At 36.8% G+C, this 72,089-nt stretch overlaps 2 protein-coding genes across 2 annotated transcripts; one reads left to right on the plus strand and one right to left on the minus strand.

Annotated features, from left to right (window-relative positions):
• Positions 1 to 9,041: 9,041 nt before the first annotated feature.
• Positions 9,042 to 13,889, minus strand: LOC131037826 (probable LRR receptor-like serine/threonine-protein kinase At2g16250). Its single transcript, XM_057970053.2, has 3 exons — positions 12,221 to 13,889; positions 10,531 to 10,659; positions 9,042 to 10,001 (listed from the first exon to the last, which is right to left on the minus strand). The coding sequence occupies exons 1-3, from the start codon at positions 13,780 to 13,782 to the stop codon at positions 9,431 to 9,433; spliced, it is 2,262 nt and encodes a 753-aa protein (XP_057826036.2). The 5' UTR covers positions 13,783 to 13,889; the 3' UTR covers positions 9,042 to 9,430.
• Positions 13,890 to 17,813: 3,924 nt separating this feature from the next.
• Positions 17,814 to 18,455, plus strand: LOC131858319 (uncharacterized). Its single transcript, XM_059211518.1, has one exon. The coding sequence runs from the start codon at positions 17,814 to 17,816 to the stop codon at positions 18,453 to 18,455; it is 642 nt and encodes a 213-aa protein (XP_059067501.1).
• The last annotated feature ends 53,634 nt before the right edge of the window (positions 18,456 to 72,089 follow it).

Here is a 72,089-nt window from a genome sequence, read left to right on the forward strand (position 1 = left end):
GCAACTTATGCTTCGTGCACGAACAGGTACCTAATTTTCAGGATGTGCTCGATTGAAAAAATCATAAAAAACAAAATATTCAACAAAAAAATACACATCTTCTAGTTCTCACTCTTAACTATCTTTCTGCCAAAGGATTTGTCAAAATACTAAATCTAACTATGACTTTTTTGATGCGCACATCAAACACTATGTTATGTTTTTCAGAAAAAATCAAGGTCAGTTTTTTGTGCATGAAGGATTTGACCCCCTTAATCTTATCCAATTTTGAAAAAGTTTAGTAGTTTGGAAACTAGATTCAGAGTACTACAATATTTGCTCTTTGATCATCTTCATATCTTGAGTGGATGACTTTCAAATTTTGCCTCCAAGTTCAGGTTCACTTGATTTCAAAAAAAAAAAGTGTCCACTTATACCCCCCTTTTTGACCACCATCTTTGTGCACTTACCTGCATATTGAATTGAAGTATCATTTTCTAAGAGAGAGAGAGAGTGCATGAAAAGCAAGTCAAGATGGAACATGTGTCAAGCAAAGAGCAGTTGGGTGATATATTCCCTAAGCCATTGCCTAAGGCTACCTTTGAATATCTCAGAGGAAAGCTAGGGGTTATACCCCTACCAAAGGTCAACTAAGATGTTGTTGAAGCATCAATCCAATGGACTAATTGAAGATATTTCACTGTGGATTGATGGGAAGAGGGTTACTCCTCAAGGGAGTAGTAGAGATGAAGAAAACAAGAGCAGCAGAAGATGAATTTGACACTTTGCACCTTTGGAATTGTTGTCAAAGGGGGAGAAGAACAATGATAGGGGGAGAAGTAAAACAAACAAGGAGAAGAGCAGAGAAGATCCAGTACAACAATCATAACTGGAACTCTAACATTTATGTATGGTGAGCGTTTCAATTTTGCATGATGAGCTTTTGATGAGATTTTGGTATTGCCATTTTAGTGTTTCCATCAATGCCAAAGGGGGATATTATTGGCATATCTGATGAAGACAATAATGAGGAGATTATTGGCATATGGAGATGATGATGAGATGAGAAGATGACCGGTAAATTTGGTAAAGTTGATAGAGATTGTTGGCTGGATGATGATGATATAGTTGTAATTTGTTTGATGACTTTATTTGTGTTGTCATTGATGGAAACCACATTTTTTGAGTCATCTAAATCATCTATGCCTACCGGTATAGCCTAGCCAGTAGAGGAATGTGTTAGACAACAAAATTGCTAAATCGGTTTAGTGCAAGGTAAGCAGGAACTGTGCAATGATCAAGATACCGGTATAGACGATCGGTGAAGAGTTAGATGTTGCGATTTAGAACATATGTTTATAACATTGGCATGAGTCTATGATTTTAACCGCATCAGCAAATCCAGTGTATTGAGCGAGTTATGATTGACTATCATAAACTCTGTGAAGAAGAATGTATACTGGTAATAGTCTTTAACCAGTAATGATTTATAGTTTGGCGGTGGATCTTATCATGTTCATAACTTAGCAATGACGTATCAGAAACCGTGTGTAATGATAAGATGGTGTTTGAGTGCGTACAAGGATCAGATTTCTTGGGAAACAACAAAGTGCTTAGCAAAATGTGACAAGGGTTTGATTGGTTATCAAATCGATGTGTAGTGATGAGCAGTGATCATTCAACAGTGGAAATTGTCTTGAAAGTTGTTGTAATGATCTATAATATATTTTGGTGGATTATTTTGCCATGCTTAATGTAAATATATTGTATTTTGAATATAGTTAGGGTTATGTAACCAACCTAGTTGAAAAGTGTACTTAGGTCAAGTTGGAGAAGAGATTTTGTGTTGGTGGTTTGAGAAGAAGAGTGTGTCGAACCAGATTGAAGAGTCTGCATGTGTGTAGCAGAGATTGAGATGAAATGGATCTATACTAGAAAGAAAGGAAGTATTGTAATCAAATCATTTGCCCTGTTGTTCCCTAACAGTTACAACAGTATTGAAATCCCTTAACCGGGTAGATCCTAACAGGTCTTATTTGTAAATCCCTTGATCGGGTGGCTCATTAAATTGAGTTTTAAAATCCTCTAACAAGGTTACTCCTAACAGGTCTCAGGTGAAATCCCTTAACTGGGTGACTCCTAACAGGGTCTGCTCTTAACCGGGCATATTGTAAAGCTCCTTACCAGGCAAGGCCTTTAACCGAGTGCATTCTGAAAGAGTGCAAATATTTTGTGGGTGATAATTCCCATCGTGGTTTTTCCCATTTGGGTTTCCACGTGAAAAATATATGTGTTCATGTGGTGATGCATTATTGATATGTGGATTTGATATCTTTAGTTTATTTTTATGTTGATGAACACTTGAGTGAATGGTTTGGTAAATTTGCTAACAAGATATGTTTGAGTAGTTACGGTTTTTTTTTTTGAAGAGTTGCAGAATTATTTTACTACTAATTCACCCCCCCTCTCAGTAGTAACCAGATCCCTCATAATAACACAAACACCGTGAGTATCTTCCGCATTGTTAACTCCTACATTCTTCAAAGAATTTATTATTTATTTGAAGATAGTCTATAATGTGGTATAATAGGTCTATTGGAAGTGATTTAACCCCATAGCCACTCAAAGATCATATGCAATAAAAAATATTTCACACAATTAGAAGTAATTGATTGTTTATGGATCATGAGATTCCATTAGATAAAAATCAGCAATTTTTTTATCAGTAAGCTTTAGGGTTTTTAGCCTAGCCCGAGTCTAGGGGAGGTCACAAGGGGGAACCTTCTCCCTAATCAACTTATTTAACTAAGAAGCCACTTATTCAACTTAGAAGCCACTTAATCAACTCATATTAACTTAGAAACCACCATCGAAATCCAAGAGCCACCACTTGGAATTCCAACACTAGACGTCACTAAGGATTTGGACATGGATTTGTAGTTGTGCCATTAGAGCACAACCCCATTGACACAAATAAATAATTATTACAATATACAATAATAAACCCTTATTATAAAGACCATTGATGAAAGCCTAGATATGATTAAATTAAATCATTACATGTGTCTTAGTCCTTTGAATTGAGACAAAAAAGTACATGACCTAAGTAATTAAGTATGCTGACTGTCTGAATATAACCTAAAAAACAACTAGTTAGTTTATATATATTTTTCACACTAGCACCCCCCTTAAGTGCAGCTTAGGGAGTATGGTAAAATGAAGAGGTGAATTGACAATGAATAATGGATAGGTCTTGACTACAAGGATTGATGAGGTAGTCATGTACAAACAAATAAATATCTTATAATCAAATAAAAAGAGAAAAACTTATGAGAAAAAGTCCTCTGCATAAGAGAAAAATGTAAAATATCATGTACATGTCATGGAAGGAAGGAGGACTCAATATGACCCATAAGTGATATTTTATAAAAATGTACAATAGATATTTTCTCCAAAAGAGAAAAAATAAGACTATATACCACCATAAAAAATAGCTCTTGTTCCAATGATGAGGGCTTTAGGATAAAATAAACAACCTAACTACCTACAAATAATATCTCACCTTGGAAATAAATAGATCCACTAGTGATTGTAGAAGCCATTACCATAATCTAGATTTATAAGGAATCTGAATCTAAATGTGCCCATCTAAATGCAACTTTGTTGTCCTAATGCTCAAAAAAACTTCTCCTCCAAAACATGAATTTAATTTCCAATTAAAGAAGTGAAATGAAGAGAGGGGGGGATTTAAACATCATTTGGAAACATAAGATATGATGCATCATTGCCATTAAAGAGGTAATGCAAATACTTTGAATGTGTCTGCAAAATTTACAATGTGAGACACCATAAATAAAGATCATATGTTTGATAAATAATAATTTGAAAGAGTTAGATCTAGAAGGCTGAAATCATCCTATTAAACTAAAGTAGCAACATGTGATAGTGGAGTAGAGATCTAAATATGAGTCATATTATGATTTAGGAATATCTAGAGATGTAAGAGTAATCTTGCATTCAACAAAAATTGATTTGTTTCATTTCTTTTTAATAAAATGGCTTGGAGAGTGATTTGGGATATCTAAACAATAACGCTGTTATTTTTAGTAACTTTGCATTTAAGCACGTATGGGTCCAAAGTTTTCTCTGAAGCTACCAAATTTCTAAATGAATATTCTAGGTTATTTTTCAACCCAAGGTCACATTTGTATATCAAGATATTAAAATTATAAATTTCTATAGAGATTGGAAAGGTTTTGAAGTCAATTTTGGGGCACATAAAGGCCATTTTGGCCCTCCAAAAAATTATAGAATGGTTGAAACTAGTGTAATGGGTTATGGTTTCATATATCTCTTCATGATATTTCCAATGCTTCAAATAGTTCATCAATTGAACACTTGGATCAATAGTTATAGCTCCCAAAAGTTGTGCTACCTAAATGTTCAATTATAAAATTTGAAAATTTTCTTAGGCAAAATAAGTATAGATAGATTCATTTGGTACCCAAAACGAGAGTTACATTTTTTAAAGCATTTCATGAAATGTCATTATAAAAGTAGGAATCATAAAAAATGGGTGGTGCATTTAATGCTTATTTTTAACCACTTCAAAGGGGAATTCAGGGAGAGAGTGGAAGACAAGAGTTTAGTAGGTTATTTGATAGATAAGGGTTTATGATTGGTTGTTGTAATGGCCAAGACTTTGTAAGATAGATATATCTATGATAAGAAAGCCTATTTACTTTAACAAGAGGTGACATGATTCTTGGGTGTTTGCATCTAATTAGATCTCATGTTGTATGTATTTTGTGAACATTTCTATTAAGTTATTTCTCATACAGTAATATGCAATTCCATAAATTGTGTTTATTATTTTGAATGTGATCATTTGTTGTTGTGAGTGCATTGGGTGAATGCCCTCTTCATCTAACTACATTTCTTATCCCTAAATGATGTTGTGTCCACACAAGGTGTTTGAATGTGAACATCTAATTTCTATACAAATAATCAATTTGAAGAATCTACAATACTAATTTCAATTGTCATACTAAGCTCTTATAATAAATGAAGTTCATTAATAAGTTTCAAGTCATTAATTTTCTTCAGCATGCATTCTTCTATTGTATTTATTTTCTCCCCATAATAATCATATTTGATTTTCCATTAAGTTGGAGATGTTGTTACAACTAAAAAAATATAGTATCAAAGAAGATGAAATGAAGCCCACCTAAATAATAACTTCTCTAGGTGCTAAGATGTCCAAGTTATCAACTAGGATGTGCAAAACTAACAAACTAAATAATAGATACTTAGTGTTGAATAAAAAATAACATAGATGGTTGAGAATAGCTCTATAATACCTTTTCAATGCCGCAAGAATAATGAAAATTAGATAAACTAGCAAAGAAATATGAGCTCAAAGGCCAATATATTTGATCAAAATTCAACTAGAAATAAAGTTCACTAGAACAGAACATGAAATAATTGCCAACATGACTAGATAGTTTTTAGACCTATCTTTTTGACAACTATTTATTTTCGAACATATGCCACTATATACCTAAGTTATGCTAAAAATAAAAAAATAACTCCCTTGTGACAAATTAATTGGGGTCTAGTGGGCCTTAGATGGCTAGTTAGTGATAAGCTAGTGGTGTCACTGGCTAGGATGGTAAATTAATGTAGTGGGTGTTGGGATAGTTGAGAATTGATGGCAGTCTTGGATTGGTTGAGCAAAGCTAAAAATCATTGTTGATGGCATAGACAAGGGTAGCACTTTTGCTAGGCTTTAGAGTCGCCACCCTATTTGGGAATGACTAGGGGCTAAATTAATAATGTAACTGTTGGACAAAGTATTCACCAAAATTCTACACATGATAGCAATGTTAGTCCTTGTACACCAAAAATTATAAGTTCCACTAATTTAAAAAATAAATTAAAAAATTGTCATTTTTTTTCCCGTTGTGAATTTTTTTTGCTATAGAATTAATATGCTTGCTAAATGGTTATGCAAGATGCTAGGTTTTTGTGCAAGATTCTATAATAATGGTGATTGTGCACCATGGTGCTATACAACCACACAAATCTATATGGATATGAATGTTTTTTATTAAGGAAGCGTCAAGAACAAGGGTGTTGACCCTCAATACAACAACCCGTAGGTAGTAAGAGAAACTAACCATGAGAGCAAGCCTCGAAACAACAAGGTCAGATAGGCGAATAGAAAAAAGGCTTGTCAAACCATTAACAAACTAGACCCAACTCAAAGAGGGGTAGAGACACACGAATGTTGACAAGGAGGGGTTTGGGGCAGGGGGGAGGACTTCCCCTTCCACCTGCAACAAACCACAATCCAGGCAATACTATCATTAAGACCATCAAGAGAGAGATTAAGTGGGAAAGACCTTACAGAGTTACAATCAATAGCGGCAACAAAGTGTTGTTGCAGAACCACGATAGACAATAGGCTACTGCAGAGGAATAGCATCAAGAGTAGAATCAGTAGGAGTAGAACGAAGTTGTAAATCCTCAAGGACAGGAGGAGCTACAACAGTGTTATTAACAACAACATCAACAGTAAGGGATGTAACAATTCTGGCTCCAAAATGGGGTTATAACACGTGTTGTTGACTTTTACGAAATATCACAATTGTTATTTGCACTATCAATGATGTGTAATGTTCATGTTACTAAACATTCTGTGGTACAACAGTGTTGTTTTGGAGCCAGAATAGCTACAGGGAGCAGTAAGAGGCACATTGTCCCAAGAGAAGAACTCATCCTCTTAAGAGGAGCCAACTAAATCAAAATCACAAGCATAGATAGTCAAGTGATCAATTGTAGCGTCCTTCCACCAAGAAGCAGCACCCTTGTGATGCGAAATAGAGCAATCCGAAGCTAAATGACTCGTGGAAAAGTTAAATATGAATGTTTGTATAGATTATTTTGCACAAATTTTATGAAACCCCAAAAGTTTACTATAGATTTTTAAACTCTAATTCCAATGAATGGAAAAATAATATTACAGCTTTGGCTCCTAAAGACAATGGTAATGTTCATCTTGCACCAAGATGCACCATTTGAAAGCTCAAGGCTAAATCTCTTAAAATAAGGAAAGATAATTATAGATTAGAGCTTTGATACCATGTTGGATTTGATATGAATTGATAAACTAGCATAAATGTATGATATAGGTGAATATGAAATAAGTGAAATAAAATGCAGGAATGTGTATAATTAAAGAAGGTCATGAAGAATAAGCCCGATTTCATATAAAATTGCAATCCTTGTAAATGTATTAAGCCATCCTTTCAAAATAACACATTCCTGCATTTACTAGGTTTTGGCCTTCCCTCCCAAACCTTCATCGATGGGTGAGTGATTCCTGGAAGCCCCATATTTCTTATGGCATTGAGCTTTTCCCTTGTGCTAATGGGTTTTTTGTTGCTTCCTTTGCCTCTACTCATGATCGTGATTTGATTTTGGATAAGCTATGGTCTTGGGAGGATCACTCTGTCTCCCTTAAGCCCTAGACTCCTTCCTTCAACCCCCTTACGAAATCTCTCTCTGTTCATTCAGTTTGGGTCTACCTCCCCAATATCCCCCTCCATTTCTGGGAACCTTCTTGTTTTGAGGCCATCGGTAACTCCATTGGCAGCTTCTTGAAATTTGATGATGCCACGTTCTCCATGGGTCATTCTACCTTTGCTCGCCTATTAATTGATGTTGACATATAGTTGGCCCTCCCTAGGGATGCGGTTCTTATGGTTGGGGACAAGCCTTGGACTCAACTGCTGGATTATGAGGGCCTCCCATTTCACTGTCGAAGGTGTTTCTCAACGGGTCACCTTGCTTTTGATTGTTCTCTCTCGCCGCAAAAGTGCTGCTACTTGGTGGAGGGATGCTACGGATGACCACTTGACAATTAATGCTTCAGATTCTGTTTCGATTGATTCATCTCAAGATGCGATGCCCCTTACTACTGATGAAGCCCAGGTTGATGTTACTGTTGTTGCGATCCCTTTCGCCCCCTTGGATCCTCCTCCTGTTGCTCCTGCTTCTCACTTTCACTCTGCCCCTAACGATTCTTCTCTTGTTGCTGCTCCGTTGCAACAGCGTGTTGCCGCTTTGCAACAACAGTCTGGCAGTGACTCTGCAAGATATTCCTCGCTTGTTTCTTCTTCGAAAGTTCCTACTGATAGTGTTGCCTGGACGATTGTTTCTCGTAGGTGAAAAGGAAAATCTAACCACCTTTCCCAAGCCCTCCTTTCTCAAGATTCGAGGTTTTCTCCCCCCTCTTGATTTGGGTTGTGTTGTTAATGGTTTGACAAGTTGGTTTAGCTGGTCCGACTTTGTCCTTTTGGGGTTTGCACTCCAACTTGGTCTTTTAAATTTGATAGCCTTTAGCTTTGTAAAGGGTCAACACCCTTCTTAACACTGCTTTTTTTCAAAAACAATTAACAATAGTTAACGCTAATTGTAGAGGGATTGAGGTCTCTTTGTTAAGGGTCAACGCCATAATTAACGCTGCTTTTTTAATCAAAAACACAACTAGATAAAAATTGACAATAATTCACTAATTTTACCATTACATACCTACAAAACTCTATCTTGATAATAAATTAAATGAATCCCTCAAAATAAGTAACACATTAAAAAAATATAAAAAATACCTCATTCATAATTATCAAAAAGAATTAATTCCACCTTAAAATAATGTGTTCAAAACAATTAAAAGTTTATTAAATAAATATTATCTTATATTTAAAAAAACCTAAATGTAGTTAAGATCTAGGTTTTCGATCAACTATAATTCATTTAATGGTAAGTGTTTCCAATTGATTTCTCTAAATATATGTCGCTTTAAACCAAAAAAAAATAAAAAAATACATTCCTTATATTTAAACTTCTAAATCATAAAGTAAATAATGATAAATTTATAAAATTTATTTTAAAATCATTTGTAAATAAATAATTATATTTTTCCTTGCATCTATCTTTGCATTCTCGTAGTTATTATAAATTACTTAGATTTTACCATGAAATTAACAGTTTTCTTCGTATGAAATTCATGGGCATAGAATGCTTTGGAGAAATGTATAGATTAATACTACCTCAAATCCCGAGAACAGTTCAGGTGGCCAGGAATCTAGGCGTAAAAACAGTAGATACAACAGATATAGATATGGGCAAACACTAATTAAAACAACAGCCTTTGGATCTGTGTTATAGGCCCTCCCATGGCTGACACTGAAATAGTGACATTATGCCTGATCCTCAAACGTAGAATAGGCTAGAGAGGCCAGAACAGATTTTTCCGTAACCAACAATGGAGCAAATTCTCTAAAAATGCATGGTGTCCCAATATGCTGCTGCTGTGATGGATGGGCGTGCCAAGTAGAATTCAGGGGAATGTTTTAATTGAGGAAAATGGGTTTTCCAATACTCTGCTTCAGGCGCTCCCTTCTTGTGCATTCTCAGAAACAATGTCATTAGAACCAGGTCTGGCATGGCCTCCTCGGTTTCTGCCTTTTGAATTGCCATTGGACATGCACTCTTCTCTAAATGTTCCTGGGATGTTCAATCGCTGGGAGCCATAGGAGCTCCTACAACTACCAAAGGCCTCATTCCATGAGCTATAGGATGATGTCCTTTCTGCAACACTGTCAGCTCGAAGAACCTTGTGTGGGTTTTCTAGAGCTCTGAGGACATGGCGCATGCTTGGCCTCCTGGCAGGGCGGGGGTTGAGGCAAGCCTTTGCTATTACAGCTACAGCCCACACTTCCTCCAGTAAATCCTCGTCTAGAATGAGATATGGGTCAACAATCCGAGCCAGAGTATCCTTATCTTGAGTGTCAATCAGGGCCAAGACATTATCTATCCATGAAGATTCCCCATGAGTTTCATTGTATTCAATGGTGGAAGTTGCCCCAGAAATTATCTCTAGTAGCAGTTTGCCAAAATTGTAAACGTCATTTGCAATGGTAGCCATTGATGAACCGGAATCTCCTTGGTCCCATGAACTGCAATTACCCACCACAGCAATGTCAAAACCCTTGCAATAAAGTTATAGTATTTACTATTATATAACATTGTTTCATTGAAGGTGATGGGTTGATTAGAGCTTTCCTAGACAATATATGAATCTCGTGTTCTTCATGAAATGAAGATGAAATCAGTGGAAGATTGAATAAGGATGAACTATCTCTTGACAGAGAAAGTAGAGTTTCAATAGTGATGTAGAACACCATTTAGTTAGCAGGCATTTAGTTATCTATCATGAGGATGAGAGAATTGCTGTAGAAAAAAAATGGATAAATTGTTGAGCAAAAAACAAAACACTATTTTGTTATAAACTGTGAAATCTAATGTCTCTCAGTACAAGAGATGTTTAAGCTATGATTTGAAAGTGATGTAGGGGCCAAAAGTATGGTTGAAATGTGAGCAGCGGGAGTATCCTCTTAAGTCATTTTAAACAGTCTGTGAAAGGGAAACTGAAAATGCATTTGGGCTGTCCACGTAACTAATGCAGAATTAGTTAGAAACACTTACTGGGAAATAGCTAAGAGCCTTGCAACCAAGCCAGGCTGATGATCCTCATCTGGACTGCCTGCAGAGCTTAAGCTTCCAAGCCTTACTTCAAACTTGTCATCCAGTAAAATGCTGCTTGCCTTGATCTCCCTGCACAAAAAATGATATTGATTTATAACCTCAAGAAATGAGATTAAAAGAAAATTAATTTTTTTTTACCTTAATAGGTATTTTATTAATATCTAAATGAAATATTATAAATATATGACATATTTGAAGGTATCTTCCATTTAATATACCCTGGCATTAAACATAATCAGTTATTACTTATCAATTTGTTATACACTGGTATATAAACATAATCAGTTTCTTGTCTTTTTTATTGTTATACCTTCCATGGACCAGTTAGGAGTTGACCCTAAGACCTCAATTTGTTATTGGGATGGTCCATTTTTTGTTCAGGTGTGGGTCAAGAAAGGTGAATCTAGAACCTCTCATTTACTTCCTTTCCATGGACCAGTTAGGATTTGAATCCAAGACCTTGATTTGCTGTTGGGTGGTCCATTTTTTGTTCGGGTGTAGCTCATTTTCTATCACCCTCGAGCTACACTCCAGAAGCTCGAAATCCTAGCTCAGCTGGGTTCTGATGACCTGAACTCTGATATTATGTTAAACTTTTCATAGATCACTTAAGAGTTGAACTACTGTGTTTTATATTACCAGTCCATCATTAATCTGAATAATGACTCATTTTCAAAGATTTATTAATAGCTCAACTGGTGAGCCCTTCTCCCTTCAGTGTTGTATATTAAGAACTATATTTAAAGGAAAAGTAAACAAAGATTGACGTTTCAAATGCAAGATTAGCAAGAAGAAGAGCAAGATACGACCCAAATGGAGGACAAAACAGAGAATGAGCATGAAAAAGAAAAAGACATTTGAAGTCATCCAATGAGCCATTGTCACGATCAGCATACTTTGTTTATGGATGCAGTGAACATAAAATTCCCCCAGTTAATGGTTTACAGTTATTTTATATGACCTGTGCACTCTAGGACTTGGGCCTTAATCAATTTCTATTAGTGTGCTGCATATCAAACAAGATTGAAATAGTCGAGTATGCAAAGTGAAGTGAATAGTTCGTACCGTCTGCAGCTAGGCGGTTCCAGTGAGACTGTTCTAGAACTTAGTAATGTGATTATAATTGGTTCTGGAAATATGATTTAAAACGGTTCTGGAATTTGGGAAGCTCTAAATGGTTCTGGAGTTTGCGAAGCTTCATGACTCAAAAAGTAATATTTCGAGGTCCCATGGACATTAATAAAAATTTCAATTTTCTTCATTAAGCTCTCTATTGCATCTTCAACTTCGGCTTTCTAGAGCCATCCTTCTAGAGAATACCTCTGCTCTACTCATACATTTCTGTGTTTTTTATGAATTAGTACAACCTATCAAATTGTAATGTTTAAATGATTTAACTCTGTACAGCCATATTTTACAACTTTCTGCTTATGTTATTCTGTATAAATATGATAGAAAGTTCAATAGAAACAAAAACTCAGTTAGAAGACAGGCCCCACTGTACTATTTATTATCTTCGATTGTCTTATCCTGTAGTTATAGAATAAGAATCATTCTGTAGCTGAATAGAACATGATCCTAACATTCATAAAAAGAAGATCCAATTAAAAAAAAAAGACAGAACAAGTACCTGTGCATAATTGGAGGAGAGCACTCATGATGCAAATAAGCCAACCCCTCAGCAATCCCTATGACAATCTTTAACCTGGCAATCCAATCCAAAGGATGAAGAAAGAAATTATTGATATTATGAGCTGTCTTCTTTCTCAAAACAGATTCAAGATCTCCATTAGGCATATATTTATACACAAGAAACTTCTCCTCCTTCATATCCAAGCAGTGACCTAGCAGAGGAACAAGTCTAGTATGAGAAGCCTTGCCAAAAACCTCAAGCTCCCTAATATACTCACCCTTCTTCACCTTATTCAAATCTATCCTCTTCACAACCACCTCAGCACCGCCCTCTAATACCCCTTTGTAAAAATCTCCAGAATGACCCACTCTGATCAAACACTCAGAATGAAACATATTGGTGGCTTCTACAAGCTGGGCATATGTAAACTTCTCTCCCAAATTGGCTCCTTGTATTTCTTCTATTCCTTCCGGACCCTTACCCACAGTTGAGTTCACAATTCTTGCTTCACTTCTCAGAATGCACATAACCATCATACCAATTATGAGTATCAGAACAAGCCCTGCAGCACTGCCTCCAACAATGGCTGCAAGATTTCTTGTGACTCCATCTCCTTTCTTCTTGATTTCCCCTGACACAACTATTACACTACCATTTGTACTGTTGAAGCTCCTGGGCAAGATTGAATGGGCGCGTGCAGTTCTATTTCTATAAAAAAATCTACAAGATCTCTCCCTGTGCTGATTGGAAACATTGAAGAAGCAATTTCTTGAAGTTTTTGAAATGGGTTTCAACTTCTCCGGCACAGACCCATTGAAAAAATTTCCTCTCAAGTCCAACCGCACCAAAAACTTCATCTTTGACATACCTTGGGGCAAAGGCCCGGAAAACTGATTGACAGCCAACTGCAATGTATTGAGCTTGGGCAGCTCCGTCAACTCAGGTGGCAAACTGCCGGAAAATGCATTGAAAGACAAAAACAGCCTCTGCAAGCTCCTCAAAATTTTCACTGAACTAGGAAGAGGTCCACTGAAATTGTTGGCCGCCAGATTCAGGGTCACCAAACCGGTGAAATTAAAGAGAGAAACCGGAAAAGTGCCCACTAAATTGTTGTGTGACAAATCCAGATAAGTGATTTGGGAAAGCCTGGAAAGCTGCGGCGGTATGGGCCCTGTGAGATTGTTGCGAGACAATCTGAGGGTACGAAGCTCTCCCAGGCTTGCGAGCCATGGTGGGATTCGACCCTGTAACGTCGCATTCCGCAGGTCGAGGTGTTGCAGAGCAGTTAAACTTGCAATCGGATCAGGAACAGTGCAGTTTCCATTACTGCTACTAAGACCCATGAGTTGAATGCCTATAACGCGGTTGCCCCAGCATGTTATACCCCGCCATTTGCAGGCTCCGATCTCATCAGGCCATTCCGACTTCTGTATACCCAGAGCTCCGCGTAAACTTCTCAGAGCTTCGATTTCCTCTGGACTCCCTGAAGTTGCAGAGACGTAAAACAGAAACATGAGCAAAGATGAGATCTTTGCTAGAAAATATGATGATTCTTCCATCGTTTTAGCTTTGATTGTTTTTCTACTGGTTGCAGGAAGACTGAGTTTAGCTCAAAATGTCACTTTGGAGGTTGGGCGTGTAGTTAAGGTGACTGTCAGAAGGAGCTTAATTGGTGAATTGATGAGAAGTCGTGAAGGAATTTAATGGGCAACTGTATAATTTATTAGGATGTACGAAAACCAACACAATCAATAAATGCAACATTCCGCCAAATATGTGCACACAAGGAAAAAGCTTTTAAATTCTTCTGTTGCTTTGCAGTCTGTGGAATTGACGTTCAGAGGAAACACCGTTTCGTAGAATTTGCTGTCAGGTTTTTTTTTGCATGGTATGGTGGCAGTGCACTCCAAGATCTCCGGAACTTCCTCCAAGCTCCCTGGAACGAATCTGGACTTTACACGTGTGATTTGAATTTATTTTGTGAATATTTTGTTCGTTGGCTATAAATGATTTAGACGTCTTAGACGAAGACTATATGTTTAAATTATTGGGATTAATTTTTCAAAATTTAAGGGCGTACAATTACGGTGTCTATTCCAAATTTATGAGTTGCAGATTTTTTTTTATTGTAACGTACAAAGTAAAGTTTGGAGTTTATTTATTTATATTTTTGTTGTCACCAAGTTCAATTAAAAATTAGTTCATTTCAGGATAAAAAATTCATTTCATTTATTTTAATTTTTTTAATGAAAGTTTCTATTAATTTATATTTAAGATAGTGTGGGTCTTGACAATTCATAAATTTTAAATGCTAGCATTTGAAAAAGTAACAACTAATTTGAAAAATATAGACCATTAAGAATTCACAACGTTAAATAAATTGTTATAATATGTTTTAATTTTTTTATGGCGGCGAGGAGGGAGTGGGAGGTCTGCAAAATCAGTTACATGCCAATGGAGGAGAGAATACCAGGAGGAGTAGTAAGTCTCAGGAGGCAAGGCGGGAGAGATGCAAGGAGGAAGCCTTTGAAATTGATCTTACCAACAAAGCGGAGGAGGAGAGTGGGCTCTAGACGGAGCATGAGTTCATCGGCAGAGTGGTTGGTCCTTGGATGACCAGAGCCACTATTAGAGAATGGATATCTAAACATTGGGGCCTGTGACTGATTGTGAAATTCATCCCTAGGAGTTTTTTCATAGTGGTATTTGAGGATGGGAGGGAGAGAAATAAGTATTTGTGTAAGAATAACTGGTTTATCAAGGAACATCCTTTGTATTTACAGTTCTGGTTCCCAAATTTTAATCCAGTACCGTTGGCAATATACGATAGACCGTTGTGGATTAGGATGTATAATCTGCCAATGGAGTATTAGGGTGAGAATTGTTTGGAAAAAATTGGTCGGTCACTGGGGACATTATTGGAAATTGACGAGGAGCTTATTGAAAAAGATAGTTACGTGTATGCTCGATTGAAGATAGCGGCGGTCAAGGAGATCCCTTCCTAAATTTCTCTAGTTTCTTCGGCTGGAGTATGGTTGCAACAGGTTGAGATTGAGAAAGAAATTATCCCATGCTCGAGATGCGGTAGTAAAATGCATCTAGAGGGGGAGTGCAGAATGTATGTCAGAAAGGCTAGAAGAAATTATTTTCCCAAATAGACTAACAAGCATCGTTGGGTTGAAAAAACCGTTAAACTTCCTTTAACGATTTCAGGAAAACCTCAGAAGGATCCGGAAATGGTAGAGAAGGTGGCCCCTATAGAAAAAGAAGATTCTAAAACATATCTTATGGAGAATGCGAGGTATCTGATATCGGATATTGCAGATCATAATCTGGTTATTAAAGAGGATAACCAGTTACCCCTGACATCTAATTTTGAATATGAAGAAGATCTAAACCCTGAAGAAGAGGATATAGAAGATGGACTGGAAAATTTGGATCCTAGATGTATAAGTCAATCAACAAACATTATGCTGGGTAGAGCAAAAGGTAGTAGGGGAAGAAGGAGCCACAAACAAGTCAGAGAGGAGAGGGCATTTGAGAAAGGTATCGTCAGTGTAATTGACTTCATGAAGAAATCCAAGGGAGGGGATCTCTCCCTTGGAGATAGATGAAGATTCTATCTTGGAATGTCAGGGGTCTTTCGGCCTCTGACAAGAAGCGCTTGGTTAAAAGAGCATTAAAAAATCTAGAATGTGATATAGTTTTGATGCAAGAAACCAAGCTCAATGATAAAAGTATGAATGATTTTATTAAATCTTGTTACAATTGGAACGATTTATCCCAATCATCCAGAGGATCTACAGGAGGATTAGGAGTGCTATGGAAACCTGAATCCTTTCAGGTCTCCATCATCTTTTCTCACCATCATTGGATGGCTTGTCGGGTGGTAAGATTGGAGGATCAATTTGATTTTCCTCTACTAAATGTTTATGGCCCTATTAAAACAGAGGACAAGAAAGAGTTATGGAATGAGATCAAAAACCAGATGGAAAATGTAGGTTTTGAGAGGGTTATTATGGCTGGGGACTTCAATGCTCTTCTAGAATTAGATGATAAAGTAGGAGGTCTCTGAATGTGCACTCAAGTCATGGAAGATTTTAGACTATTTATAGATGATATGCGGGTCATGGATATTGTCCCAAAAAATGGCAAATTCACTTGGACCAACATAAGGCACAATTTTTCAAATATTTCCGAAAGGCTGGATAGATTTTTTGCAGGTAAATTCTGGATAGATGGGCAGTTTAACCTATCATCATTCATCATACCTCAATCAGGATCCAACCACTTTCCCATCAGACTAAATGTGGATGGGAGTAAGCCCCCCCTGAAGAGTTATTTTAAGCTCCAAAGTATGTGGTGGAGAGATCCAACTTTTTTAATTAATATGAAATCATGGTGGGTGGGAAGCAAAATGTGTGGTGGATCTCCAAGCTATTGTTTTGTTAAGAGATTAGGATATCTCAAAAAGAAGATCAAATCATGGAACAAGGAGCATTTCAAGAATATTTTCTCTGAAAAGTTTAGATTAGAAGAGGAAATGTCTAAATTAAATGAGAAAATCATGATGGTAGGTATGACAAATGAGGAATTTGAATTGGAGAAGAGATTGAAGGATGAGTACATGGAAGTTCTGCGGAGAGAAGAACTATATTGGAGGGATAAGTCAAGAGAACTTTGGATCATGGAAGGTGATTCCAATACAAAATTCTTTCACACATTTGTGAAAGCTAGAATATCCCATAATCGAATTATCGACATTCAGGACGAATATGGCAAGAATTGCTCCTCAGGGGAAGAAATAGAGAAAGCGGTGGTTGATTACTTTACTAGAATTTTAGGCTCCTGGGAAACTAACAAGAAGGAAAGTGTCCTGTTGGTTGACAGAACCATTGAGAACTTGTTAACTCAAGAAGATAATGAGATGCTATTGGCAACTTTCTCAATTGAAGAGGTGAAAAAGGCCACATTTTCATTGCATCCCCATAAAGCACCGGGACCTAATGGTTTCACAGCGGAGGTTTTTCAGAGATGTTGGGATTTCATGGGAGAAGACATTGTTGAGGTAGTTGAAGATTTCAGAAAGAATAGGAGGTTTGTTAAATCCATCAATCATACGATGATAGTATTGATTCCAAAAAAACCTACATGTACAACAATGTCAGATTATCGACCTATATCACTATGCAATGCCCTTTACAAAACTATATCCAAAGCCATGTCAGAGAGATTGAAAAAGATTTTGCACAGACTAATTTCAGAAAATCAGAATGGATTCACCCCTGTTAGGGAGCTTGCGGACAACATTATTCTTACCTCAGAAGCTATTCATTCGATGGCCAAGGATAGGATCAAAGGGATGGCGATCAAACTAGATGTCTCTAAAGCATATGACAGAGTTCTCTGGTATTTTTTGGAATAGGTCTTGAGAAGGTTTGGATTCGACAGTAAGTGGATTGATTGCATTAAATTTTGCATTTCTTTTGTTTTCTTCTCTATTATAGTTAATGGAGCAGTCTGTGGTTTCTTTGCTGCAACTAACAGATTGAGACTGGGAGATCCCTTGTCACCTTCCTTTTTCGTTTTGATGGCTGAGGTCCTCGGGAATAGCATAAAGAATAAGCTCAGGGAGGGTGTATGGAAAAGAATTACAATCCATCCAGAGATGGCAAATTTGACACATTCTCAATTCGCGGATGATACACTCTTGCTTGGTGTAGTGTCGATTAGAGAAGTAGAGGCAATCAAGGAAACTTTGGAAGAATATGCAAGGGAGTCGGGCCAGCACATGAATAAAGAAAAATCACAAATTTTCTTTCTAAATACTAGCAGACAGAATCAGAATTCTATTTTGCAGATCCTGGGTTTTCCAAAAGGAGAATTTCCGCTAAAATATTTAGGAATTTCAATAGGAACAAAAGCGTTCCAAAAACAGCTCTGGGAAGAAGTGGTTATTAAATGCAAAGGGAAGGTGGATTTGTGGAAAAATAAATGGCTATCACAGGCTGGAAGGATACAGATGATCAAGTTTGTATTGTCAGCTATACCAATATATAGTATGTCTTGCTTCAAGATGATCAGGCAAGCATATAGTAGTGTGGATGGCTTGCTTAAGAAATTTCTATGGGAAGGCTCCAAAGAAGTAAGGAGAATACTGTTGATCAATTGGGACACTGCATGCCTCATCAAGGAGGAAGGAGCAGCAAGACTCAGAAAAATGGAATTGTAAAACAAAGCTTTGGGAGCCAAGTTAGCCTAGAAAATTTTTAATAACCCAAATAGATTATGGTGTAAAGTGCTTAGGAATAAATATTTGGATTCTCTGGAGGAAGAAAGGATCTTCACAATGGCAAATTCGGAGAAAGGATCTCCAGTTTGGAATTTCATCTGGGATAGCAGAAGTTTACTCATAGATCATCTATCTTGGAATATTGGTAATGGTATGAAGGCCAATTTCTGGTCAGATTCTTGGGGTGGAGAGAAACCTTTAAAGGAAATTTTCGAAGATCGGGATTGGATCAATCTAGTGGTAGCTAGCACAGGTAGCAAAGTCAAGGATTATTTTGTCCCTGGAGGATCGCTAGGGGATAGAGTGGAATGGAAGAAATGTAGCATAGGTAATAGGGACCTGTGTACAAAATTAGAATAGCTTTTATCCCAAAGGCACATATTCGTGTCAGACAAAGAAGATAAAGTATTTTGGTGTGCAGCTAAATCAAGTGAATATAAAGTCAAATGGGGTTATGAAATCCGGAGTGGCCATACAAGTTATGTTGGCATAACAGAATCCTTCTAAAAGCAGGAGCGTTCTTTTGGATAGCATTACAGGATAAAGTACTTACAGGAAACAGATTAAAATATATTGGCATAGCAGGACCTAGTAGATGCATAATGTGCAAAAAGGATGAAGAAACTACCAATCATTTGATTTTTGCATGTTCTTTTACGAGCAGTTGTTGGGATTGGTTCTTTGATATGATAGAATATCATACTGTGAGAAATGAAAAACTTTTAGAATTTATGTCCGCGTGGCCTCTATTTTACAAATCTAAGTGGGGTGATTTATGGTTAGTAGGACCCTCAATGATCGTGTGGCATATATGGAAGGAAAGAAACAGGAGAATTTTCAGAGAGGAATTTCATTCAAGAGAAGAGACTTATAATCTATCAAAGCTGCTATTGAGGAAGTAGTGAGTGGGAACATTAGGAAGAAAACAATTAGATTCTATAATGCATGGGACAAGAAGATGGAAAAGAGGTGGGCCTTCAAGGAATTGAACGATGTAAGGATTGCGAATAAAGCCAAAAATAGAAAGAAGGTCAAATGGTTAGCCCCAAAGAAGAACTGGACATAGTTAAATTTTGATGGAGCTAGTAGAGGCAATCTAGGCAAAGCAAGGTATGGAGCGGTTATTAGAGATGAAAATGGATCCTTCATGCAAGCAGCATATGGGAAAATTGAGGATACCACAAATAATGAAGCAGAAATAAAGGCTTTGGAAGCAGGTCTGGAGATGTGTGTAGAGAAAGGACTAACCAAAGTCATAATAGAAGGTGATTCCCAAATCATAATTAATGGAGTAATTAAGAGAAAACTTCAAAGTTGGAAATTAAACAAGTGGCTGTCACGAATTTGCGTACTGCTAGATAAAATTGGAGAATTCGAAACCACCCATTCGTATAGAGAGGGAAATAAGGTGGCAAATATTTTAGCTAATATGGGTGTTTCAACAAATAAAGGAAAAATTGTCATGGATAGTTTGTCGGGAGACATTGAAGAATTGGTACGAAAAGAGAAAATTGATGAATCCCGTGAAGGCATTGGGTGACCCCTAATCAATGCAGTAAAGAGGTCAAAAAGACTAAACAGATGGGATAGATATGTACTCATTAGACAGGGAAGTCTTTTCTATATCATAAAAGAGGAGAATATATCAGATATGGACGGAGAACACAAACAGTGTCGGCACTTTGCAAAAGCGAATTGACCACCTCGGGTTTGGATGATTGAAGAGACAGAGGCAGTTTAGGAAGCCTCGAGAAATCCGGAAAGCCTATATTAGATAAGCGGGCTTCGATGGCAAGACACAGTAGCAAGAGAAGAAATAAAAATGGTGCACTTCTTGGGATTAAACTGTGCCAACTGTGAGGTTCCTCTGGAGTTTTAGGTTAGGGATCTGTTCGATACAACAGAGTTTGGATATGATGCCATTAGGGCAATGGTAGAGTGTTCTCTAAGCTTGGATCGTCACTGGTGTGACAAAGCAATTTATGAGGCAGTGTTTGCGCCCATGGTGGATATTCTAGAGTCAAGGGACAAATGCGTAGAACTGTTGGAGGGCTTTGTTAAAAAAGAAAATGGAGATATGGTTGTGGAAGCTATATTCGACTTGGAGGAAGGCTGCAAGAACAGTGTGCTAAAGGTTTATTTCAGCCCCGATAACTATTTTTCAGACATAGAGGAAGAGTCAGAGGAGGAAGATAGAAGTGAGGAGGAGGAAGGAAGCGACAAGGATGTCGGAAGGGATAAAGAAGCAGAAAAGGAGAGAGCAATAGAGTTCACAGAGGAAGTATGGCAACAACTCAAGCATGGGATCATCAATGAGGATTTAGCAATCTTCAGAAGTTATGCAGAGTCTGAGGAGTGGTGGATTTCAGAGGCATCCACAAAGAAGCTAAACGATCTAGCAGATTATGCGATGGTCATACTCCAAATTATGAAGAGTTAAGGTTTTTCCAAATTAGAAATGTTGTTGCTTTATAAGGTTTTGGCATTAGAAATAGGTTGCTATAAGCAACATTCGGGGTTGTATGTGGGTTTTGGGGTTGTTGTGATTGCCAGGGAGATAGGCAATTTTTTGTAATAATTGTATACTGTAATATTTAATTAAGAAATAGAGGGAGCTATCCCCATTAAAGATAGCACTTATTTTAGAAAAAAAAAAACGTTAAAGAAATTGTTGCAACTACACAATCTTTTCTGTCGTCACATATATAAAAAAAAGGTATATATACATATATTTCTTACAAATAAGAAAATTGCCTACATATAATATTATCTCAAATTTTTAAACCCCGATACAATAAATATATTATAATTTTTTATAATTATGTAAAATGTTAAAAATATATACATAGAAATAATTATTTTTATTCAAGGTTTTTAATCAATTTCATATTGATTTTTGTAATCTATTGGTATTGGGAGATGAGTCTACGTTGATATTTTTTTCGTTAAGAGTCTAGGACACAATCTTGAATTCATCACTTTTTGAAGTTAAGATCTTACATTCAATAGTCGATCTTTTTTGAAATCATTCAATTTTAAAAACTAAAACGTATTGCCTAAAAAACTTAATTTAAAGAAATACTTATTATAAAAAAAAATTAAAAATTGACACATCATTGCACTTTGTGACTGACAATTACTATGTTGATTTGAGCTATAGTTTGGTGTTGATGAACTTTAAGAGCACTGGGATATTATTTAAATAAAAATCCTCCTAAGCCCCATTAAATCCAAGGTACCTTAGGATATACTTTTAAAGGTGTGAACTTCAACAAGGGGAAGACCCTAGGGGCAATGTCTATGCAGAGATCAAACTGCCCTGGCAACAAGTTATTTTACATTTATTAATTAAATTAAAAATAAAAATGCAGTTGCATTTTAATTTTTAATTTAATTAATAAATGCAAAATAATTGTCTTGTCAAGTGCAATTTGATCTTTGCATAAACAATTCTGACCCAAGGGGAGAATCCAATGGTTAATAGGGTTAAATTTGTCTTTTTGAATCACTCTTTATTTTTATGTCATTTTATTTGACATGTAAATTATTTAAATTTGATAGGAAATAAAATGTTTTATTGATATAATTTACATAAAATAATAAATTTAATACGATAAATTTTAAATTAAAGAGTTGAGATAGTAATCGATATATATATATATATATATATATATATATATATATATATATATATATATATATATATATATATATATATATATATATATATATATATATATATATATATATATATATATATATATATATAAGGATTGAGATTTGGCACTTGTATTTAGTTTGAAAATATTTTGTTTAGTTCTTGGATCCTCTAGTGGAATTAGGATTTGCCATTTTATAGACAACTATTTTAAATTTATTGAAAGGTTGTGAAGATAAGAAGTTTAAATGTGTTGACATGCATCATTAAAGATGTTTTTGCATCATCAACATGATAAATAAGAACAATGAAAGAACTTAACATATATATAAGGCTCAAAGTATAAAACTATAATGTGGGAAGAGTCTATAAATTTTTTTATTATAACAATGGGTAGTAGCTATGATTCACCTAACTTGGAAGAAACTATTAGAGTTTTTTTAAGTGAAGAGATTAGGACAAAATTTGCGGATGATTCCTCCAGTGATGCCCTTGTATTAAGGGTCGAGTCTAATGATATAGGGGGTTAGAAGAAAGGTTGTGGAGACAAAAAGTCTAAGAAGAAGGAAAATTCCAAGTCTCCTAGTAAGACTAAGGTGAAATGCTACAATTATGGGCAAGACAAGTCACACAAAGAGGGATTGCAAGTCCAAAAAGGATGATTCCTCTAATAGATCCTCTAATATTGATTAATATGATAGTGTTGTGTTTGCATCCACCAACATTACTTCTGATGATTTTTGGTTAATTGTCTCAGATGCATCATACCACATGACTTGTCATAGGGACTGGTCATATTATTATAAGGATTGTGATGGACGACATGCTTACATTGGTGGAAAAAAATATCTTTGGATGGTTAGTCAAGGGAAGATGAAAGGGTTGGTCATGGATGGGGAGAGAGGATAGTATTTGATTCTTTACATATATACTAGGTTTGGCTATAAATTTGACTTATGTCTCTAAGATTATTGACTCTTATGTGTGTTATATTTGATTAAAAAAAAGGGTGTAGGTTGCTTAGTTGAAATTTGGTGTTGTCTGAATATATGAGGTCGATACTCTATTTAGGCTAGAAGCATCAATGTTTTGTGCCTTTTTAAATGTTACTATACTTGAATTAGGTTTATTGTAGCATCATTGATTGGGTTATATTAGAGAAAAGGCCTCAATCATTACTAAGTAAGAATTTGGTGGAAGAATTTTAACATTATTAGATATAGGTTTGTGTGTGAATTGTACGAGAATAATTATTTTAATTATGTAAAATAAATATTTGTGGTTCATCCTAGGAGATGTGTTTAGCCACATTAAATATTTATTTGGTTCCACTTATAATGTCATATGCAATATTTGTTAGATATTTTAAGTGTGGATCAGACATAGGAAAAATATTTAATATCTAGGAAACTTAGCACCAAAAAGTAAAAGTGTGGTCAATGATTTTGTGTACTCGTAGTTTTAAGGTACTTGGTTTTACCTTACCACTTGGTTGTATTTGTGCAAGATTGAATCAATAAAAGAAATAACATTCTTAGTGGTTGAGATCGACTAATTTTTGACTATTTGGCTAGTCTGTGGTTTTGGCTTGGATGTCATTGTATTGAGATTTTGTTTGAAGAGTGCATATGTGAAGCATGACATGGGATGCATGGATACATTCTTGGAGACATGGAGGATGAGTTGGAGGAGCTTTTTGTTTAAGAAGTATTCATAAAGACTCTATAAATGCATTGTAATATTTTCATTATTAGATATATATTGAGTGTGATACTTTTAAAGGTTAGGTTTTTTCCTCTTGAGGGTATTATAAAGGTATGTCTTATTCTATCTTGTGACATCTCTTTGATCTTTACATATGGTTATTATATAAGCTTGCATACATGCTTTTCTCTCATGGGGTTATGCACAAAAAATTGCATGATCAACTTGTTTGTTTTCCTTAACAAGTGATATAGAGTCGTGGTTTTGTTTGTGGGGTGTGGGAGATCCAATTTTTGGTATATCTCTTTTAGGATAAAATCTAATGTAAAGTTGAAGCCATGACAATACTAGAGAAATTTTGAATATTTCAAGATGTTGTGCAAGTTGTTATTTATAGATTTTGGGTTTACAAATTTTTGGTTATACTTTGCAGATCTAGGGTTTGAATATGAGTTGCAAAAAATGTCTTTTTTTCTTGGTCATCATCATGTGGGTTTTATAGAGGAATTTTCACACATACCTTTGTGGGACAAAATGAACCTCGCTATTGGATCTAGGAGGCTTGAGAAATTAAGATTGATATAAAATTTGGCTTATTTTGGTTGCTACAAAAAAATGCAAAATGTTTAGCCTACCCTCTTATTATCGCATGACTATACAATTCCTCTATAAAGAAAAAATAATTCTTGTAATCTAAAAAAACTAATCAACATTTTTTTATTAAAATGTGATCTAGGAGTCCATAGACCCCTTGTACCAATAATGTGTACCAATAATGTGTATCAATTTCCAATGTCTTGTCAAACCATGGAAATTTGTAGTTAATGTAACCTCTATTCTATTCACAAAATTATTGGTTTAAACTACTTTGATGGAATCAATAATTTCATTCACTTTTGGTTTCTCTTTTATTAAGAAAAAAAATCTTTCTAATAGAAATCACATGAACAAACCATAATTTTGTCAAGTTTATTCTTTATTATTCTACATTGATTTTGGGATCCTTTCTTGTTCCATATTTTCTTTCCACCTTCCTCTAGATCCTTGCACCATTCCTCCTCCTCACCTCAACACTCATATGCACAATTATCTTTATGTTTTTGTTGACTCCCTTGCACACCCTCTAGAAGTCTTTTTCACTTCCAAGATTCTTAGTTTATCTTATTTTACTAGTCTTCTCCATGCATCTTCCATTGCATCACTCTTCATTCTCAAATCAGCAATGTATTTGAATTTTACTCTATTAGCTTGTGCCCTCCTTTATTCCCATTCATTTTTTTATTCAACTATGCAAACTTTTTATTTATTTATTCTCTCCTTTCTTTCAAAACCCACTCATTTTCAATGCCTTCGATATTTGTTTCCTCTGTATCAACTCTATGTTGTGCCCACTATGAAGGGCTATTTATGACTCTTCTACACTCCATGCCTCTATCAACTTACCATTTCACTCTATTGTGCCTATGAATACTCTTACATTTGCTTCTTTCTATCTTATCTTCAATTTATGCTCACAATTTATTATTCAATTTCTATGATTATTCTCTTCTTTTCTATTTTGTGTTGCCTTCAACTACAACCTTCCATTCAATTGTTTATTTTGCACACTTTTTTCTATGCACAGTCCTCTCTTTCTAAAAAATGGCACCTCTTTTCTTACTGTCTTCTGGCTATTCCAGACACTTTACTTGCATCTTCTTATTTATTCACACTCAATTTTTGGTGGTATCATTGCACAACATAAAATGTGCTCTTTATTCTTACTTCCTATGCCAAAACCTATTCTCTTTCCCACACTCTTTTACCATCCAAGCTCTCTATTTTTCTTTATTTATCTTGTGGAAAAGTCCCTTTCTATTCTAACACAACTTCCTCTTCACTCCTCTTGTGCACCTTTTCCTACTTGGGTGCTCCATGTTCCTCTTTCCAATCTACGATTTTAAATCTACAATTCCTTCTTTTTTTGCAATGCATGGCCCCAATCTTCCACTTTCTATTAATTCCCACACATTTTCTTTTGTCTCCATTTGTTTCAATTTGCAAAATTGTTAAAATAAAACTCTTCAATTTCAGTGTGCCCCTTGGTCTTCTTCATTCACTTTGTCAAGTCCTTTCAAAATAAATTATATTTTTCATTATTTATCTTAATGATCAATCAACTTTTTTAGTTTTGGAATGATTATGGTTGAACTTCATCTCCTCCGCAAGATTCTCCTTTTGGTGTTGGATCCGCCTACATCAGACACGATAAATTTTTTATGAGCATAGGCTCACAAAACAAAGATGAGTAGTAGACCTACTCTTCCAAGTTGCAAAAAAATTGCAGCATGCTCCCATGCTGAAACCGGTACTTGCAAGTTATTTCTTTTTCATCCTTCCAACATCTCATTGGAGCATTTTCCTTATTTCTCCAACAATTTGGTTCTTTACACCTCTTTCTCTATGTGGAATCGGTTCCACCATAGCTCGATCACCTCCACCAAATACTCTCAATATTTTTCTCCTATTTCATGGGCTTTGACCCACCACAAACTGAGCACATCCACCAAGTTTCACATGTAGCATACTCTATTGCTTCGACTTACAAACATACAATATCTCCACACCAATCTGCAACTACAAAATGTATTCCTTCCTTGCATTCATTTGCACTAACTCCTTATTCAATATCTTCTACATGCAAATCCACATCAACTTTCTCATCATAAAATTCAAAAAAATCAAAAGTTACCTCTTCATTATTTGCTTGTCCAACATCTTCATTTTTCCTTGTCATGGCTACAACTCATTCCTCGTCTTCAAGGTTTGCACCTTCATTCAGTCTCTCAGTCACTACTGCAAATCTCATTTTTGCTTCCCTCTTTCATGTGTTCACAAAGACATGTTTCAACCGTGAACTCTTCTGTCTTCTCTTTTATCCTCTTGTATGAGAACCTCTTCTTCATCTTTTTTTTTTGTGCAACCGATTCCTTCTTCTCCATCAACCTTTCAACTTCAACATCCAATTTAAATATTATATTCTCCTCATCTCTTCAACAAGGTTTCATCCTTGTCTTTCTCAAATTCATCACCAAACTTAGGACCATTACCATCCTTGAATTTGGTCTGTAAACACTCTTCATCTTCTTTACATAACTCACTTTCATTCACATGTTATCGCTATAACCTATGCCTCATTATCTTTCCCACTTGTGTGGGTTACCTCCACATTCTTATGTCTCCATTCAACCCCTACCAAAGTGTTGCAACACACTTCTCGACTTTTCTTTTGGTTAGATCCTCTTTCAGGAGAATATTCTTCTTATTGATTCTCTCTACCTCACAAGAGATATTTGCTTCTTCACACTCATTCAAATCCTCATCTCTTTCTTCAAAATTGAACTATGTCGTCTTGGTGTTCCTTTCAACTTCACACTTCTCATTTATTGTCCTACCACCTACACATGGTTCCTTTACATACATTTTCTCATCAATTTCAACTCCTTTGTTTTTCCCACCCGCAAGTAAATCCATCCTTGCTTCTACTTTCTTTAATTCTTTTCAAAGCCTCTCCAATTCTTCATAAAACCTTTTGTTTTCCAGTTCTTCCTAGTACTCTTCCCAAAATGGGATTATCACAAGTCTCTTCATGACCTAGCTCATCCTCCTCTTTGAACTCATTTTTTCTTTAGAGACTCTCACATCCTTTTGTAAACAAACTTTCTTTCATAATCTCATTCAAATATTTTGTGTCTCCTTCTCTACCCTCTACAGTCACAAGTCCTCCCTACGATAAATCCCACTAGGACTCAATATCTTTGTAGTTACGAGTCTCCTCTCACCTGTAACAAACTCTTTCAAAACTCAAATCCTCTATAGTTATAGAATCCCCTTCTACAACAAACTCTTTCTAGGGTTTTCTTGAGACACTTTCAAGCTTCCTCTAACCCCAAGTCCTGGTGGATCCTCTCCACTCTCAAGATCTTGTGGCTCTAATACCAAATAATGCAGATCAATTTATAACGTCTTGTCAAACCATGGAAATTTAGAGCTAACCTAATCTCTATTTTATTCACAAAATTATTGGTCTTCTAGCTATTCCACAAACTTTAGTACCAAAATCTCCTTATTTTTTCACACTCAATTTATGGTGGTATCCTTGTACAACATAAAACATGCTTCCTATTTTTACTTCCTAGGCCAAGACCTATTCTCTTTCCCACGCGCTTTTTCCATCCAAACGCTCTATTTTTATTTTTTGTCTTGCATAGTAGTCTCTCTCTATTCTAAACTAGCTTCCTTTGTGCTTCCTCTTCACTCCTCCCATGCACCTTTTCCTACTTGGTTGCCCCTTGTTCCTCTTTCCGATTAGCGGTTTAAAATCTACAATTTTGTTTGCAAAATCTGGCCCTTAATATTCCTCTTTCTTTTAGTTCCCACACATTTTCTTTGTCTCCATTTGTTTCAATCTGCAAATTGTTAAAATAAAACTCTTCAATTTCAATGTGCCTCTTGGTCTTCTTCATTCACGACTTCCTTCAATTTTCGTTCTTTTTCGAGACTGCATAGTTGTCGCCCCTTTTCAAATTCCATTTACTCTAGTTTAGTTCCCAAAGATTTGGCACTTTGTCTTCCTCCTTTCAAAATAAACTGTATTTTCTTATTATTTATCTAGAAGATCTATCAACTTGGTCGGTTTTAGAATGATTGTGGTTGAACTTTGTCTCTTCTGCAAGATTTTCCTTCTAGTGTTTGATGCTCCTACGTCAACCAACCTATGCCATCCATGTGACTATGTCATACGAGCATGTCAAGCCTATTATCCATTGAGTGCTAGGGTGGTAGGGGCTTAGTTCCTTAGGATTCATTTGTTTGTTGGAAATAAATGATCTAGACATATTAGACAAGAATATGTGTTTCAATTATTAGGGTTGATTTTTCAAATTTAAGGCCAAACAATTATGGTAATCTTTTGTGTCTACTCCAAAGCAATTTTTTTTATAGTGTAATGTACAAGGTAAAGTTTGGAGTTAATTTGTTTATTTTTTATATTTTTGTTGTTACCAAGTTCAATTAAAAAATTATTTTATTTTGGGAAAATGATGTTCTACATTTCGTCTCATTCATTTCAATTTATTATGGAAGTCGTTATCAATATTCATTTAAGATGGTGTAGGTCTTGATAATTCATAAATTTTAAATTCGAACATTTGAAAGAGCAACAACTAATTTTAGAAATATAGACCAATAAGAACTCATATTCACCATCACGTCATGCGTACAACATTTAAGAAATTGTTGCAACTACACAATCTTTTCTCTTGTTAACACTACAGGTATATAGAAAAAGGTACATATATATATCTTTACAAATAAGAAGATTGTCTACATATAATATTATCTCAAATTTTTACACCTTAATGTACAATAGATATAACATAACTTTTTATAATTACATAAAAATGAGAAATATATATTATATATATATAGAAATTATTGTTTTTATTAGAGTTTTTTAATCTTTTTCATATTGATTTTTGTAATCTATTGGTATTGGGAGACGAATCTAAGTTCATATTTTTTTCACTAAGAGTCTAGGACACAATCTTTATCTCGTCTCTTTTTGTGTTTAAGATCTTACATTCAATAAAACTTGATCTATGGTGAACTCATTTGAAATCATTCAAGTTTGGAAACTAAAAACATAGTATCTAAAAAAAATTAACTTTTATAAATACTTATTATAAAAATTTAAAAACCGACATGTCAAATCCCATCATTGCACTTGCTTGTGATCAATAGTCGCTATATTGATTTGAGCTATAGTTTGATGCATAATTTATTTGTGAATATTTTGTTTGTTGGCAATAGATGATTTAGATGTAATAGACAAGAATATATGTTTAAATTATTGGAGTTAATTTATTAAAATTTAAGGCTGAACAATTACGGTTTCTTTTGTGTTGGTTAATAAGTTGTGTCTACTCCAAATTTATGAGTGACATATTTTCTTTATTGTAATGTACCAAGTAAATTTTGGAGTTTATTTATTTATTTATATTTTTGTTCTCACCAAGTTTGATTAAAAATTACCATTTTAGGAAAATGATGCTCTTCAGTTCATCTCATTCATTTCAATTAGTATGGAAGTCGTTGTCAATTTTCATTTAAGATGGTGCGGGTGTTGACAATCCACAAAGACTAACATTTGAGAGAGAAACAACTAATTTCATAAATATAGACCATTAAGAACTCATATTCACCATCATCTCATGTGTACAACATTTAATAAATTGACGCAACTACACAATCTTTTCTCGTTAACATGTATATATAAAAAAGGTACATATGTATCTTTAAAAATAAGAAGATTGTCTACATTTAATATCATCTCAATTTTTTAACCATAATAAAATAAATATAATACTTTTATAATTACATAAAAAGTAAAAAATATATACGTAAAAATTATTATTTTTATTTGAATTTTTTAATCATTTTCAGATTTATTTTTGTAATCTATTTGTATTCTGAATGTAATTGCTCTTTGATGAACTCATTTGAAATTATTCAATTTTAAAAACTAAAAATCTATTACCTAAAAAATTTAATTTATATAAATACTTATCATAAAAAAGAAAAAAGAAAAAATGACATGCTAAATCCCATCATTGCACTCACTTGTGATGGATAGTCACTAAATTGATTTGAGCTATAGTTTAATGTTGACGAACTTTAATAACATTGAAATATTGTTTAAAGAAAAATCCTCCTAAGCCCCATCATATCTTAACCCTATCCTATCCCAGGTATCTTAGAACGTTCTTTTTTTTAATTGATCAAAACTTATTACAAGAAAATAATGAAGTTCAAAGAGAACTCCAATAAAAGAAGAAAATTAATAAAAAATTACATAAAAAATCACATATCAACAACTTTGGTATATGTGTGGAGCATCTATCGTAGGATGTACTTTTAAAAGTGTGAACTTCAACAAGGGGGGACCCAATGGTTAATAGGATTAAATTTGTCTTTAGATCACTTTTTATTTTTATGCCATTTTATTTAATTTCGATAGGAAAAAGATTATTAATATAATTTACATAAAATAATAAATTTAATATAAATAATAAATTTTAAATTGAAGAGTTGAGATAGTAATTGATATGTAAATATTTTTTTTTAATAATAAAGAAGGATTGAGATTTGGTATTTGTGTTTAGTTTGAAAATATTTTGTCGAGTTCTTGAATCTAATGAAATTAGAGTTTGTCATTTTATAGAAAGCTATCAATTTTAAATTTACTGGAAGGTTGTGAAGATAAGAAGTTCAAAATGTGTTAACATGGATCACTAAAAATGTCTTTGCATCAATAACATGCTAAATAAAAGCAACAAAATAGCATAACTTTTACACACACACATATGTATAAGCATATGTATATATGTATATGTATACACGTGTATATGTATGCATGTATACATATATGTATATGTACACACACACCTGCACACACACACATGGGCAAAAGTACAATATTGTGTCACATTTCAGGTCAATTTATCAACAAAAGCGAATTTAAGTTTTTCTAACTAAAAAATAATTTTAGTCAAACATATGGTTTATATAGATTCATTATAGATAAGTTATATATGGACCACAATTTTTCCAATTGGAAATGTCTACTAAATGTATATTTTATATCAATTTTGGGTCTAATTACCATTTTTTTAATTTTTAAAATCGATGTTTCAACAACTCCTACTCTTATTAATAATTTTTTTTTTAAATGTAAAAATACCCTTTTATAGATCTACAAATGAATATTCCAAAAAATATATTTTTTAACATTTTAATTATTTTTAATAGTTAACATTTTATTTTTATTGAAAGTAGGTCATCAACACTTAAATATAAGATTGATTATCTTGACAAGAAAAATTTTTATTTAAAACTTTTGAAAAAAATATGATGCACTAGAGAAAAGAATCTATGTCAAGATGATATAATTCTTTTCTAAATTGGATAAATAATGAATAAAAAAGGTGGCAACAAATGAAAAGAGTTATATTTCAGTAGACACAACTTTCAAATTTATTGAAAAATATATATTTATAAAAACAGTAAAAAAATTTCCATGCACTAAAGTTTCAAGTTATCAATATACACAAAAAAGATGAAGAAAAAAAGGTAAAAATTATTAAACAAAGTGTGGCGGCTTGTGTAACTTCAATTCCAACATTTTATTAGCAACTAAATTATAGTGTTTACTTTATACTAAATTATTGTGTTTACTTTATATGTATGTATGTACTAGCACCCCTAGATGCATGTCTATTTATGTACGTGCGCGCATGCACACACACACACAAAAAAAAGAAAAAAGAAAAAAAAGACCTAATGATTAATAGGGTTAAATTTGTCTTTTTAAATCACTCTTTATTTTTATGCCATTTTATTTGACATGTAAATTATTTAAATGATAGGAAATAAAATGTTTTATTGGTATACTATACATAAAATAATAAATTTAATATAAGTAATCAATTTTAAATTAAAGAGTTGAGATAGTAATTGATATATAAATACTTTTTTTTCAATAATAAAGAAGGATTGAGATTTGGTATTTGTGTTTAGTTTGAAAATATTTTGTCGAGTTCTTGGATCCTCTAATGAAATTAGAGTTTGTCATTTAGTAGAAAGCTACCAATTTTAAATTTATTGGAAGGTTGTGAAGATAAGAAGTTCAAAATGTGTTGACATGCATCACTAAAGATGTCTTTGCATCATCAACATGCTAAATAAGAGCAACAAAATACCATAACTTATTTATGTATATATACACACACACATATACACATGCATGTGTGTATACACACCCACACATACATATACATATATGTATACATATGTACATATATGCATATTTATGTATGTCATATATGTGTGTGTGTGTGTGTGTGTGTGTGTGTGTGTGTGCACACACACACACACACACATATATATATACAAATACATGTACATATATATGTGTGTGTAGACGTCTAATATTAATTAAATTATTATTTAATTAATTTAAGTCTTTCCACATAATTAATTTATTTAATTGTATTGATCTCCTTCCTCTTAAGATTAATTAAATCAAATTTAAATAATATTATTACTATAATCTTATAGTTAATTTATTAAAAATTAATTATTCCCGATTCTTCTAAAGTCATTTCAACCAAATCTCCATTAGTTAATTAAATTTAACTAAGCTAAATCATGTGATCCCTATCATCTAGCATAATTAATCACTCTCTAATCATGCTTATCATTTTCCTCAATTTTATATTCCTCCACTCATTCTCTCCTCATGTCACATCCTCCTAACTTTCCCACTTGCATTCTAATTCATCATCAAGCCACCTTATCAGTATCCTTAATCTCTTGCACATTCCTAATCACCTTGATTAGGGATGAGTCAACTCCTTGCCATAAATGGCCTTTTTCATCTCACCCTCCAAACCTTAAATGCACCAACTTTTGCCTCTTCTAAGGAATACCAAATCCTTGCACATTATCATGCCTCCTCTTCCCAAGTAATTTTTAATCCCTTTCTCCATTTAGTCTTTCCACACAATCTTCTATTTTGGAATTTTTAATTCCTCCTCCCTTCCCCAAGGAATTTTATATTCCTTTTTGTCTTCCCAGTGTACTTGGGGAACTCTCCCCATGTACTTGTGGGATGTGGAGACAAGAAATGCCTTTATGACATATCTCTTGTATCCCACACCTTGTCCTCTCAATCCTCTCCCATTTTCTTTCAATCCTAGCCCTCTATTTCAAATCAATCTTGACCCTCCATTTTAGCCTCCTCCAATCTATAAATTGGAGTCTCCTCTCCTTACAAATCATTCAACTTCCATGCAATCTTATGTTGTTCATTTGAGTTTTGCAATCCATCTATTGTACCCTCATAATGCCCAATTGTTGCCTCATACAGTTCATATTGATCATGTACATCCACAATTTGAATCAATCATATCTTGTTGTGTAGTGGATAGCAATCCACATATCCCCCTTTAAAAGAGAAAATCAAATCAAGTGGAGCAACAATGCATTTCCACTTCATCAAGCTCAATTAGAGGAAGAGTAGAAACTAAGGTATAATGGTTATTAGTTTCATTTGAATGCTCTGTATGTGTTTCATGTGTGATTTATTCTATTAAACATTAACTTACATTTTCCCCTCTTTATTTTGGCACGCTCGATGGGACCCCAAGTCCCTTGAAATTTCACATTTTTGTGTGCTTTTGTAGAATTTTTTCATAGGTTGCGGATCGACGTCTCTGACTGCACATCGACATTTCCACTTCTGTTTCAACATCTCTGCTTTTGTTTCGGTGTCTCCGCAACAACAAATCAATGTCTTTGTTTAAATTTATTTTCCTACCTAACATTTCCTATGCAGGAATTGAGGAACGACGTATCCACCTGCAAATTGACGCTTGTGCCTCTGTTTTAGCATTTTCGTAGGCTTCGATCAATGTCTCCATTTTAGTTTGTTTCACTTACATTTTCTTTCCTTTAGCATAAAACCTTCAAAAAGCTAAAAAATCCATATACTATCTTTAAAAAGTTACAAAAAAAAGTATTTTGTTTTCTTTAGCTTTTTCGTCCTAAGCAACCTGCATTTCAGGTTTTTGTCATACTTTTTGTATTGTAGTTGCTTTTGACTAACTTTCTTAATGGTTTGTGCATAGGTGCCTGCACAAATGTTTTGGTATCTACACCAATAGATCAACGTCTCTGTCTTTTTGTTTAGCCAAGGTACTTTGAATTTTGAATTTTTCATGTTGATTGTTTGACTGCTGGCCTTAGATCAACATCTCCACACAACTAGATCAGTGTGTCTGCCTAGGTAATTTCTCGCTTATTTTCAAATTTAAAATTTTGAATTTGCAAGCTTACGTTTTTCTATCCAGGACCTACATCGGCGCATGCGTAGACGCTTCGACGTTTATGCCTGCACTTCAACGTCTCTACTGTAAGCGTTTAATTTTGGATTTTTGTTGACTATGCCTTGTTTTTGCAACATTTTTTGCCCATTCAAGACTAAAATTGAAACTACTAATCACATTCCGCAGGACATTTGTCAAATAAAATCTTAATTTGTCACTAGCTTAAATTTCTATGTCACATTTTAGACTAGAAAACATATTTTTGGGGTTAAAAAGAATGTGTGCATTTTGTGTTTGGTGCACTTGCACATTGTGTAGGGTGGACCTACCATTATGCTTAGTATTCTCTCCCCTCGCCTTCACGGATCTTGGATGTAAGTGCAAAGAAATTAACAACACCCGATTTTATTTTGAATAGAGAATCACCTCTTGGGGACATCATCACCTTGAAGGAGTGTTTCAAAATTGAGGTACGTCGGGGATATCGTTTCTCCTAGCAGGATCTCAAGTGGTGTTTTTCAAGCCACTATATAAATATGTTGGTCAAGCAACTAGAGTGTTGAGTGAATGTAGCTATGTGGAGGCCCTCTCTACACCAATAAAATCAATTAAAGCCTTAAGTGTCTTGCTTCGAGAATCATCCCTGGACTGGGTCCCTCAAAATTTTTCTAGACACCTTGTTTTAGTTGCCAAAATCCTATTTGCTTGTTGGTGTAGGAAGTCAGACCTTTGAAGCTACCCCAATTCGTATCATTTCAAGTAGAGATAGATGTCCCCTGGTTCATAAGATCTCTAGATCTTCAGGATAAGAGATTCAGGTATTCCTAATAAGCGAGTGTCATGGAAGGGAGCCAACGCTACTAGATCTCTATCTATCTGCTTTGTCTAAGTATTTGGAGAAATCCAAGTGGGGATCCAACAAGTAGAATCCACTTTCCAACCTAGGATGTATGTCTTTTGCGTGTATCCATTGTTCATACTCATAAATTTTATCACATTGGGCTAATTTAGGCCCCCCTCTTTCATGTTTTCTTCAAGCGTTATGTTGGCCAATGTGTATTCATTGTTTGACATTTCTTGCCAAGACAAAACAAATCCAAATCCACTTTTCACCCATGAACCATAAACCCAAGTTGCTTAAACATCCCAAGAAATCCATTTACCATCAAGTCAAGAAGATGAAGTCAAGTTATAAGCAAATCCTCAAGCATTGTAAATTCTTGTACACCAACCACAAACTCTTGTTGAAACATTGTACCTTCCTACACCATTTTCACGATTATCTACATGATTATGGAAATGAGTTTGACAGAGAACCTTTGACGTTTTGTGCTTTTCATCAAAGATTAGGGCTATCCCAATCCCTTAATAGAAGTGGTTGCATCTCATTGTCCAACTTGTCTCTACCAAAAATTACCTATTGAGTCATTTCTAACCTAGGGTAGCCTTTCCTCCATTCTTTTCACCAAACCTATCTTCTTTCGTAATCATTGTCATTTTATCCCTTGAGGACTTAGCACATCATTCTAATAAACAACTTTAATCCAATTTCAATCAATCAACCTCCCAATCCAAGGTCAACACTTTGAAAAAGTCTAACTTAGACCTTTTTCCATTTGTCAAATCCTTAATTATCCTTGTTCTTGAGAAAGAATCTATCTCAAGTATATTTTTCAATTGATCCTAATCATTTGGGGTGATCAAAACCATAATCCCTTGTCTTATTTTTCTTAGGAACGAAGTCTATCCCAAGTAGGAGAAGGCTTGATCCAATCTTAATCCAAAGGTCTAAGTTTAGCCTAGCTTGGTTGTTACCTCACTTTGTGGTCTACATCATTGACCCCTATACCTCATTGAAATCCTAATCCAAGGGCTAAGGTGTCATCCAGATCAATCTTGTCCTAATATAAGGACCAATCTAATCCAAATCAGATTAAACCCAAATTTTCTAAGTTCTTGTCCTCTAGAGTCATTTCATCACTTTTATTACCAAGTCCAAAATCCATTCTTGTCATTCCATCCTTGTCATTCTTGAGGTTACCTGAGTATGGTCTTGACTCGCTCCCCAAAAGCGAAGGCCACTGAAGGTAGTGAGATGCCCGAACCTAGTCTCTCTGTCGAGCATGATCCCCAAAAGGAAGAATAATTAGTTGATCTACCTGAGCACTCCCCACATTTAAAAACCTTTACGGATGATCCTTACAATCAAGAAATGATATAAAAATATTTAAAGTTGATCCCAATGGGCTTGTATCTTAGCTTACCAGTCAAGGGGCATAATTACCCCCTAACTTTTATCGATCACTCCTTGACACTCCCACAAAAGGTGGCCTTGTAAATCACTCTATTCTCAATACCATTCTTCATCCACCACCTGCAACTTCGACACCCACAAGCTCTACACCCCCGATTTCTATTCCCCCTAGCATTTCTAATCCCCCCATCTCCTAACCTCCTAGGTCATCCGCACCTCTTCACAATTCGGCTAACTAAATCAATGCTAGATTGCCTCCTATTAGCACCATTACCATGTCACATCCCTTTGTCATCTATAAACCTCTTGCCTCATTGTATCAATATATTGGTGGTGGTATACTGACTATGTCTACATACATCCTAGGGTCTAACTCAAGTCACTAAAATACTAATATCCAAAATCAACAACCTGGTCTTATGAAAGAAATCTAGGACATGAAGGATCTTATCAAAAACCTCAAAGATGGGACTCATAAGAAACCCTACACATTTGAGGAAATTTTTCCTTGTCCCTATGATACTTCTATTTCAGTGGCTCCATACACTCTGGTTTTGAAATGCCTAATGATAGGAGATACTCAAGAATTGGCTCAATTTGTGTGTTTGCAATCAATTTGGCTTGCAAGTTCCCTCAAAGGTAATTGTTGAGGGTTTTGTCACTTGTTTAGGTATTGTTTATTTGATTTCTTTCCTTCTCTAAGCTTCATATCAACCCTGATATCTTCCTACCATGTCAGTTCTTATTTTCACTCAAACTTGCTCTCAAGTGTCAAAAAATGAAACTTAGCTTCTTAGCTCCAAACACTAAGATCACTCACCAAGAGTTTCAAGAGGTTTAGGAAATTTTATAACATCCTCTTAGTCTTAATTAAACTTTTTTTGATGGTCTTTCAATTTCTCTTCTTACCGAATTTGAGGAAAATCTCAAAACATGGCTACAAGAAAAGAGCCCCAATTACCCCTCAAAAACTGCTAAAATGCTTATAACTCCGCAAACTGCCAAAACACCTCATGAAACCTTTGCATTTATGGATACCCTTTATGGAGATATTTCAAATTTGTGCTATGAGGAGGTCTGATAGGACCGTACAACTGTTGTCCTATAAATGTGCCTTAAAACAAGGGTTTTCAAGGGTTTTAAGTCTTCAAACACCTTATCACCATTCCAAACTTTTCTTCAGACCACCAAATATTTTGATAAGGTCTGTACCATAATTATGAAGCCTTCCAACTTCCTTCCCTACAATAATAAAGATAAACACTTGATGTGCAACCAAGTTTCAAGAGGAAAAGTGCTAAAAAACCATTGTATTTCAATTCTTTGGCTGCTCAAAATGCATTTCTCAATTAATTATTCATTGGAAAACTCTTCCATATTGATTACAAGATCTGATAAAAATTCATTCCAGCTTGGGAAACCAAAATAAGGTTCACTTGGTGTGGGTTTGTAGAGCAACTTTATTTTCACCATGAAAATTCACTAGTTAGGCTATGGGAGCTCGCCTAGTTAGCAACAAAAACCACTTTCTTTGCCATTGCCAATGAAAAAAAACTTGTATGTAAAAGAAGGCTATGTAAAAAAACTTGTCTCTCAGAGGCCATGGAGAAAGAGCCAAAGAAAATCAAGTTGCTTCCATTATTGAAGCCAAACACTTACTCAACCAAGAACAGGGCAAAAACAAAATAATTTTGCTACAATGCTAAAACTCCACACCAGAACACAAAACTAGGTGATAAAAATTTAACACAACATGGTACAACTACCCAAATGAAAATAGTACAACCAAATACTCAGGAAGTACAGACTGCTATACCATTTGGAGCAAAAAAGTGTAAGAAAAATGGCAAAATCTTGAGTTTTTGTATTAAAATCTTCTTTTCTTCGAATGCCAACCTGATAAAAAGTTGTGTGAGGCTTTAAATAGACACTCACCACCCAAATCATGCCCAGGTATGGACCAATAACTACCTTTTGCCTTATTTTTACAAATTTTCCAAAAATTGTCAAAATGTTGCTTGACAACTTTGACAATTTTTAGTACAATGAGCATTTTTGACTTGTGAGCTAGATAGTTTTAACTCCACCATGTGAAATGGTTTACTATAATGACACAAACATATTTAAATGCCTAACAAGGCTTTATAAGGTGTTTTGACCATTTTTCCACATTTTGCCCATTCTAGGCTTACAAAGCATAAAATGACAAAAATAGACCAAAAACTTAACAAACAACAAAACTAAGACACAAAGGACACTTCAACACACTAAAAAAACCCTTTGGAAATAAAAAAAAGTCCATTATTAAATTGAGACCAACATAGGCCATTTCAAACCAAAATTTGATGAAGTGCTCCATGAGCTTCACTAGGTGCTCCTACACCATACTCCCCCAAAGACAAAGAAGTCAAGTGAATCAGTTTGAAACTAATTAGGGATCAATTATAGACTGAAGAAATTCTGATTCAGGTGCCCAAGTATCCTCGGAGTCTGGTTTGTTCCTCCACTTGATCAAATGCTCCATATAGACTTGGTGCTGAGTCTTTTTGAGAATCCTAGAATCCAAAACTTTTTCAGCTTGAGGCTTGTGTGTAGAAGGAAGATGCGGGTCTTAAAGTGATTGGTGAACTTCTAAAACTCTCTCATCCTCCTTGGGAAGATTCCCTTTGTATGCAACCAAATCTGCAATATTGAAGATAGGAGACAATGCAACATCATTAGGCAAATCAATATTATAAGCATTAGAGCCATACTTAGCCAGAACCTTACAAGGACCTATCCTCCTCATTTGGAGTTTGCTGGGAATTCCTTTTTGAAGTTTGGACTTATTCAAGTGCACCATCACAAAGTCACCAACCAAAAATTGTACATCTTTCCTTGTTGCATCAACTCTAGCTTTGATCTTCTGTGAGGCATCTTGGAGAGATTGTTTTACTTGATCATGAACCTCCTTCATAGATTGAGCTACATCATCAACTTGACCACTTCTTTCCTTCACATTACCAAGGTTTCTCAACTCTATAACACCCCTTGGGTGCATACCATACATTATCTCAAAAGGACTCTTACTAGTAGACCTGTTGACACTGTCATTGTAGGCAAACCCTGCTTGGTGAAGAATCTGATCCCAACTCGGTCCATACTCTTTTGTCAAACACCTTAAGAGGTTACCAAGTTTCCTATTGACCACCTTTGTTTGGCCATTAGTTTGGGGATGATAGGTTGAACCAAAAGACAAGTTAGTACCCAATCTTTTCCAAAGAGTTTTCCAAAAATGTCCAAGGAATTTGACATCTCTATCTGAAACAATACTAATAGGAAAACCATGGATTCGAATAAACTATTTGAAAAAAAAATGTGCAATGTGACTAGCATCATGAGTAGCTTTTCAAGGAACAAAATGTGCCATTTTACTAAATCTATCAACAACAACAAAAATGCTATCAAAACCAAGCTTTGTTTTGGGTAAACCAACCACAAAATCCATACTCACACATTCCCATGGCCTTGTAGGAATGGGTAATGGCTGATAAATACCATCATTGGTAGATGTGCCTTTTTCCTTTTGGCAAACCATACGCTGCTCAACATACCTCATGATATCCCTTTGCATTCTTGGCCAATAGTAGAAACGTTCCACAAGTTCCAATGTCTTATTTAGACCAAAATGACCACTCAAACACCCATTGTGTTTCTCTTGGATTGTATTTTCCCTCATTGAGCCTTTGGGAACACACAACTGTCCACCTCTAAACAACAAACCATTTTACAAGGTAAAGTCAGCATATTCACATTGAAAATGGTTTTGAAATTCTTGACAAACCTTGTAGATGGTTGCAAAATCTTCATCATTTGGATACAAATCCTTGAAGCAATCAATTCCAATACTTTGAATCTGCACTTCTTGCACTGTTAGTAGCCTTCTACTCAAAGCATCTGCTACTTTATTACATTGTCCCTTTTTATGCTTAATGGAAAATGTATATGATTTCAAGTACTCAACCCATTTAACATGTCTATGACTCAACTTATCTTGTGAATTCAAAAACTAAGAGCTTGATTATCTGTGTAAACAACAAACTCTTTGGGTAGCAAATAGTGCCTCCATTTTCGAAGAGCTTGGACAAGAGCATACAATTCAAGATCATAGGATGAATACTTCTTTTTTGCATCATTGAGCTTTTCACTAAAGAAAGCTACTAGTCTATTATCTTGACTCAAAACAACACCAACTACTATGTTACTTGCATCACATTCAATAGTGAACAACTTATCAAAGCTAGGAAGAATGAGTACTGGTTGTGTAGCTACCTTTTGTTTCAAGAGTTCAAACCCCTTATTAGCTTCTTTGGTCCACTGAAACTTTGTCTTGACTCGACCTTTAATAGTATCTAGCATAGGTGCACAAATATCACTAAATCCCCTTATAAACTTCCTGTAGAACTGTGCCAAACCATGAAATCTTCGCACTTCACTTGTTGTTTTTGGTGTTGGCCAATTGGTGATGGCTTCCACCTTTGATGTGTCCATTTTCAAGTCTCCACCTGAAACTACAAAACCAAGATAGACTAGTTCCTACTTCATAAATTCACACTTCTCCAATTTTATTGTTAGTTGTTCATCATACAATTGGTGGAATACAAATTTAAGATGCTTCACATGTTCATATTTCATTCTACTGAAAATCAAGATATCATCTAAGTATACAACAACAAATTTACCAATAAAATCTTTAAGCACTTCATTCATGAGTCTCATGAATGTACTAGGAGCATTAGTGAGACCAAATGACATAACAAGCCACTCATAAAGTCCTTCATTAGTTTTGAAGGCTGTTTTCCACTCATCACCTTCCTTTATCCTGATCTGGTGGTAATCACTCTTGAGATCAATCTTTGTGAAAAACTTTGCACCTCCCAAGCAATCCATCAAATCTTCAATCCTTGGGATAGGGAATTTGTATCTGATAGTGATTCTATTAATGGCTCTTGAATATGTGCATAGCCTCCATGTTCCTCTTTTCTTTGGTGCTAACACTGTAGGTACATCACACGGACTTATGCTCTTCCTTATCAAACCTTGATCTAACAACTCTTGTATTTGTCTAGCCACTTCTTTATTTTGTTCTGGGGTCATCTTATAGGCTGCTTTGCTGGGTAATGATGCTCCTAGAATGAAGTCAATTTGATGGCTCATGGCTCTAGTAGGTGGTAGGGTTGTTGGTGCTCCATCACTTATGGTTTCTTTAAAGTTGTCTAGTATTTGCAGCACTTCATGAGGTATTTGAACCTTCTTTTCTTTCTTTCTTCCTTTGGTTTCACTATGAGAGCAAATCCCACTCCTTCACCCTCTTCAAGAGTGTTTATGAACTATTTTTTACTCACCAACAAGGCATTTGGGTCTTTGGACTTGCTGCCCTCTCCTTCATCATTTAAGGACTGAATTTTATACATGACTCCATATTTTTGAAAAGAATAAGAGTTCTTCTCACCATTATGAATGGCTTTTCTATCAAATTTCCATGGCCTACCCAGAAGTAGGTGGCAAGCATCCATTGGGAATATATCACACAGGATTTTATCATTATAACCCCCTATTGTGAACTCAACCCAAGCTTGTTCATTCACCACCACATGCTGCTCCTTGTTGAGCCAAGTGACCTTATATGGACTACTATGTGGAACTCTCTCCAATTTAAGTTTATTTGTTTCTTCCTCTGACACAATATTGTCTATAGACCCTGAATCTATCACCACTCTGTAAACCTTACCCATGATCTTACACTTGATTCTAAATAAAGATCTTCTTTGAGTTGGTTCCTCTTTGTTTGGCTCCTTGATCAAGACTCTTCTCATCATTAAACTTTCCCCATCTTCTGAAGCTAAACTCACTTCTTATGTCTTACCACTTGCTACATCTTCTTGCACATATGACACTCTTCTTTCACCTCCTTGAGATGAAGAAGGTTTCTCAAGGTATCTATAGGCGAGATGACCCAACTTTTGGCAATTGTAACACTTCATGGTGGAGAAGTAGGACCCTCTTCTTGGTCCACTAGATCTGTTAGGTCCCGGAGACAACTGAGAGGGGGGTGAATCGGTTGTCCAATAAATTCAACCAAAATTAACTTAACCAAAACTTAATTCTTAATGCCAGTAAACCAAACTTTATGCTGGTAGACAATTTATCAGTTAATTGCAGTACTGGTAAAGATTAATGCATGAAACAGAAATACAATAACATCCACAACACATAACACAAATATTTGTACGTGGAAACCTTGTAAGGGGAAAAACCACGGTGGGAAGCCTTACCCATAATCAAATGATACTACTGCAGATAGTATGTGTGTACAATATGGATTATGCACATGTAGAAAGGCCAGCTGCCTAGAGCTCACTGCTCAATCACAAAATGAGAGTCACACAGACTACAATTGGATGGTTAAATCCAATGATAATGTATTGCTTAAAATAACATCTTCATATGCTGGATTCAGTACTGGTTAAGTTTTGATTGCCTTCACAAAAACCTTCCTTCAACCTTCAAATGATGTCTGTGTGTATAGCTCTTCTTATTTTCGCATATACCCTATTACAATCCTTTTTTCAATCGCATATCAATCTCACAAATGAGATTTTACATTTATACCATAACCTAAGACCAATTGAATAGGTCGGCCCACTAAAAGATATTACAATAAAATCAATTACAAATAAATCGATATCTGATGCATGATGTCGGCTCAATGCATTTACAATAATAATAAATCATCTCCATAACGTGTCGTGTTGATCTGGAATAGATATGCCTGCCAGTGTATATCCTGGACCTATTTGCCAGTAACAACAAATATGCAAACCCGAATAGTCCAATAACCAAATCACCAAAACCAAGTGATCAAATAATGTCTTCGACATAATCAAGTAGTTTCCAAGTCATTCCAAGTGCCGGTGAACAATATAATCTGTCGATGAACCAAATACCAGTGATTGTGCATAAGTCGCTGACTTGCCGGTGAACATAACAAGAATCTCCAAGTGCTGATAAGTGTTGGCAATGATGAATACTAAGAGGGGGGGGGGTGAATTAGTATACCAAAAATTACTAAACTCAAACACTTAAACAGTTTAGCAGTTAACTGGTACAGCAGATTTATTGACAAACTGGTTAAGACAAATGCAAACCAAACAACAAATAAAGCATTCACCCACAAGAGCACAATCACCATAACACAAGAGATTTTGACATGGAAACCCAAATGGGAAAAACCACGGTGAGATGAGACTCACAAGTAACTATCTGCAGAATAGTAACCAGACCGGTTAAGGTCATACAATGTTCTTCACTAGAACAAATCCTGTTAGGAATCTAGATCTCTATTAGGAGATAAGTCCGATTAAAGACTACCTTGTGAGAGGATTTCAGATCCACAACTGTGAACCACCTTGTTAGAGGATTTACAAAGGCTTTGCCAGGCCTACCCGGTTAAGGGTTTCAAACTTGTCGAAGATGTGATTAATCAACAAGTGAGTGATCTAAATACTAGCACTATATGCTTGGTTAGATCCTTGATAGCTCATTGTTAATGCATTTTAGCATTACTTCAGTCTTCAATATCTCCACACTCTATTTCTTCACACAGACCTAATCTTCTTCTATGATCACACATACCAAAACCTCATCAACCACCTAAAACCCTAGTAACAACTAAAACCATAGACATGATGTCCTTATAAAGGAATCTGATTTCATGTCGGTCCAATAGGATTACATTGCAAGTTCCTAGGTTCAGTGCATCTAGACACATTTGGTAACACGACATAGAATCACTGCCAAAGTGTCGGTGGATGATAACCCATCACAAAAATACCGGTTGGTAACTCATCACAGAGTAATATCAGTTCATACATTTACCGATTACCGGTTCACACATTTTACCAATTACCGGTTTGTCAAAATGAAGACTAGGAAAAATGATAACAATCGCTTTGTTCCTTCGTACCACTTTGGGATCCTTGAACCACTTGAGGTCTTCATACCGCTTGGGTCTTCATACCGCTTGAGATCGGTAAACACTTTCTACAAAACACCGATAGTCTAAAGACTATAATACATAATACCGGTTGGAACAAATACCAGTTGACCATAACTCATACATACAAAAAGTGATCTCAAAGCAAGTATGTGTCCATCAATGACAATCACAACATCATCATAAAAAATGCCAACAATGCCCCCCTTTGGCATTGATGGCAACACTTAGGAAAATTTTCACATAAGTGTTTTACAAAAAAAAATATGCCATGATCAAAATTACTCCCCCTAAGCATATGCACTATCCCTTTTGCAGAAAATACAATGTATACTACTCCCTTAAAGAGATAATATGAAAGTATACATAGTGTAGACGTATAAAAATGACCACATTTCTAAATGAATATTTTATGTTCATTTTTCTATTTGATTAAATTCAATTTAATTAAATTATCCACACTATTCTATTTAATTAAATAAATTATTCAATTTATTTAAATTAAATTCACTATACCTATTTAATGAATAAATCATTTTATTCAATTAAATCCCCCTAGCCACTTTTAATTAAATTCAAATTTAATTAAATAGTTATCCCAAATTGAATAAATCAAATTTATTTAATTACAACCAAATTGAATGAAAATCATTTAATTCAATTAAATCTTATTATCCCCCTAGCCACTTGCAAAATCCCAAACCCCTTCCTAATCCCTTCTAGACTCTTCTAAACACTTCTAATTAACCTAACCCTCCTCTAAATTTTGTCACATCCCTAAGCAAAGGGAAGTCACTTCTCAAAAACCTTAAAGTATTTGATAACCATTGAAGGTTTTCAACCTTCAACCACTAAAACCCTTAAAGTCTTTGAAAACCATTAAAGGCTTCCAATCTTCAACCACTTAATCCCCAAAGTCTCCAATAACCATTAATGGTTAATTCAAACCTTCCCACATGGTTAAAACATTTGTTTTGACTCAACCTCTATCCAACCCAAGGGTCTCATCAGGCCTTTAATGCTTTGACCATGATTATCTCTTAATCATTTGCACAAAGGTTTATCCTTGGATTAACTCTTAATCCAGTGGGTATCCTAATTTAGACTTGACCTTTAGCCTTTAGATAACCATGAGGTCTTCTCAGGCCTTTAATGCCTCCAACCTCTTCTTTCAACCCAATCCTATGTTGACACTTGTCACCATTTCATTGGTACAAATTGTGCACATGGATCCCCAACTTTCAAACCTGGCCCTTGATTAAACCTTTCAATCCTGACCATCCATTGCCCTGTTTGTGCTATAAATAGAGCCCTCATTCCTCCATTCTTAACAATCATCTTTCAAATTTGAAGCATTATACTTATGCTCAAATTCTTTCAAGCTTTCATTTTATATATGCTCATCATTTAGCCTCTTTTAGATCATAAATTAGACTAATATTGCATGTTTAGAATAATTTCTTTATCATTTTAGTTCAATCATAGACTAAATATAATATGCTAGGATAGTATTCATACTAATCTTGTCATCTTATAGTTAGTTTATTGCATTTTAGAATCATACATAGCTTAATCTCCATTTCATACTAAAATCAATCAAAAGCATCTCTCGTTCTCATATTTGCCATCCCTAAACCATTTTGCTCAGTGATCTGAGAGCAAAACATTGGTTTGAGGGACATTGTGAGATAGAGAACCATGGGACCCTCCTTGGGAAGCTGAGTAACACTACGTTACTCCATAGCTTGCATCAAGAAGTCCTGTGTGTGTGTGTGGACTAGTTTTCTATAATATTTTCACATATTAAGTTTTATTCGCCCACTTTTCCCGCATACATTTCTGGCGCCCACCGTGGGGCTCGAACCCCAATAACACATCGGTTTTTGAAATTGATCATTTTTGCAGGTCCGTGGGAAACGAGAATCAGCGCGTCGAAAAGATATATTAGCGCATCCGCCTAACAGTTTAGCGCTTCTAGCCTACTGTTTAGCACGTGGGCTCTCTGTCTTAGCGCGTAAACACTTTTCCTTAGCGCATGATGCTGTCTAACAAATTTTTCTATAGGTGTCGACGCGAACAAAACACATAGTAGCGCATATACCTAACAGATTAGCGCATCCGATCCACATTGTAGCGCATGTAATACATCTTCCAGTGCATATAATCTAAACATTAGCGCATCCGATTAAAACTTTTCTTGCATAACTGACCGCGGGAAAAACAAAAAAATAGAATAGCGCATGCAACACGCATAGCAGCGCATCCCAGTAATAGAATAGCGCAGGAAAACAATTGTGTAGCGCATTTGGAGCATATTGTAGCGCGTACAGTTTGTTCTGTAGCGCATCATAGACAAAACAATTTTTTTATTTTTATTGTAACCGAATTAAAATTCTAGACTTGTAGAAGTCCCCCGAATCAACTAACGATTTTATCTTTTTGTTTGTTTGCAGGGCTATAACGGTTTCTTGCAGGTAAAGCGCGGAAATTCACTTTTACATCAAAACGATTTTTTTTGTTGACCTCCAAAAAACAAAAATTTTGCTTTGTTGACCTTTTTTTCACTTTTCTAGATCAGAAAATTTGTCCTTTAAAGATTAAAAAGAACATCATGTTTTTGTGGAGCAACATCTCTGCATAGATTTTAGCAAATCACTGGTTTGAAAGGATAAAATAAGACCTCATTGTTCGCTTTGTCTCGAAAGTGGAAGGTATATGCTCTCCCCTTAACTGGGTGATCAAAAAGCCAAACCACTCTTACGCTTTCAGTACTTCACGCATTTAAATCCTTTAGCAGGCCTGCCTTCCTGAGGAGTTGCAATCAACTCTTAAAGCCGTTTATGGCCGGTGTGAAGGGAACGACCTAAGTGGGAAACGACTTTGACGCCAAGAATTCCAACCCACTATAATCAAATGTGGAAAGTGACGAAAGTCCTTTTCAACGGTTGCGCGCAGTGATTAGCCTTCCCCTAGTATCCTCGAGATATGTAAAGCCTTTGTTCTAAAGGTTGGGAAGCCTCCTGAGGGAGTTTATCACTGACAGTCGAACGGGAAGCCTGATTACGAACCATAGAATTAGAAACTTTGAGCCGAGTCAGTAACCAAACATTGTAACATCATAGTACAAGGGTGGGGAAGAATCCGCCCCCAAGATTACTCACCATATATCTCCCAAGATAACTACTCAATTGTGAAGCAATTCACTTTGGGTTAACTTCTGGCAAAAGACAAAAAAACGGGCACCCCCTAGGGGGTGACATGGCTGTTTGAGCTGACGGAGTATCGAGACTAGTGGGCTATGATGTTATTAATGACCCTTGAATAAAGAGTCTTTCTGAAGTGTTTTATTTTGTATCCAACCTGTTAAAACATTGGGGATTTGAACACATCCTCGCAGAACATACACTTTCTCTTAGATTAGGCAAAATGATTGTACTTTGTGTGCCGTGCTTGCATTTTTTATTTCAGAAAATCATCCATCATACTTGAAAATTTTCTCAACAAAATTCAAAATCTTCACAAAAACACAAAAAAAGAAAAATCAGGGCCGTCTAGCGCATAAGAGCAACATCTTAGCACGTGTAACAGTTCTATTAGCGCATTCAAACATCAAATTAGCGTGTACAACTAAAACAGTAGCGTTTCAATCCTACGACAAAACAGTGAACAATCCTTTAGCGCATCCAAAACACATTCTAGCGCGTATCAGGAACATATTAGCGCGTAGGTATCCATAGTTAGCACATAAAACAAAACAGCTAGCACGTATCAAGCCCAGTATAGCGCGTAGCTTTTCCAAACAAACTTAAACAACAAATTTCAACAGCATGAGTTTTAGCGCGTGAGACAAACAGCTTAGCGCGTGGAAACCATATTTTAGCGCATTAACCGAAACAGTTAGCGCTTGTTAATCCCAGTCTAGCGCGTGAATTTTTCACCCGCTAGAGCAAAATTTTTCCAAAAATAAAATTTTAGCGCGTAATTAGGGGCAGATTAGCACGTGTGCTTATTAGTTTAGCGCATTAGGGAAATTCAGTAGCGCATTCAACTTCTGTTCTAGCGCGTGATCCAAAACCAGAAAACAGAGAGTTACAAACTGAAAAATTTTGAAAAATTCAAAAACATTTTAGAGGACCTTTTTGTCAAAAAATCATCTTCTATCAAACTAGAGTGACAAAAACAAACCGTTAAAAAATTTTCTCAAGTTCAATTTGTGTCAAACAAAGTTGTCAGAATCTGAAAACGAATCAAGCAATAGAGGACATCTCTCCTATCATAATCCGGAAAATTTTCATCATCAGTATCAATCAAATCCTCTAACATCTTACGGATTTTATCTCCAAAACACTTGTCTAAAAATTTTCAAATTGTCAAATCCAGTTTCCAGATCGGGAAACTTCTTATCAATATCATTTGACACACTTTATCGTGAAGAGATATCTAAACCTTCATTCTGATAAAGTAAAATTTGAAATTTTCAAAACAAGAATCAACTAAATCCAAACAAATCAAAGGAAATCATTGATCACTCATGCATGACTAATCCCCTTATTCTGAGAAGAAACAACCTCTATCGTAACATCACGTTGAAGAAACAACAACCTAGCTTTTCCAAATTCATCAAGCGAAACAAGTTTTTATACATCAATCGTCAACTCTTCAAATCTCATCGGGTATTTCTTCATCACGTCAAACGTTATATCCAAAACAAATCTAGCGAATTTGACAAAGAACCCCTGAAAACAAGAGCATATTGTCAAAAGTCTGCTTTTAATCAAAAGATAAACCGAGGTGGGAAAATCAATCCAGCATTCTTACCCGACGAGTGCATCACATATAACACATCTCGACCAGAACCACCAACGCCCGAACAACACATCAAAGAGGCTTTTGTTCCTTTCATCACTGAAAGCTTCTACTAAAATGCCTGTTACTCGCTCTCAACGAGACAAACAAAGCGAGGCACATGCAGAATCAAGTATGAATCGAAGATTATCAAATCCTTTTGAAGTTCCACCCGTAGAAGAACCTGAAATTACCGACACCCTTCTTAGAGAATGTCAAGTAAATCCCGCCTTCCAAAAACTTGTCGAAAAGCTCATAGAAAATGACAAGGAAAAATATTTGTTGATGCTCACAAGCAAGGGCGTTAAACTTCCGGAAGATTTCGACCCAAATCTTTTTCAAACCGAATCCCGGCAATATGCATCTCAAGAACAAAACCGAGAAGAAGAAACTCACATACCTGAACAACATAACTTTGAACAACACATTCCAGAACAACGCATACCAGAAATGCATATACCTGAACTAGAAACACCAGAGCAACATATACCATTTACCACTCCCTTTCAGCTGAGAACCAATACAAGGCAATAACTTTTTCCTCGGCAAGACAATGCACCCTTGATTGCTCTTACTCAACAAATGCAAATGTTACAAAGGCAAATACAGGATATGCAACAAGGGACAACAGTGCGGTACTTTTTAAATGAAATCTGTCCTTATCCATTTGACAGAAGCTTGAACATGGTACCTTTTCCTCCAAACTCAGACGTTCCCAAATTTGATAAATATGATGGGAAAGGTGATCCTCGGGATCATGTTCGAGAATTTTGCACCATGAGTCTTGAATTTGCTCATGATGACACTTATCTAATGAGGTTGTTCCCAAGAAGCCTAGGAGGACAAACAATGGAATGGTTATCCAAGATTACACCACCTGTCAGATCATTTGACGAATTGGTTAACAAATTCATCACCCACTATTCTTACAACATCCAACATGCCATAACCATGCTAGATGTTTGCAACACCAAACAAAAGAAAAATGAAACATTCATGTTGTTCCTTCAGCGTTGGCGACGCATGGTATCCAGATATCCTCGCGATATTCCTGAAAAGGAGAAAATGGAAATCTTCATTGATAACTTAAATGGCGAAATGAGTTACAGACTCAAACTTCAATGCATACCATCCTTTGCCAAATTGATTGAAAATGGCATTCAAGTAGAGGAAGCTTGTGTCAAAAAGGGAACACTCAAATTCTACAAGGAAGGAACAAATTCATCAAACTACAATAACCAAAACAACACCAACTTTGACAAATCTAGATTTTGGACTCGAAACAAAAACGAAAGCAACAATGAACCACATGATCCTAAATCGAAACAACCAGTACTTGCATTATCTGGAAATCCTCAGAACACGAAAAATGCTAAAAATGCTACTCCCAGTGCTAATACGTATGCGCAAAACACTGATCAAGGACAAATCAACACCAACAACACCAACGATAATCGAGGTAAAAACATGAATCTAGGACCTAACAACAATCCACGCAACAATACAAACAATTTCCAAAAGCGTATCTTCACACCATTGGGACAATCACTAGAATCCGCATTCAGAGAACTTTTGGCAAACAAGGTTCTTTCTTTACCACCACTCAACAATTATGAACCCCCAGTCAAACCACCTTGGTGGAATGATTCAAACTATTGTGATTTCCATCGCAACAAGGGTCATAGAACAAACGAGTGCATGAGATTGAAACACATAATCCAGGACATGATTGATCGAGGTGACTTAACGGTAGATGGTCTCAAAACAAATAATGATCACGACGCCTTCAAAATTCCTCTCCCAAATTACAACAAAGATGGAGCATCAACTTCAAATGATACACGCGGAGCTCGTATTAATCACATTTACGATAACACTATCAATCATATATCAGCTGAAGATCATCAAGTAAATGTCATCACCATCCGAGATCAGCGTGATCATGAATTTGTCAATGTAACAACCCGCACTCAGAAATATGTCTTGAAGGGACATACTGCACCTACAACTACCACACCTAAAATCCAATATGACTTGGTTAACCAACTACGCAAGACTCCAGCTCAGATATCTATCCTGGAATTATTAAAACTATCACCCAAGCACAAAGACATATTGGAGCAAGCATTATTGGAAACAAATGTACCTCAAAATCTGGATACAGACAGATTTCAAGCCATGATCGCCCATATGACAGAATCTCATAACCCCACCTTCTCAGAGCACGACAATACCTCATTGAGTCATCCGCATAATACCCCTCTCCATATTGAAGTCATTGTTTGCAAACATCGAGTCAAGAGAGTCCTAATAGATGGAGGAGCCGGCCTTAATATCTGTACTTTAAAGCTTATCCGTGCATTAGGCTTCTCAGAAGAATCTATTGATCCTTGCAAAAAGATTACCATAAAAGCATATGATGATGAGGAACGGTCCTCTAAAGGCACAATCATATTACCTATTCAAGTAGGCCCAGTACAAAAGGATACTATTTTTCAAGTCTTAGATATTGATCTAACCTACAATATTTTGTTAGGACGACCCTGGATACATGAAATGCAAGCAGTCCCTTCTACATATCACCAGTGTGTCAAGTTTCCTTATGATGGACAAGAAATCTCCATATCTGCTGATCATAATCCATTTCAACATTGCAATGCAATGGGGGCAGCCCAGGACAGTTTGGTTCCTCATAATAGAGAAAAGCAGCAATCTTCAACATCAGATCCATATACAGCAAAATCCAACTCCTTATGGGGAGACTTCAAGTAGAAAATGCAAATCAAAGACCAAGGCATGGGAGAATACTCTTTGGAGCCTTTATGTTTGGCAAAATTGCCCACCTCACCTAGATCGCATGGTTTGCCTACTACATCAACATAACTGGCTACTCAGCCCATCACTAAATTTGATGGTACTTTCATCCAATTGGGTACTCTAGCACATGAATTAGAAGACAAAGATATTCTTAGCTGGTTATACAAAGATGAAGAAGAAAATCATAGAGCAGCTTCTTTGGACATTGTGCTACCAACACACATGTATGGAAAAGGCTACTTAATCATGAAGCAAATGGGATATGATGGTAAAGGACCTATTGGCAAACACAAAGAGGGAGTTACTGAACCTATCGATCTTCCTTCACAACCTAGCAGAAACAAAGTAGGATTGGGCTCTAAACTCGCGTTCCTATTAAAGCGGCCGCCTCACCTACCTATCAAACCTCAATGGAAGGAAAAGAAGAATTACAAAGAAGAATCCTGGCAGGAAGCACTTTTTGAATTAGCAGAAACAATCCGCAAGGCACGGGAACGTCAAGATCAGAAGTTACATCAGGAAAAACTTCTAAGTCATAAGAAGGCCCTATCTGCAGCAGTAGCTCATATTCAAACACCAATATCTCAAGAACAAATCAGGACATCTTCAAATACCGTTATTACTCCTCAAAGAAGCACAGTCTATGAACAAATCCAGCAAGTAGAAGATGGATCTGATACAGAATCAACACAAAATATCAAAATAGTATCTATCATCAAAGATTTGTTTTCACCGTACAACACACCTGTTTACAGCACAGATAGAATCTGGGATGATGCCTATGAAACAGATTCCAATGAATATGAATGGGGTACCTGCTCCAATGCTACTACTGATATCCTAGATGATACTGATTCTATATCCCTTTCTCCGGAAGAACATAACGCAGAGGATAGACCTCTTGAATTTGGACGACAACATATCTATGATTCTCCGGAAAGTGAACAGAAACATTATGAACAAATCTATGTGGAAGACGATACCATCGAGGACCTCGACGCAATCCTAAATTTCTTTAAACCACAAACCCAACATGATGCAAATTCTATCCTAACACTTACAGTAGCCGAACTTGATCCACCCAACGATTCCTTACCACTTGTCTTTTCTGACCTCATCGACTGGGACGAACCTGAAACAAGTGATATACCTATTTTCCCAGATGATGCATCTATTGTCCATTACCTATGTACCGTAAATCCAGAAACAGGCTCTACCAGTGAACGAAATAATGATATCTGTCAATCAGGGAGTGCCAAGTCTCTCAGTCGCAAAAATGCATCAAATAACGAATCTAATACTGAAAACCAGTCAATGGCAGCTCTAGATCACAAAAAAGTAAAAATAAAGGACGCATCGGAGGGTGAAAACCTTTTTAAGGCACCTAACGATGAGAGACTTGACACCCTTCCTGAGCACTTTCATGAGCGATCGCCCATATTGATTGAGCCTACTCAATCAATCAACATTGGTACCACAGAAGCCGCCAGAAATATACATCTTGCGGAATCTCTGACAGAGGCAGAAAGATCGGCATTCATCATCTTCTTTAAAGAACAACAAATCAACTTTGCTTGGTCATATGCTGATATGCCTGGACTAGATCCACACTTAATCATGCATCACTTGTCCATCTCTACCAGAGTTACGCCAGTCAAGCAAAAGCTACGAAAGATGAATCCACAGGTGGCACTCATGGTCAAAACTGAACTAAAAAAATTACTAGACGTCGGATTCATCCGACCCATTGACTATGCAGAGTGGATATCCAATATCATTCCAGTATCAAAACCGGATGGTAGTATCAGAATATGCACTGACTTCAGAGACGTCAACAAAGCTTGTCCCAAAGATGACTTTCCTCTGCCAAGTATCGACATAATTGTAGATCTCACAGCAGGCCATGCAATGCTCTCACTAATGGATGGTTTCTCAGGCTATAACCAAATCAAGATAGCTCCTGAAGATCAAGATAAAATAGCATTCACCTGTCCTTGGGGGACGTACTGTTGGAATGTCATGCCTTTTGGCTTGAAAAATGCGGGAGCCACTTATCAAAGAGCAATGACAACTATCTTCCATGATATGATGCACACATTTATGGAAGACTATGTGGATGATTTACTAGCAAAATCCTTTACCAGAGCAGAACATCTTGGCATCCTATCAAAAATCTTTGATCGATTGGAGAAATTCCAAGTCAGGCTTAACCCTAAGAAGTGTGTCTTCGGGGTTACCTCAGGCAAGTTACTAGGCTACATAGTCTCAGCTAAGGGTATTGAAGTTGATCCAGCAAAGGTACAAGCTATTATGGAAATGCCACCACCACGGAATATCAGTCAACTCAGATCTCTACAGGGATGACTTCAATCAATCCGGCGATTCATCGCTCAGCTAGCAGATAAAAGTCTACCATTTAACCATTTGCTACACAAAAATGTACCATTCAAATGGGAGGCTAAGTGTGCAGAATCTTTTTATCAAATCAAACAGTACCTGATGAATCCACCAGTTCTAGTACCACCAGTTGCCGGAAAGCCACTTATTCTATATATCTCAACAACAGATATTTCACTGGGGGCATTATTGGCACAAGAAGATCCACAGGGAAAGGAACGTGCCATATACTACATCAGTAGAACATTGAATGGCTATGAGCTCAACTATACATTCATTGAAAAAGCTTGCCTAACAGTAGTCTTTGCATCTCAGAAATTCTGACATTACATGCTAGCACACACCATAAAGCTAGTGGCAAAAATCAATCCTCTCAAATATCTACTCAGCAAAGCTGCTCTTACAGGCCGATTGGCTAAATGGGTCATGATTCTCAGTGAATTCGACATCCAATACACAGAAAGACGAGCCATCAAAGGACAAGCAATTGCAGATTAGTTGGCCGAAGCATCGCTACCAGGCAAACAAACCATGGAAGTTGAATTTCCAGACAGGGATGTACTCGCTCTTTCTACTAAACAATGGACCCTATACTTTGATGGATCCTATACTCAACATGGTTCAGGTGCTGGCATTCTGTTCATCACTCCTGAAGGACACACTATGCCAAAATCATACAGACTTATGTTTCCATGCACAAATAATGTGGCTGAATATGAAGCACTAGTCATAGGCATCAAAATGGCCGTAGAATGGAAAATCACAGAGTTAAAAGTCTATGGAGACTCACAACTGGTCATTAATCAAATTAATAACAACTATCAGACAAAGGACGACAAGCTACTACCTTACAAACGAATGGTGGATGACTTCAAATAGTATTTTGTGCACATCACCTTCGAGCAAATACCAAGGTTGAACAACAAAGCAGCCGATGCAATGGCTACAATCGCTTCGCTACTATAAATTCCTGAGCAACAGAGTCGTTATGAGTTCCTGGTAGAGCAACTGTTCTCCCCCGCCTATGACCACTCCGAATCCCATGTTATCTATGCCTTGACTAGTTCCGATTCTCCGCTATATGGACCGATATACGACTACCTCAAGCATAATATCTTACCCATTGACCAATCCCGTAACCAAAAACGTAACTTTATCCGACAAGCTGCCCGTTACACCCTTACCGCTGATACTCTATATCGTCGAGGTCTCGATGGTACTCTTCTTCGTTGTCTTGATCATAATGATTCCGATTTGGCTTTACACGAGCTTCATGAAGGTATTTGTGGCACACATTCAAGTGGCACTACTCTTGCTAAAAAGCTTCTAAGGATGGGATACTACTGGCCTACAATGGAGAAAGATTCATATCACTTTGCCAAGAAATGTCCTAAATGCCAAATCCATGGTAATCTGATACATGCACCAACACAGGAACTGCAACCCTTTACAACATCATGGCCCTTTTGTCAGTGGGGACTGGACCTAGTTGGCAAAATTCATCCGTCCTCTTCAAATGGACACAAGTTCATTATAACAGCAACAAAATACTTTACAAAATGGATCGAAGCACTTCCCATGACCACAGTGACCGGGAAACAAATTGCCTCTTTTATCCTAAATTATCTGATCTGCAGATATGGTATTCCAAGTTCAATCGTCATAGATAATGGACGGCCCTTCAAAAATCAAGATGTCCAAGAACTATGTGAAAAATTCAAAATCCAACATCGGTTTTGTACACCATACTACCCACAGGGAAATGGTCAAGCAGAAGCATCTAACAAGACAATCCTAAAAATCCTCAAGAAAACAGTGAATGATGCAGGCAAAGATTGGCATGTACAACTCAATCCAGCACTTTGGGCATACAGGACCAGCATTCGCACACCTACAAGAGCAACACCATATTCATTGGTATATGGATCAGAGGCTATTTTACCCTTAGAGGTAGAAATTCCATCTCTTAGAGTCTCTTTGAAAGGTTTAATCCCTGATGAAGAGTATTGAGTTAACCGACTGCAAGAACTGGAACTATTAGATGAAAGACGCCAACATGCTTATACTCATCTCAAAGCATATCAACAACGCATGTGTAGGAGCTACAATCACAAGGTCATTCCTCACAACTTCAAAGTTGGTGATCTAGTCCTCAAAGAAAATCCAAGAAATCAGCAAGATCGAGAAAAGAAAGGGAAATTTGAACCTAACTGGTTGGGTCCCTATGTCATCATATCAGTCTATGGATCAGGTGCCTATCAGCTAACAAATTCTGAAGGAGATGTGCTCGATGATCCAATTAACAGCATTCATCTGAAGAAGTACTATACTTAAGGTAGCCTAGTGCACGGAAAAAGCCAAAAACAAACAAAAAAATCAAAACAATCCAGAAAAAGCAAAAATACAAAGTACAATAAAAACAAACGGTGAAAACCTGGTAAACAGGCACCCTTGTGAAAGACCGGCTTCTCTATCTATATCCATGCCATTTTATCCATCAAAACACTATCGGCCATCGCCCGACACTTAGCATATCTCCATTCAGGACATACTTAGCGTAGTCACTATCCTGGGTTATCCATCTGTATCTATTCTCTTATCGCATACCACCATGACTTGAAATCACTATATGTATTCACAATCAAGAGGCACACTCAGCTAGGGGCATGTAAATCGTATCAATCTTGCAAACATTCAAGACATCAAGACTAGATGCAAAACTCGACAGCATGACATCCAACAAGCACAACTACGCTTCATCACAACAACCAAAACACAAACAATACACAAGAATCTCAAGGATGGATGATTTTTTAAAGTACTAAATGTTGCATTATAGCATCAATGTCTTGATTATTTTGCATTTTGAACTTTTTAAATTATTGGAATCTTCTCCTTATCTCATAAAAAGCTTCAAAGCTGGAGATCATGAGGAACTTCCAATATTTTCTTAGTCTTCTGTCTGGGAGGCGATCACTTGTACTGTGTGAATACATGCCTTGCGACGTGATCCATCGAATATCACTGAAGGCTTGATTCCACTTCACGCATACAAATGATCAAATCTTGTCTGTTTACGCAATACGCACTCAGGTCGTCCTAGTTCAATTATACCTTGACGCTTGTGCTATCTTGCAAAATCAAATATCATGTAAATTTTTCTCAAGTCATTATGGTTCAATTATACCATTATGTTGTATAAATTTTCAACATATCCAAAAATCAATAAAAGCTCCATGATGATATTTACAAAGAAAGCAAAAAAAATGGTTATATCAGATGGCACATGCAGAATGAGGATGCTACCAAAAACATAGTTGCATATCATTTTAAAATTAGTTGCATATCATTTTACAATTAGTTACATATCATTCTTATCTCATTCATTACATATCATTTTGCATCATTATTACATCATTTTTTTACATCATATCATATTACAATTAGTCGCATATTAAATCATACATCTCATTTTCAAGATACATCTCACAGCATATCAAAGCATACATCCTGCATCATACATTACATCATCTATGTAAACATTACATCATCATATGACAAAGAACTAGCACACATAAACATGCATCCATCTACACATCACATGATAAAAAATGGTGCCATCCATATATCTCAAAAATGATCCAAAATGTACAAAATATGTCAAAACTGTGTCCAGTACAAAGAGTACAATGCTCAAAAATACAACAAAGACCATGTCTCTCAAGTATGACTATCTCCTGACGGAGATGGTCTCGCTCTAGATGCACCCGCCCCTGGATCTCCAGGAGGGTCCTGTCTCGCTCCTGATACACTCGCCCCTGGATCTCCAGGAGGGTCCTGTCTCGCCGGCCCCGTCACTCCTCGGCTCTCAGATCGTGTACCAGTAGTTCGAGATCGACTCGATCTCGACTGTGCAAAGCTCTCCACTCGTCGATCTCGAGGTACTGCCGCTTCATAATGCCGCCTGTAATACTCAACCTCCTGTACTCTCCATGTTAGCTCTCTCAGGGTGTCTCTCAATGGACCACCCGCCGCTGCTCTCTGTACACTCGCCAAGGCCTCCTCCGCTTGTCCTCGCTGCTCTATCTTAGTATCTCTCTCAGCGGTCAACTGAGAAATCTGTCGCTGATAGGTCAAAATCTGCACCTGCAGCTGCTGAATGGTAATCTGCAGGGTCCGGATCTGTGCATCCTCCACATGACCTGGCACTCGAACCCGCAGTGGTCCCTGTGCTGGAGGAACCCCTCCCACTCGCCCTGTCCTCGGTACTGGAGGTGGGAGTATATCTACCCTCCTCCTCTGAGCTGGTCTCACCATCTCCTCCTCACCCCCCACTGCCGCCAAAACCTCCGTCACTCTCCCCTCTCTCCCGGCTCTGATAGCCAATCCTCCTCTTCCCCTCTCAATCCTCCCCTACCGTGCCGCTCTCTCCACACCTCTACCTCCCCGCCTCCCTCTAGCTCCTCTACCTCCTCCATCCTCTCCATCATCTCCATCATCCCCCCCGTCTCCCTTCTTCCCATCCGAATCAAACGCTGGCCTCATCTCCTCTAGATCTGAGATCCTCACCACTACCCGCGCAGTAAACAAACGGGCGAACTCCTCTGTCATCCCGACATCCTGTATCTCTGGGGCATAGTGTAAGGAAGTTAAGTAGCGGAAACAACTTCCTACACTAACCTTGAGAGGAGGGTAATGCAAAACTTTTTCAGATCATTACAACAGTTATAGAAAATAGAAATAGATATAATAGCATTCATACCACAACACAATGATTTACGTGGGGAAAACCCTTTCGGGAGAAAAACCCCACCCTCCAAAAGCAGCTCAATATTTTATTCAGCAATCAAAAACAGATTACAAAATAATTGCAGAGCAAGATCTTCGCAGGAGTACCACTAATCAGAGATTCAGAGGCAACTCAATAGCCATAAGACTCTTACACACAACCTCTATCTCACACACCTCATAAATAGGAGATACAATACAAGAAACCGTCAAACGGTATTACAAAACCATGGGCTAAAACCACCCAATAAGGTGTAGCCGACCTTATCTCCCTTCTAGATGCCCTATGACATGTTAAAGCACACATCAACACGTGTTGCTCCCTTTTACAGCTCATTTATGTATCCGATACAAATTATTTTTCCTATTTCAGGAGTACAAACTTCCGGAGGCCATAACTTGAGAACCGGGTGTCCGATTGACGAACCGTTTGAAGCGCCGGAAAGCTCGCGAAGTGCTCTATCACCTCGTAACCCGCTTTGCCGGTTACAGCCACTTTTCAGGGCGTTTCGGAGCCTCTAAAGTCCCCAAAATTAAGTTTAAATATTTTATTGCACCCCTCCAAGACGAAAACTTTAATATCTTCAAAACTAGCTGTGACCTTGCGACGAAACTTTACCGGAATGCTTATCTAGCCAACCAGAAGCTTCAGGGAGAGTTTCGCACTATTTCGTGCTCAAATGAAAACTTACTATAAATAGTAACCTCACATAAATGCAAGGTTGAGACACCATTTTTCCCAACAAATCTCCCACTTGTCGAACACCTTGCATGAGCGGAAGGGAATGTCAACACAATGAATCAATTGCTAGGGGCCATAAGGCCCATAGACTCTGAACACCATCTGAACTTTTCTGTGCTCACAGCCTTAGTTAAAGCATCTGCAACATTCATCAAAGTTTCCACCTTAACCAGCTTCACCCTACCATCTTCGACCATATCTCTAACAAAATGATACTGAATATCAATATGTTTGGTCCGGGCATGAAATGTAGGGTTCTTAGCTAGGCTAATTGCACTTTGACTGTCATAGTAAACTGTCACTGTACCTTGTTTTATTCCAATATCCGAACACAGTCTCTTAAGCCAAATGGCCTCTTTACAAGCATGAGTAGCTGCCATATACTCTGCTTCAGTAGTGGATAAAGCAACCACAGCCTGTCGCTTACTCATCCAACTAATTGCACCACCAAACAAAGTAAACACATAAGCACTGGTGGATCTTCTGCTATCAATATCACCTGCCCAATCTGAATCCACATAACCATGGATATCAAGGGAAATCATGTCTCCAACTGAATTACCATGATAACACAAAGAATACTCTGAAGTACCCTTCAAATATCTGAAGACTCTTTTGACTGCATCCCAATGAACTCTACCAGGATTAGACATATATCTAGAAAGTACTCCCACTGCTTGGGCAATATCTGGTCTAGTACAGACCATAGCATACATCAAGCTTCCAATTGCACTCTGGTAAGGCACTCTGCTCATGTCTTCCATCTCCAATGGGGATGTAGGACAATCTGAAACAGATAGTTTCGTTCCAATTGTAAAAGGAACACTCAATGGTCTACAATTCTGCATGTTGAACCTCTGTAACACTGAATTCACATACTTACTCTGGCCTAGCCATAGCTTTCTATTCGCCCTATCTCTTCTAATTTCCATCCCAAGAATGTGCTTTGCTGCACCAAGATCTTTCATTTCAAATTTAGCAGCGAGCTGAGACTTCAGTTCTGAAATCATACCTTTCCCTTTACCAATGAATAACATATCATCAACATACAATGCAATGAATAAGAAATGATCACCATAAGATTTATAATAAACACAGTGATCTGATTTAGAACGTTCAAATCCCAAACTCAACACATATGTATCAAATTTCTGGTACCACATCCTAGGACTTTGTTTGAGGCCATACAAAGATTTCTTCAATTTACAGACCAAATTACTTTTGCCTTTCACCACATAGTGCTCTAGCTGTGTCATATAAATGTCTTCCTCCAAATCACCATGAAGGAAAGCAGTTTTCACATCCATTTGTTCAACCTCTAAATCATAAGCAGTAGCAATAGAAAGCAAAAATCTAATGGACGTCATTTTTGCAACAGGAGAAAATATCTCACCGTAATCAACACCCTCAACCTGAGAGTAGCCTTTTGCAACCAACCTTGCTTTATACTTCTCAATGCTTCCATCTGAACCAATCTTTTTCTTGAACACCCATTTACAACCAACAGGTTTTCGTCCTTCAGGCAATGGTACAAGATCCCATGTATCATTCTTTTTCAAAGCTGCCATTTCTTCCTCCATAGCAATCTTCCAGGATTCTGCATCATTCATACCTAATGCCTCTTCTACAGATTTCGGTTCATCCACACTAGTATTCAGAGCAAAAATACATCTCCAATCATCAGGGGAATACCTTTTAGGTGGTTGTCTATGTCTTGTAGACCTTCGAACAAGCTGAGTTGGAGGTTCTTCCTCCTCTTCTGAAGATTCAGAGCTAGACGAGCTCTCCTCAAATTCTTGCCTATCTAGGGGTCTCGATTCAACTCTTTCAGGTGTAGAAGGAAGTTGAATCACATATTCTTTTTTAGTCTGTTCTGGTTGCAATGTAATAGAAGGAGACTTAATTTCTCTAAAAATAACACTTCTACTGTGAATTACCTTTTGTGCAACAGGGTCCCAAAGCTTGTATCCTTTCACACCATAACTATACCCGATGAAGATACATTTCACAGCCTTGTTCTCCAACTTTGTTCGCTTCTCCTTTGGCACATGTGCATATGCCTCGCAACCAAAAACTCTAAGATGTCTCAATGAAGGCTTGTGACCTGACCATGCTTCCATAGGCGTTTTATCAACAAGAGCTGATGTAGGAGACCTGTTAATCAGGTAGCAAGTAGTGGCAACAGCTTCAGCCCAAAACTTTTGTTCAAGACCAGCACCACTCAACATACTCCTAGCCTTCTCCATCAGTGTCCTGTTCATTCTTTCTGCAACTCCATTCTGCTGTGGAGAATACGGAGTTGTCTTCTGCCTGTTAATTCCACAGTCTTTACAGAATCTATCAAAATCATTAGAGCAGAACTCACCGCCATTATCAGTTCTCAAACATTTTATTTTCTTTCCAGTCTGCAACTCAACCATTGCTTTAAATTCTTTAAAATGACTAAAAACTTCAGATTTACTCTTTAGAAAATAAACCCATGTCCTTCTACTAAAATCATCAATAAATGAAACATAATATGTGGATTTTCCAATCGAAGAGACATCTACTGGACCAAACACATCAGAATGGATAAGATCCAAAACACCACAAGTTTTATGAGAATTCGAGTAAAACTGAACGCGGTTTTGTTTTCCATAAATGCAATGCTCACAGAAATCAAAGTCAAGGTTACAGTCATTCAAACCTTCAACAAGGTTTTTATTTTTCAAGGTTCTTAGACCCTTTTCTCCAATGTGGCCAAGTCTCTGGTGCCATAACATAGTCTTCTCTGCAGGTAACTTTGCTTCAGACGAAAGAGCACCCTTAGGTACCCAAAAACCATTTCCATCTGCTGAAGGTGAAACCTTCAAATCTTCCAGTGAAGTATCCGCAGATTTACTTTTTATAGAAGTGCTATTACACTCAACAGTGTATGCTTCAAGCTTATACAAAGTGCCAAACCTGACACCTCTAGCAACTACCATAGCACCCTTAATCATCTTACATCCTGCTTCAGAAAAGACTACCTGCACACCCGCATCTATCAGTTTGCTCACAGATAACAAGTTTCGTTTTAATCCAGGGATATGCAGCACACCATTAATCCTTTTTATTCTACCATCAGAAAACCTGATTCTAACTTTACCTCGACCAACAATGTCTAGATGTGAATCATCACCCAAGTACACCTTACCTCCATTAAATCCTTCATATTCAGAAAACCAATCTCTATTGGAAGTCATATGAAAAGATGCACCTGAGTCAATTAGCCAGGCATCATTACCTGTATGAGTCGCCAAAGCCGCAATAAATGCATCACCATCTTCCTTGTCGGACTCAGAATCAGAATCGAACTTTTTCTTTTTCTTCTTCTTTTCTTCTTTGCAGTCCTTACGGATGTGACCCGGTTTACCGCAATTCCAGCAAATGACTTTGGACTTTCCAGGAGATTTCGATCTCCCTTTGGATTTGGACTTGCCGCGCTTCTCATTCTTCTTGCCTTTCTCCTTAGGTCTTCCATGAACGGTTAGAGCTTCCTTTGAACTGATGGATACCTTCCTTCGCATCTCTTCACCGAGTAGGGCACCCACCACGTCTTCAGATTTCAAAACAACAGAAGTACTACCGATAGCCATAACAAGAGAATCCCATGAATCAGGCAAAGAACAAAGCAAGCTCTGACATTTCTCCTCCTCATCCATCTTAACACCGACGGATACTAATTGAGCCACAATCATATTGAATGCTTCTAGGTGGTCTGCAATTCGTCCACCCTCTTCCATCTTCAAGGAATACAATTTCTTTCTTAAGAAAATTTGATTTAATAAAGATTTCACTTGATACATCTCACCAAGCTTAGTCCATAGCTTCTTTGCAGAGTTTTCTTCATGGACATTGATTAGAACAGAGTCTGCCAGGCACAGTCTGATTAGACCCTTGGCTTTTCGGTCCATAACATCATACTGAGCTGCTGCAGTAGGATCTGAGGGTCTTTGGACATTCGCATCAACAGCATCCCAAAGATCTCGATCTATTAGCAGATCTTCCATCTTCAGCTTCCACATCTCAAAATTACTTCCGTTAAATTTCTCCACCTCTATTCTCCCTGACGAACTCGCCATCTAAATATTCCTGCAACAAGATCAAAAAGTGTCTTCTGCACAAGCTCCCACTCAAATCTGGATTAGTTCAAAAAACCCAACTGCCCACAATTGAAACCAAAGGTGATCAGGCTCTGATACCACTTGTAAGGAAGTTAAGTAGCGGAAACAACTTCCTACACTAACCTTGAGAGGAGGGTAATGCAAAACTTTTTCAGATCATTACAACAGTTACAGAAAATAGAAATAGATATAATAGCATTCATACCACAACACAATGATTTACGTGGGGAAAACCCTTTCGGGAGAAAAACCCCACCCTCCAAAAGCAGCTCAATATTTTATTCAGCAATCAAAAACAGATTACAAAATAATTGCAGAGCAAGATCTTCGCAGGAGTACCACTAATCAGAGATTCAGAGGCAACTCAATAGCCATAAGACTCTTACACACAACCTCTATCTCACACACCTCATAAATAGGAGATACAATACAAGAAACCGTCAAACGGTATTACAAAACCATGGGCTAAAACCACCCAATAAGGTGTAGCCGACCTTATCTCCCTTCTAGATGCCCTATGACATGTTAAAGCACACATCAACACGTGTTTCTCCCTTTTACAGCTCATTTATGTATCCGATACAAATTATTTTTCCTATTTCAGGAGTACAAACTTCCGGAGGCCATAACTTGAGAACCGGGTGTCCGATTGACGAACCGTTTGAAGCGCCAGAAAGCTCGCGAAGTGCTCTATCACCTCGTAACCAGCTTTGCCAATTACGACCACTTTTCAGGGCATTTCGGAGCCTCTAAAGTCCCCAAAATTAAGTTTAAATATTTTATTGTACCCCTCCAAGATGAAAACTTTAATATCTTCAAAACTAGCTGTGACCTTGCGACGAAACTTTACCGGAATGCTTATCTAGCCAACCAGAAGCTTCAGGGAGAGTTTCGCACTATTTCGTGCTCAAATGAAAACTTACTATAAATAGTAACCTCACATAAATGCAAGGTTGAGACACCATTTTTCCCAACACATAGTCCCAGACCTGCCCAGCTAACCCTGTAAACTCCTCTATCACCACCTCACTGTCAATAGTTGACCCCCAATCAGCCACATCCTGCTGCCTCCGTGCATAAAGGCATGCTCCCTGAGGAATCCCCTGTTGGCACCCGAACTGCCGCAAAACTTGGGTCACCAAAAACTGCTCAATGACGAACGGGGTCCTCCCAATCAGATACCTCGTCATGAATACAAAAGACATCTCTATCCCATCCTCTGCCCATACCTCGCAATCTGTATACGATCTCCAGGTGACCGTATCAATATCATCAAAAACCCTCCTCCAATGCTCTAGTTTGCCCAGCTTACGCTGGACAACTAGACCTCTATATCCATAGGCGTATGCTGCACCTACAGGCCTGTCTCTATCCGCCAATGGCCTCGCTGCTGGAATGTGCTCCCAACACCATACCTGTAATAGGGTCACGCCAGCTGATAAACTGCCGTAACCAAGGTACACTACCTCATGAAGGCTCTTGTAAAGATGGGCCAGCATCGCTGACCCCCATGAAAATCTCCGCCCCTGCGTCACCATCTGCTCCAAATCTAGCCCCCATCCCACTGAAAATCCCTTTGACCTGCGATCAAGACAAAGGAATCCCCCATTGAATCCTGCCAATACAGATGGCAGCGGTGCATAATCCAGATCCAAAAACTCCTGCCAGGGGATCTCATATCCACAGACAGTCTCATCATGAAATATGTGGCGCAGTGCCTCTGTGCCGCCCTCCTCTGACTGCTCGTAGGGTAGCAGTGCCCCTACCATAGGAATGCGCAAAATCCGGTAGCAATCTTCTGGTGTCACTATCATCTCTCCATTGGCAAAATGAAAGGTGTTCGTGTCGCTATGCCACCTCTCTGCCAACGCTGTCAAAAGTCCCCAGTTCACAGTGAACCGAGGCATATCGAGAAGAGAGGACAATCCACATCTCTCTATAATGTCCAAATCTGCCTGGGACAGACGTGGTATCAGCGTCCATGGTCTCGGGAATCTCTCCCTCGATTGCACAATACCCAATCGCTCCTGTCGACAAACAAAAACAAATCCAATATCAGTTTCCACATCAACACAAAGATATCAAAAATCAAACTTACATCAACAACATGAAACAATTTGCTCATCTACAATCAAAGTTCAAAATCATATCATTTTATATCAACTTGTAACACAACTCAAGTTCTTCAAAAACCATATCAAAACTTGTAAAACAACTCAAGTACCAAAATCACATAAACTTGTAAAACAACTCAAGTTTCCCACCCATATCAAAACTTGTAAAACAACTCAAATTTCCAGCCCATATCGGCTTGTAAAACAACTCAGGCTTTCCCACATATTGAACTTGAAACAGACAACGCAAATACATCATATTTTGATCAAAACAACAGCTTGATATTTATACATAACTTGGAAAATTGCACATCAAAACAAGTTATACAAATACTCATATTGGATAAATTCATCAAAACACGGCAGGCAAACAAAAACAAATTTTCAACTCGGCTAAAACTGCAATTTTTTTTGGATGCGCTACAACAGACCTTCAATGCGCTAAAACACCCTCACGCGCTAGGCTGCCTCTCCTACGCGCTATTCTATCCAACCTATGTGCTAGTTCTAGTCTACGCGCTGAACTTTTCACCCTATGCGCTACCTAACCCATCCCCCGCGCTAGACTATGCCTACGCGCTACTCTACCCTCCCTGAGCGCTACCCTTTTAACCCTATGTGCTAGGTTAGTCCTACGCGCTAATCTACCCTCCCTGAGTGCTACCCTTTTAACCCTATGCGCTAAGTTAGTCCTACGCGCTAATCTACCCTCCCTGAGCGCTACCCTTTTAGCTCTATGCGCTAGGTTAGTCCTACGCGCTAAACCCCCTTACCTATGCGAACCCCGGTGGCTCCTATGCACTAGGTCATACCTACGTGCTACCCTGTTGACGCGACGCGCTACCCAAACTTTTGCATGCGCTATTCTACTTGCACGCGCTAACCTAATACTTTTATGCGCTAGCCTATTTTTTTCGGACGCAACCCCTAAAATTGACTTCGATGCGCTACTCTAAACTTCGTATGCGCTAAACTAAGCCTTAGACGCGCTAAAACGAAATACCCGAACTTTGAAATTCAAAAAATGACCAAAAACGACAAAACAAAAAATCAAAAAGGGGTCAAAAACGTTGACTTACTGGTGGTCCACGCGCTACAGGCCTCCGGTACCTCTGAACGCGCTCGAAACGGTGTCTGTGATAGGGAATCGACATTTTCTCTCCAAAGCAAATTCTCTTTCTTCACAATCAACAAAGCACAAATGAACCTAAATCAACCCCTAAATCCCTTTTATAGGAGGAAAATGAAATTAGGGTTAGCCAACTGGACCTGTAATATGGTCGCGGTCTCCCCTATACCAAAACAGCTATAACTTATCGGGAGATGAATCAATTTACTCACTTTTTACATATACGAAATCCTACACATCATACGAACTTCATCAAAATAAATCAAAAATTTTCAAAATTGATTCATCTCCCAAGGGGGCATCACACATCAAATATCAAATCTGGGGCATCACACATCGAATCTGGGGCACGACTTGCAAATCAAAAGAATGACACAAAAATTGCATTTGATCATAAAATCACAAAAACACATCATTTTCTTTGAAATAACATGTGCACACACGTCACTTCAAAGAGGGGCAAAATGTAGACGTATAAAAATGACCACATTTCTAAATGAATATTTTATGTTCATTTTTCTATTTGATTAAATTCAATTTAATTAAATTATCCACACTCTTCTATTTAATTAAATAAATTATTCAATTTATTTAAATTAAATTCACTATACCTATTTAATGAATAAATCATTTGATTCAATTAAATCCCCCTAGCCACTTTTAATTAAATTCAAATTTAATTAAATAGTTATCCCAAATTGAATAAATCAAATTTATTTAATTACAACCAAGTTGAATGAAAATCATTTAATTCAATTAAATCCTATTATCCCCCTATCCACTTGCAAAATCCCAAACCCCTTCCTAATCCCTTCTAGACTCTTCTAAACACTTCTAATTAACCTAACCCTCCTCTAAATTTTGTCACATCCCTAAGCAAAGGGAAGTCACTTCTCAAAAACCTTAAAGTCTTTGATAACCATTGAAGGTTTTCAACCTTCAACCACTAAAACCCTTAAAGTCTTTGAAAACCATTAAAGGCTTCCAATCTTCAACCACTTAATCCCCAAAGTCTCCAATAACCATTAATGGTTAATTCAAACCTTCCCACATGGTTAAAACATTTGTTTTGACTCAACCTCTATCCAACCCAAGGGTCTCATCAGGCCTTTAATGCTTTGACCATGATTATCTCTTAATCATTTGCACAAAGGTTTATCCTTGGATTAACTCTTAATCCAGTGGGTAATCCTAATTTAGACTTGACCCTTAGCCTTTAGATAACCATGAGGTCTTCTCAGGCCTTTAATGCCTCCAACCTCTTCTTTCAACCCAATCCTATGTTGACACTTGTCACCATTTCATTGGTACAAATTGTGCACATGGATCCCCAACTTTCAAACCTGGCCCTTGATTAAACCTTTCAATCCTGACCATCCATTGCCCTGTTTGTGCTATAAATAGAGCCCTCATTCCTCCATTCTTAACAATCATCTTTCAAATTTGAAGTATTATACTTATGCTCAAATTCTTTCAAGCTTTCATTTTATATATGCTCATCATTTAGCCTCTTTTAGATCATAAATTAGACTAATATTGCATGTTTAGAATAATTTCTTTATCATTTTAGTTCAATCATAGACTAAATATAATATGCTAGGATAGTATTCATACTAATCTTGTCATCTTATAGTTAGTTTATTGCATTTTAGAATCATACATAGCTTAATCTCCATTTCATACTAAAATCAATCAAAAGCATATCTCGTTCTCATATTTGCCATCCCTAAACCATTTTGCTCAGTGATCTGAGAGCAAAACATTGGTTTGAGGGACATTGTGAGATAGAGAACCATGGGACCCTCCTTGGGAAGCTGAGTAACACTACGTTACTCCATAGCTTGCATCAAGAAGTCCTGTGTGTGTGTGTGGACTAGTTTTCTATAATATTTTCACATATTAAGTTTTATTCGCCCACTTTTCCCACATACACATAGCATTCACCAAAATTTTAATTTTAAATATAAAATACTACTCCCCCTTTTCCAACAATGACAAAGTATTGCAGAATAACCCTTGTTTCTCATTATCATTAATATAATAAATGTTTATGACAATAATGAGTGAAATTTATCAAAAACTAGTTTAAAATTCTGCATAAAGGTCTTCGTGGATAAAGACCATGATTCAAGTAATGAGGTAGCCACCTCACTTTCTATTTGCATCTGGGATACCTGTTCTTCCATGGCATCAATTGTGCTCATCTCTTGAGTGACCGTTAAGGCATCCAGATTAAGATAGCACTTCTGAAGTATTTGCAATCTGGGTAGTAGAACAAGTTGAAGTTCCTGCAAATCTCTGGTCCGGTTGCTAATCTCCAACTCTATTCTGGTGGACTAGAATTGAAACCAGTGAACAGTTTGCCCATATGTAGTAAAGGAATCATAGGGCATCTTGAAGGTGCTTATAAATGCCTGCAAATGAGATTGCAGTTTTTCTTTCTGTGCAAGCACATCATCACAAAATAGATGGGGTTGGCTTATCTTGCTGAGCAGCAGTTTTCCCTCATCCATAACATCTCTTATGTCCTTATGTTCTTTCTGAAGTTCAGACCGGAGCTCATTCAGTTTCTTCACTAAGGCAATGTTTAGTGCCTTTTGATGCTTCTTCTGTGCATTAGCTTCAGCCACCTCTTCCAGGCATTGTACCTAGTCTTCCACAACTATACATAGAAGTTTTAGTTGGGCCAAAGAGGGATCAGTACTAGGGAGGTTACTATCGAGAATCAAACTGGTAAGACTTTCAACCGCAATTTGAATAACGTCTTGCTCCTTTTTTCTCCTTAATTCTTCTAGTCGCTCCTGTGCAAGCTTAATGCTTTGGAGCAGCTCCGATTCATTTGCAGATTGGAGGTCAATGGGACTGGTAATGTCAGCTGGTTTGACTTGACTACCGGTTGCCTTTGGTGTCTCCACATTTGTGCCCTTTGTCGCTTCCTTCTTCGCTTCAGCTCTTTGCTTATCCTCTTCTGCCTTCTTTTGTTCCTCTACTTCTTTCTTTTTCTTCTCTTCATCCTTCTTCCTTCTTCCTTCTGCTTCTCTTCTTCTTTCTTCTTCTCCTCTTCCCGTTTCCTCTTCTCCTCTTCCTTTTTCTTCTTCTCCTCCTCTTCCTGTTTCCTCTTCTCCTCTTCCTGTTTCCTTTTCTCTTCTCCTCTTCCTGTTTCCTCTTCTCCTCTTCCTGTTTCCTTTCCTCTTCTTCTTTTCTCTTCTCCTCTTCCTATTTCCTTTTCTCTTCTCCTTTTCCTGTTTCCTTTTCTCTTCTTATTTTCTCTTCTCCTCTTCTGCTTGTTTCCTCTTCTCGTCCTCTTGATTCTTTTTCTCTTTCTCTGCTTGCACTTTATCAGCCTTTTCTTTGTCTTGTTTTTCCTTGTCCACTCTCTCTTTATCGACCTTTTCCTTTGCTGCATTCAGAGTGACATTTTCACCATCCAAAGCATCAACGTCAATTGTGTCCATCTGTTTAGTGACCAGTTCTCCTTCACTGTCATATACCTCATCCGATTTTCTAGTTTTCGGTTATTGATCACCCTTCTTGTTGGCTTCAGACACTTGGTGCAACCTCAGAGTGGCTTTGGCATGTGAGTGTGTATCTTTCACCACTTCAGGAACTTTCCCTTCCAGTAATAGGAGTCTTCTTCTTCTCATGAAGAAGAGACCTTTGTATTTATCCATAACTTCATAGAGTTCTGAATTTGACACATCAGGAAAATATTGTGCAAAAATTTCTTCTCTTATTTCTTGTTCCTTTTTTATGGCAATGCGCCATTTGTTATCTAAAGAATTGTATAAAGAATTCGGCGTCACAGATCTAATTTCTGATGGCGATCGGTCATTAATACATAGATATTGAATAACTTCCTGTTTGACTTCCTCCTTTTCATTGTCATTAAAATCATCAAAATGATCTATTAAATCACTTAGCACTTTTCTCCTAATATTCTTGATAGTTCTTTGACAATGTATCAATGGTTTGTAAGAGGAAATGTCTATATTTACTGATGTTGACAATGTCGGTTCATTGC

The sequence above is a fragment of the Cryptomeria japonica genome, chromosome 9 (genome assembly GCF_030272615.1).
Source record: "Cryptomeria japonica chromosome 9, Sugi_1.0, whole genome shotgun sequence".
Lineage (NCBI taxonomy): Eukaryota > Viridiplantae > Streptophyta > Pinopsida > Cupressales > Cupressaceae > Cryptomeria > Cryptomeria japonica.

What these genes read in the sequence shown, in the direction of transcription:
- LOC131858319 (XM_059211518.1), top strand. Translation starts at nt 17,814, where the DNA reads ATGGCTGAGGTCCTCGGGAATAGCATAAAGAATAAGCTCAGGGAGGGT.
- LOC131037826 (XM_057970053.2), bottom strand. Translation starts at nt 13,782, where the DNA reads ATGGAAGAATCATCATATTTTCTAGCAAAGATCTCATCTTTGCTCATG. An exon ending in TCTCCTCCAATTATGCACAG is followed by an intron (nt 10,660 to 12,220) that starts GTACTTGTTCTG and finishes TTTTTTGTGCAG; the next exon opens with GGAGATCAAGGCAAGCAGCA. An exon ending in AGGCTCTTAGCTATTTCCCA is followed by an intron (nt 10,002 to 10,530) that starts GTAAGTGTTTCT and finishes GGGTAATTGCAG; the next exon opens with TTCATGGGACCAAGGAGATT.